Source organism: Scyliorhinus canicula, chromosome 7, assembly GCF_902713615.1.
Source record: "Scyliorhinus canicula chromosome 7, sScyCan1.1, whole genome shotgun sequence".
NCBI lineage: Eukaryota > Metazoa > Chordata > Chondrichthyes > Carcharhiniformes > Scyliorhinidae > Scyliorhinus > Scyliorhinus canicula.
This window is the reverse complement of record NC_052152.1, coordinates 78,873,632-78,945,720: the sequence shown is the minus strand read 5'-3', so window position 1 is coordinate 78,945,720 and position 72,089 is coordinate 78,873,632. Positions and strand designations below refer to the sequence as shown.

Sequence of the window (72,089 nt, the reverse complement as noted above, 5' to 3'; positions counted from 1 at the left end):
GCTGCACTGCTGGAGATGCTGTTTCAGTGATGTACTGACAGTGTGCTGCCCTGCTGGAGATGCTGTTACTGTGACGTACTGACAGAGTGCTGCACTGCTGGAGATGCTGTTACTGTGCCGTACTGACAGTGTGCTGCCCTGCTGGAGATGCTGTTCCTGTGCCGTACTGACAGTGTGCTGCCCTGCTGGAGATGCTGTTTCAGTGACGTACTGACCGTGTGCTGCACTGCTGGAGATGCTGTTTCTGTGCCGTACTGACTGTGTGCTGCACTGCTGGAGATGCTGTTCCTGTGCCGTACTGACAGTGTGCTGCCCTGCTGGAGATGCTGTTTCAGTGACGTACTGACCTTGTGCTGCACTGCTGGAGATGCTGTTCCTGTGCCATACTGACAGTGTGCTGCACTGCTGGAGATGCTGTTCCTGTGCAGTACTGACAGTGTGCTGCACTGCTGGAGATGCTGTTCCTGTGCAGTACTGACAGTGTGCTGCACTGCTGGAGATGCTGTTTCAGTGACGTACTGACAGTGTGCTGCACTGCTGGAGATGCTGTTTCAGTGACGTACTGACAGTGTGCTGCACTGCTGGAGATGCTGTTTCAGTGACGTACTGACAGTGTGCTGCACTGCTGGAGATGCTGTTCCTGTGCCGTACTGACAGTGTGCTGCACTGCTGGAGATGCTGTTTCAGTGACGTACTGACAGTGTGCTGCACTGCTGGAGATGCTGTTACTGTGACGTACTGACAGTGTGCTGCACTGCTGGAGATGCTGTTTCAGTGACGTACTGACAGTGTGCTGCACTGCTGGAGATGCTGTTCCTGTGCCGTACTGACAGTGTGCTGCACTGCTGGAGATGCTGTTTCAGTGACGTACTGACAGTGTGCTGCACTGCTGGAGATGCTGTTTCAGTGACGTACTGACAGTGTGCGGCACTGCTGGAGATGCTGTTCCTGTGCCATACTGACAGTGTGCTGCCCTGCTGGAGATGCTGTTTCAGTGACGTACTGACAGTGTGCTGCACTGCTGGAGATGCTGTTTCAGTGACGTACTGACAGTGTGCTGCACTGCTGGAGATGCTGTTCCTGTGCCATACTGACAGTGTGCTGCCCTGCTGGAGATGCTGTTTCAGTGACGTACTGACAGTGTGCTGCACTGCAGGAGATGCTTTTTCTGTGCAGTACTGACATTGTGCTGCACTGCTGGAGATGCTGTTTCAGTGACGTACTGACAGTGTGCTGCACTGCTGGAGATGCTGTTCCTGTGCCATACTGACAGTGTGCTGCCCTGCTGGAGATGCTGTTTCAGTGACGTACTGACAGTGTGCTGCACTGCAGGAGATGCTTTTTCTGTGCAGTACTGACATTGTGCTGCACTGCTGGAGATGCTGTTTCAGTGACGTACTGACAGTGTGCTGCACTGCTGGAGATGCTGTTACTGTGCCATACTGACAGTGTGCTGCACTGCTGGAGATGCTGTTTCAGTGACGTACTGACAGTGTGCTGCACTGCTGGAGATGCTGTTTCTGTGCAGTACTGACAGTGTGCTGCACTGCTGGAGATGCTGTTTCAGTGACGTACTGACAGTGTGCTGCACTGCTGGATATGCTGTTACTGTGAGAAACTGACAGTGTGCTGCACTGCTGGAGATGCTGTTTCAGTGACGTACTGACAGTGTGCTGCACTGCTGGAGATGCTGTTTCAGTGACGTACTGACAGTGTGCTGCACTGCTGGAGATGCTGTTTCAGTGATGTACTGACAGTGTGCTGCACTGCTGGAGATGCTGTTACTGTGAGGTACTGACAGTGTGCTGCACTGCTGGAGATGCTGTTTCAGTGACGTACTGACAGTGTGCTGCACTGCTGGAGATGCTGTTTCAGTGAGGTACTGACAGTGTGCTGCACTGCTGGAGATGCTGTTTCAGTGACGTACTGACAGTGTGCTGCACTGCTGGAGATGCTGTTTCAGTGACGTACTGACAGTGTGCTGCACTGCTGGAGATGCTGTTCCTGTGCCATACTGACAGTGTGCTGCACTGCTGGAGCTGCAGTTACTGTGCTGTACTGACAGTGTGCGGCACAGCTGGAGATGCTGTTTCAGTGACGTACTGACCGTGTGCTGCACTGCTGGAGATGCTGTTTCAGTTACGTACTGACAGTGTGCTGCACTGCTGGAGATGCTGTTTCAGTGAGGTACTGACAGTGTGCTGCACTGCTGGAGATGCTGTTTCAGTGACGTACTGACAGTGTGCTGCACTGCTGGAGATGCTGTTTCTGTGACGTACTGACAGTGTGCTGCACTGCTGGAGATGCTGTTTCTGTGACGTACTGACAGTGTGCTGCACAGCTGGAGATGCTGTTACTATGCAGTACTGACAGTGTGCTGCACTGCTGGAGATGCTGTTTCAGTGATGTACTGACAGTGTGATGCCCTGCTGGAGATGCTGTTTCAGTGACGTACTGACAGAGTGCTGCACTGCTGGAGATGCTGTTCCTGTGCCACACTGACAGTGTGCTGCACTGCTGGAGATGCTGTTCCTGTGCCATACTGACAGTGTGCTGCACTGCTGGAGATGCTGTTCCTGTGCCGTACTGACAGTGTGCTGCCCTGCTGGAGATGCTGTTTCAGTGACGTACTGACAGTGTGCTGCACTGCTGGAGATGCAGTTACTATGCAGTACTGACAGTGTGCTGCACTGCTGGAGATGCTGTTTCAGTGATGTACTGACAGTGTGCTGCCCTGCTGGAGATGCTGTTTCAGTGATGTACTGACAGTGTGCTGCCCTGCTGGAGATGCTGTTTCAGTGAGGTACTGACAGTGTGCTGCCCTGCTGGAGATGCTGTTTCAGTGACGTACTGACAGTGTGCTGCACTGCTGGATATGCTGTTTCAGTGACGTACTGACAGTGTGCTGCACTGCTGGATATGCTGTTTCTGTGCCGTACTGACAGTGTGCTGCACTGCTGGAGATGCTGTTTCAGTGATGTACTGACAGTGTGCTGCACTGCTGGAGATGCTGTTACTGTGAGGTACTGACAGTGTGCTGCACTGCTGGAGATGCTGTTTCAGTGACGTACTGACAGTGTGCTGCACTGCTGGAGATGCTGTTCCTGTGCCATACTGACAGTGTGCTGCACTGCTGGAGATGCAGTTACTGTGAGGTACTGACAGTGTGCTGCACTGCTGGATATGCTGTTTCAGTGATGTACTAACAGTGTGCTGCACTGCTGGAGATGCTGTTTCAGTGAGGTACTGACAGTGTGCTGCACTGCTGGAGATGCTGTAACTGTGACGTACTGACAGTGTGCTGCACTGCTGGAGATGCTGTTTCAGTGACGTACTGACAGTGTGCTGCACTGCTGGAGATGCTGTTTCAGTGACGTACTAACCGTGTGCTGCACTGCTGGAGATGCTGTTTCAGTGACGTACTGACAGTGTGCTGCACTGCTGGAGATGCTGTTCCTGTGCCATACTGACAGTGTGCTGCACTGCTGGAGATGCAGTTACTGTGCTGTACTGACAGTGTGCTGCACTGCTGGAGATGCTGTTTCAGTGACGTACTGACCGTGTGCTGCACTGCTGGAGATGCAGTTACTGTGAGGTACTGACAGTGTGCTGCACTGCTGGATATGCTGTTTCAGTGACGTACTGACAGTGTGCTGCACTGCTGGAGATGCTGTTTCAGTGACGTACTGACAGTGTGCTGCACTGCTGGAGATGCTGTTTCTGTGTCGCACTGACAGGGTGCTGCACTGCTGGAGATGCTGTTTCAGTGACGTACTGACAGTGTGCTGCACTACTGGAGATGCTGTTTCAGTGAGGTACTGACAGTATGCTGCACTGCTGGAGATGCTGTTTCTGTGACGTACTGACAGTGTGCTGCACAGCTGGAGATGCTGTTACTATGCAGTACTGACAGTGTGCTGCACTGCTGGAGATGCTGTTTCAGTGATGTACTGACAGTGTGCTGCCCTGCTGGAGATGCTGTTTCAGTGACGTACTGACAGAGTGCTGCACTGCTGGAGATGCTGTTTTAGTGACGTACTGACAGTGTGCTGCACTGCTGGAGATGCTGTTTCTGTGACGTACTGACAGTGTGCTGCACAGCTGGAGATGCTGTTACTATGCAGTACTGACAGTGTGCTGCACTGCTGGAGATGCTGTTTCAGTGATGTACTGACAGTGTGCTGCCCTGCTGGAGATGCTGTTTCAGTGACGTACTGACAGAGTGCTGCACTGCTGGAGATGCTGTTTTAGTGACGTACTGACAGTGTGCTGCACTGCTGGAGATGCTGTTCCTGTGCCATACTGACAGTGTGCTGCACTGCTGGAGATGCTGTTCCTGTGCCATACTGACAGTGTGCTGCACTGCTGGAGATGCTGTTCCTGTGCCATACTGACAGTGTGCTGCACTGCTGGAGATGCTGTTCCTATGCCGTACTGACAGTGTGCTGCCCTGCTGGAGATGCTGTTTCAGTGACGTACTGACAGTGTGCTGCACTGCTGGAGATGCTGTTTCAGTGACGTACTGACAGTGTGATGCCCTGCTGGAGATGCTGTTTCAGTGACGTACTGACATTGTGCTGCACTGCTGGAGATGCTGTTCCTGTGCCATACTGACAGTGTGCTGCACTGCTGGAGATGCTGTTACTATGCAGTACTGACAGTGTGCTGCACTGCTGGAGATGCTGTTTCAGTGATGTACTGACAGTGTGCTGCCCTGCTGGAGATGCTGTTACTGTGACGTACTGACAGAGTGCTGCACTGCTGGAGATGCTGTTACTGTGCCGTACTGACAGTGTGCTGCCCTGCAGGAGATGCTGTTCCTGTGCCGTACTGACAGTGTGCTGCACTGCTGGAGATGCTGTTTCTGTGCCGTACTGACTGTGTGCTGCACTGCTGGAGATGCTGTTCCTGTGCCGTACTGACAGTGTGCTGCCCTGCTGGAGATGCTGTTTCAGTGACGTACTGACATTGTGCTGCACTGCTGGAGATGCTGTTCCTGTGCCATACTGACAGTGTGCTGCACTGCTGGAGATGCTGTTCCTGTGCCATACTGACAGTGTGCGGCACTGCTGGAGATGCTGTTACCGTGCAGTACTGACAGTGTGCGGCACTGCTGGAGATGCTGTTTCAATGACGTACTGACCGTGTGCTGCACTGCTGGAGATGCTGTTACCGTGCAGTACTGACAGTGTGCTGCACTGCTGGAGATGCTGTTTCAGTGACGTACTAACAGTGTGCTGCACTGCTGGAGATACTGTTCCTGTGCCGTACTGACAGTGTGCTGCACTGCTGGAGATGCTGTTTCTGTGCCGTACTGACAGTGTGCTGCCCTGCTGGAGATGCTGTTACTGTGACGTACTGACAGTGTGCTGCACTGCTGGAGATGCTGTTTCAGTGACGTACTGACAGTGTGCTGCACTGCTGGAGATGCTGTTCCTGTGCCGTACTGACAGTGTGCTGCACTGCTGGAGATGCTGTTTCAGTGACGTACTGACAGTGTGCTGCCCTGCTGGAGATGCTGTTTCAGTGACGTACTGACAGTGTGCTGCACTGCTGGAGATGCTGTTTCCTGTGCCAGTACTGACAGTGTGCTGCCCTGCTGGAGATGCTGTTTCAGTGACGTACTGACAGTGTGCTGCACTGCTGGAGATGCTGTTTCAGTGACGTACTGACAGTGTGCTGCCCTGCTGGAGATGCTGTTTCAGTGACGTACTGACAGTGTGCTGCACTGCTGGAGATGCTGTTTCTGTGCAGTACTGACAGTGTGCTGCACTGCTGGAGATGCTGTTTCAGTGACGTACTGACAGTGTGCTGCACTGCTGGAGATGCTGTTACTGTGCCATACTGACAGTGTGCTGCACTGCTGGAGATGCTGTTTCAGTGACGTACTGACAGTGTGCTGCACTGCTGGAGATGCTTTTTCTGTGCAGTACTGACATTGTGCTGCACTGCTGGAGATGCTGTTTCAGTGACGTACTGACAGTGTGCTGCACTGCTGGATATGCTGTTACTGTGTCGTACTGACAGTGTGCTGCACTGCTGGAGGTGCTGTTACCGTGAGGTACTGACAGTGTACTGCACTGCTGGAGATGCTGTTTCAGTGACGTACTGACAGTGTGCTGCACTGCTGGAGATGCTGTTTCAGTGATGTACTGACAGTGTGCTGCACTGCTGGAGATGCTGTTACTGTGAGGTACTGACAGTGTGCTGCACTGCTGGAGATGCTGTTTCAGTGACGTACTGACAGTGTGCTGCACTGCTGGAGATGCTGTTACTATGAGGTACTAACAGTGTGCTGCACTGCTGGAGATGCTGTTTCAGTGACGTACTGACAGTGTGCTGCACTGCTGGAGATGCTGTTTCAGTGACGTACTGACAGTGTGCTGCACTGCTGGAGATGCTGTTCCTGTGCCATACTGACAGTGTGCTGCACTGCTGGAGCTGCAGTTACTGTGCTGTACTGACAGTGTGCTGCACTGCTGGAGATACTGTTTCAGTGACGTACTGACAGTGTGCGGCACAGCTGGAGATGCTGTTTCAGTGACGTACTGACCGTGTGCTGCACTGCTGGAGATGCTGTTTCAGTGACGTACTGACAGTGTGCTGCACTGCTGGAGATGCTGTTTCAGTGAGGTACTGACAGTGTGCTGCACTGCTGGAGATGCTGTTTCAGTGACGTACTGACAGTGTGCTGCACTGCTGGAGATGCTGTTTCTGTGACGTACTGACAGTGTGCTGCACTGCTGGAGATGCAGTTCTGTGACGTACTGACAGTGTGCTGCACAGCTGGAGATGCTGTTACTATGCAGTACTGACAGTGTGCTGCACTGCTGGAGATGCTGTTTCAGTGATGTACTGACAGTGTGATGCCCTGCTGGAGATGCTGTTTCAGTGACGTACTGACAGAGTGCTGCACTGCTGGAGATGCTGTTCCTGTGCCATACTGACAGTGTGCTGCACTGCTGGAGATGCTGTTTCAGTGACGTACTGACAGAGTGCTGCACTGCTGGAGATGCTGTTCCTGTGCCATACTGACAGTGTGCTGCACTGCTGGAGATGCTGTTCCTGTGCCATACTGACAGTGTGCTGCACTGCTGGAGATGCTGTTCCTGTGCCGTACTGACAGTGTGCTGCCCTGCTGGAGATGCTGTTTCAGTGACGTACTGACAGTGTGCTGCACTGCTGGAGATGCTGTTACTATGCAGTACTGACAGTGTGCTGCACTGCTGGAGATGCTGTTTCAGTGATGTACTGACAGTGTGCTGCCCTGCTGGAGATGCTGTTTCAGTGATGTACTGACAGTGTGCTGCACTGCTGGAGATGCTGTTCCTGTGCCATACCGACAGTGTGCTGCACTGCTGGAGATGCTGTTCCTGTGCCATACTGACAGTGTGCTGCACTGCTGGAGATGCTGTTCCTGTGCCATACTGACAGTGTGCGGCACTGCTGGAGATGCTGTTTCAGTGACGTACTAACCGTGTGCTGCACTGCTGGAGATACTGTTTCAGTGACGTACTGACAGTGTGCTGCACTGCTGGAGATGCTGTTTCTGTGCCGTACTGACAGTGTGCTGCCCTGCTGGAGATGCTGTTTCTGTGCCGTACTGACCGTGTGCTGCCCTGCTGGAGATGCTGTTTCAGTGACGTACTGACAGTGTGCTGCACTGCTGGAGATGCTGTTTCTGTGCCGTACTGACAGTGTGCTGCACTGCTGGAGATGCTGTTTCTGTGCCATACTGACAGTGTGCTGCCCTGCTGGAGATGCTGTTTCAGTGACGTACTGACAGTGTGCTGCACTGCTGGAGATGCTGTTCCTGTGCCATACTGACAGTGTGCTGCCCTGCTGGAGATGCTGTTTCAGTGACGTACTGACAGTGTGCTGCACTGCTGGAGATGCTGTTCCTGTGCCATACTGACAGTGTGCTGCCCTGCTGGAGATGCTGTTTCAGTGACGTACTGACAGTGTGCTGCACTGCTGGGGATGCTGTTTCAGTGACGTACTGACAGTGTGCGGCACTGCTGGAGATGCTGTTACTGTGAGGTACTGACAGTGTGCTGCCCTGCTGGAGATGCTGTTTCAGTGACGTACTGACAGAGTGCTGCACTGCTGGAGATGCTGTTACTGTGTGGTACTGACTGTGTGCTGCACTGCTGGATATGCTGTTACTGTGTGGTACTGACTGTGTGCTGCACTGCTGGATATGCTGTTACTGTGAGGTACTGACTGTGTGCTGCACTGCTGGATATGCTGTTACTGTGAGGTACTGACTGTGTGCTGCACTGCTGGATATGCTGTTACTGTGAGGTACTGACTGTGTGCTGCACTGCTGGATATGCTGTTACTGTGCAGTATGGACAGTGTGCTGCACTGCTCGAAATGTCTGTTGCCAGCTGAACTAAGGTCCTGGCACTCTCTCAGATGGACATAAACATTGCCCTGCACTATTTAATGGAGATCCGTGTTGTCCTTTAGCTAATCTGTTCATCATTATTAACCCCCCCCCCCCCCCCCCCCCCCTCCACCCCACCAATGCCTAAAGCCATCTATCATGTGGAGATGCCGGCTTTGGACTGGGGTGAGCACAGTAAGAAGTCTCACAACACCAGGTTAAAGTCCAACAGGTTTGTTTCAAATCACTAGCTTTCGGAGCACTGCTCCTTCCTCAGGTGAATTTGGAGCAGTGCTCCGAAAGCTAGTGATTTGAGACAAACCTGTTGGACTTTAACCTGGTGTTGTTAGGCTTCTTACTAAAGTGATCTAGTCACTCATTTAATTGCTGTTTGTGGGATCTTGCTGTGAACGAATGGGCTGCGATATTTTCATTTATTTCAACAATGATTTCACTTCAGATATATCTGTGTTGTTTTTTTTGGGATGTCTTGCCATCTGCAAGTTATTACATAAAGACAAACATTTTTGTAAAAGATGGTATATGATTCATACCTATGTTCAGTTAATCAAAGCCACTCATGTACAAGGCCACAAGGATACTGTCTGAACACCAGGAAGTGAAATAATCCATTCGCTAACAAACATTAAGGCGTAATGAAATTCAAATTGTATGAATTGATGGTATTCTAAGCAACATGAGCCTTCCAATTGATTCTTGAGTGCTAAAGCTTACACACAATAATACATTTTACACACTAATTTAGTAAGGTGACCAATGTTTGAATCAATCTCACATAAATGAAAACAGTCAAAACTGAATGGATCACAGTGGATAAAAGGCAAACATTTAATGTGGCCTAGAATGAAAATATTCTCTTTGGTACAGCTATTTTTAATTTCTACATTTTAAATGCCTTAACACTGCGAATGTGCAATATGTTTGCTGCAAGTGATGTCTTACGCAGGAGCCAACATTCCACCTTGGCAACAGTACATGGTGTTGAGCTGAATGCTTTGAAAACCCTGAAAAGATCATGGGAAGATGGTGACCTATTCTAAGTCAGCACTAATTCATCGAGAACACATGAAAGAGGAGTTTAAGAATCTATGAATAGAAAGGTGGAGTTAAACAAAATATCTTAAGTTTTGTGATTTTTTTCCCCTTGGGTTCAAGGGCTTTCTTCTTTGGGAAATAAAGTGAAAAGTGAACTGAAATAATTTTCTTCTCTGAAATATTTTCATTTAATTTGATCTTTTTCTGTTCCTGACAAACATTGTAGTCAGTTTCATTAATGAATTAGCTATGTGCAAATCTACACAGGACATACTAATAATTGTGAATTGCTAAACATCAGCAGGTCAAGAGGCGGACATGCCAGGGGGAATTTCTTGAACACATGAAAGGGCATCAATGAAAGGATGGGTGATAATTATGTCAAGTGTAATTACTCACATTTTCAATGCTTTTAAAAAATAAATTTAGAGCACAAAATTTTTTTTTACTCCAATTTACTGTGGCCAATCCACCTACCCTGCATATCTTTGGGTTGTGGGGCCAGACCCACGCAGACTCAAGGAGAATGTGCAAACTCCACACGGACAGTGACCCGGGGCCGGGATCGATCCCGGGTCCTCAGCGCTGTAGGCAGCAGTAGTAATCACTGCGCCACCATGCCGCCTTCAAAATGAGAGGATTGGATTGGATTGGATTTGTTTATTGTCACGTGTACCGAGGTACAGTGAAAAGTATTTTTCTGAGAGCAGCTCAACAGATCACTAAGTACATGGGAAGAAAAGGGAATAAAAGAAAATACATAATAGGGCAACACAAGGTATACAATGTAACTACATAAGCACCGGCATTGGATGAAGCATACATGGGTGTAGTGTTAATGAGGTCAGTCCATAAGAGGGTAATTTAGGAGTCTGGTAACAGCGGGGAAGAAGCTGTTTTTGAGTGCTCATGCGTGTTCTCAGACTTCTGTATCTCCTGCCCGATGGAAGAATTTGGAAGAGTAAGCCGGGTGGGAGCGGTCTTTGATTATGCTGCCTGCTTTCCCCAGGCAGCGGGAGGTGTAGATGGAGTAAATGGATGGGAGGCAGGTTCGTGTGATGGACTGGGCTGTGTTCACGACTCTCTGAAGTTTCTTGTGGTCCTGGGCCAAGCAGTTGCCATACCAGGCTGTGATGCAGCCAGATAGGATACTTTCTATGGTACATCTTAAAAGTTGGTAAGGGTTAATGTGGACATGCCGAATTTCCTTAGTTTCCTGAGGAAGTATAGGCGCTGTTGTGCTTTCTTGGTGGTAGCGTCGACGTGGGTGGACCAAGACAGATTTTTGGAGATGTGCACACCTACGAATTTGACTAAATGATTTTTGAAAAGCAGAATCGAACTCAATGAAAAAGGACAGAATTGAAGTGGACTTTAATGATGTGTCTGACGGGGGAAGATTGAGAGACAGGGACATATTGTGCGCTGATCAAAACTTCTATTATTATAACCAAATTATTTTTCAGACACAGGAACTGATAATTGGATGAATATGATGGAAATGTAATCAGTAGGGTGAAAAGCAATGAATAAATTTGGAAAAAATGTTGAAATGAGAAACACTAAATTGAATAGGTTTCAGGAGATAATGAAGTATGTGTAAAATAGCATCATACTAAAAGCTAAAATAAGTTGAAAAAACATAAGAGTGAAGCTAGAATCAGAAAATACAGGAAGTTCCTGTCCTGTCCTCTGCATGCCCTGCTAATTATTGCTGCATCCGTGATCAGCATCTTGAATTTGACATGTCCAACCCAAACCAATATTTTCAAGGATACTTTATCTCCTTTCCCTAATTCAGGGGACTCTGAAATATTCAGCCCAGCAGCTCTGACAATGTACCACCCTCTTTTTACTGCACATGATTGTCAGTTCTAAGACATCTGTTCAGGCTCTGAAGAAGGACTTGTACTCATGGGTGGAATCTTCTGCCATGGAGAGGCCTGGTGGTGGGAGCTGAAGTCAGAATAACTAGAGAGCGAGACAGCTCAACACGTGGGATCTCGTGTTGTTCAGCTTATTAGTTATACTTCTGTGAGGAGCACATCGAATCTCATGGGGGGGAGTTGGGTGGGCGGGCGTGGACATGAAGTGAGGCACCCCACCGTTATGTCACATGTCCCAATGTCCGTGAGACCATATTCAAAGGGCACCCTGACAGCCATTCACTCTTCCACTCTGCTCCTTGCCTTCCCCAGTTCTCCCTTGTTCTCACACCTTGCTGCAGCTTGTGCTGCAAGCAGCTGATATCTCTGTGTGACAGTGCGAAAGGAAGGCAAAAGCAGCATCTACTGATCACAAAGCCCAGAAAGAAGTATACTTTGCCAGTGGCATACCACTTATGGACTGAAGTGAAAGTGAAATTGCTGTTGGCGGGGCACTTAATTTGGAGTGTCGGGGTGGACGGACAGGGAACACCATTGCCGCAGCTGGCCAGGCAGCCATGCAGCCGCGCACACCGCTAACATCCCAAGGGTAATATAGTTGTCCCCCCTTGGTGCCCTCTGGCCTTAGCCATCCCACCAGCTGTAGGAGCGCGCTCCAGCACGAACGGTACCATCTTCTTGGCTAGGATGACTGTGTGTAGGGAGTGTAATGCGCATGTGCTGCTGCAGCTTGTCAGCCTCCCGAGTGTCAATCACGGACCCGGCGAAAACCGCACCGTTTGTCATTGGAATCGATTGTGCTCCATGGGACACCGGTGATAGCCCCTTAGTAGTAGCGGAATCGGCCCAGGTTTGGTGCCAGCTTTTCCTGTCATGAAAGTCCACGCATTCTGCATTGGTATCACCACAAAAGGCTGGATTCTCCGATTGCCGATGGCGAAATCGCGTTCAGTGATTGGCCGGGGAATCCGTTTCTACACCGAAATCGGAGGAGGTGCTGTTTTTTGGATGCTCCTCCCCCTCAAAAACGGCATCATCACTGAGTATGCCATACACCGTTGAGATGGCCCCAGGACGTCACCTGCGGCCCGTCCCCAATGGGCCAACTTCCCAACGTCGTGGGACACATGTGCTCACAGTTTTCGGGCACCTCACATGGCAGCTTCGGACTGTATCCAACGCCATCACAGTCCGTTCCGCTGGCTGGTGGGTCTTTGGCGAGGGTTGAGGGGACTTGTGGGGGATGGTCTGGGGGTGGCGAGGGGGGTTACGGGGGGTACTATCTAGCAGGCCGGGTCCATGCACAGCCGGTGCTATGTTGTATGGCGCGACCACTGCAGGTTGCCACCGTGCGCATGCGCGGCCACGGACCCAGCAATTCTCCGTCCGTATCTGCAGGTAAAGCTGGGTGCTTTACATGACGTGACTGCGAGCCCTCCACCAGGCGGAGCATCAGTGCGGGGGCAGCATCAATATTTTGGTCATAAGACAAGATGGATCCTGCGGACATAGTCCGAAAATCGGAGAATTCAGCCCTTAGTTTCAGAAATGGAGAATCCCGCTCCATAAATTCTTCAGAAAACAATTAGCTACTTGAACAGAGGGGGACAGCATAACAGTGGCATTAGATTAGACATGGAAAAAAAAACACACAAGCAGAAACTGATGAGTTAAATGGCCTGTGCTTATGATTAAAGTTTAGAGACTGGTAGAAACAGGAGCTCATTGATATTTATTTTCAGGTAGCGAACAGTGGTAACATGGACTTAAACGCCATGTGCCTATGTCCCCAGCCGCGCTGCAGCACCCTGGGCCTCTTGGCACGCTTCCCCACCGCCATCCGCTGCTCCTGACCCCACTCAGGCCTGCGCCGCGGGACGCCCCGACAAGTCCGCGGGGCCCCGCTGCTATTTCTGTGGGCTTGCCAAACACCCCCGCCCGCGCTGCCTGGCCCGTTCCACCCTTTGTAAGATCTGCGGGAAGAAGGGCCATTTTTCGTCGGTCTGTCAGGCCAAATCGGTCGCTGATGTGCCGCGCAGCGACCAGGGATCTCCTCCTTCTGGGCCGTTCCAGCGCACCGTGTAAATCTCCCCCCCCCCCACCCCCGGGCCCCTGCACCCAGCCTGCGCGCCTCTCTGCACCCGCTCTCAGCCGCTCCGATCGGCCCGCCGGCACCGCTAACCCCGCCCCAGCAACCACGAGGGTCCTGCGGGCACCGCCATCTTGGGCCCCGGACGCCACATGCGGGTCCTGGGCGCCGCCATCTTGGGGTCCCGACTCCACGTGCGGGTCCTGGGCACCGCCATCTTGGGGTCCCGACCCCACATGCGGGTCCTGGGCGCCGCCATCTTGGGGCCCCAACTCCACGTGCGGGTCCTGGGCGCCGCCATCCTGGACTGGCATACAGGGTCCTGCCAGCACCCACTCGGCCGACGACGACGATTATGGATCTTCTCTACGGCTCGCGGCCATTCACCTCGACCAGTCACTTCCACGCACGCTCGCCAAGACGACGACGCAAATCCACCTCAACGGGCACGAGATGGACTGCCTGCTGGACTCCGGGAGCACGGAAAGCTTCGTACACCCTGACACGGTAAGACGCTGCGCGCTCCCTGTCCACCCTGTAAAACACAAAATCGGGTTAGCCTCAGGTTCGCACTCCGTCCGCATCACCGGGTGCTGCATCGCGGACCTCACGGTCCAGGGGAAGGTTTTAAAAAATTATAAACTCCTTATCCTCCCCGATCTTTGCGTACCGGCACTCCTAGGACTGGACTTCCAGTGCAACCTGCAGAGCTTGACCTTCCCATTCGGCGGCCCTAAACCCCCTCTCACTGTCTGCAGCCTTGCATCCCTCAAAGTGGGCCCCCCCTCCTTGTTTGCTAATCTCACCCCCGATTGCAAACCCGTCGCGACCCGGAGCAGACGGTACAGCGCCCAGGACCGGACCTTCATCAGGTCCGAGGTCCATAGGTTGCTGAAGGAAGGGGCCATCGAGGCCAGCAACAGTCCCTGGCGAGCCCAAGTGCTGGTGGTCCGGACTGGGGAGAAAAACGACCAGACCATCAACCGGTTTACGCAACTGGACGCGTACCCTCTCCCCCGTATTTCCGCCATGGTAAACGAGATTGCGAAATACAAAGTCTTCTCCACGGTGGACCTCAAGTCCACTTATCACCAGCTCCCCGCGCGAGTGACCGCAAGTACACCGCGTTTGAGGCAGATGGGCGCCTCCACCATTTCCTCAGGATTCCATTCGGTGTCACAAATGGGGTCTCGGTCTTCCAACGGGAGATGGACCGAATGGTCGACAAATATGGATTACGGGCTACCTTCCCGTATCTCGATAATGTCACCATCTGTGGCCACGACCAGCAGGACCATGACACCAACCTCCGAAAATTCCTCCAAACCGCAAAACTCCTTAACCTAACTTACAATAAGGATAAGTGCGTGTTTAGCACCGACCGTCTAGCCATCCTCGACTATGTAGTGCGCAACGGAGTGATAGGCCCCGACCCCGAAAGCATGCACCCCCTGATGGAACTCCCTCTCCCCAATACCCTCAAATCCCTCAAACGCTGCCTGGGTTTCTTCGCTTACTACGCCCAATGGGTTCCCAATTACGCCGACAAGGACCGTCCCCTCATCAGTCCACGACCTTCCCGCCGTCGATAAAGGCCTGCCAGGCCTTTAGCCACATCAAAGCGGACATCGCAAAGGCCAGGATGCACGCCATTGATGCGTCCCTCCCCTTTCAGGTCGAGAGCGACGCATCAGAAGTAGCTCTGGCGGCCACCCTGAACCAAGCGGGCAGACCCGTGGCCTTCTTCTCCAGAACCCTCCAGGCTTCTGAACTCCGCCACGCCTCAGTGGAAAAGGAAGCCCAGGCCATAGTCAAAGCTGTGCGACATTGGAGGCACTATTTGGCCGGCAGGAAGTTTACCCTCCTCACAGACCAACGGTCAGTAGCCTTCACGTTCGATCATGCACAGAGGGGCAAGATTAAGAACGACAAGATCTTGCGGTGGCGGATTGAGTTGTCCACATACAACTACGATATCTTGTATCGTCCTGGGAAGCTCAATGAGCCTCCTGATGCCCTGTCCCGCGGTAACTGTGCCAGCGCGCAGATAGACCGCCTCCGCTTCCTCCACGCGGACCTCTGCCATCCAGGGGTGACCTGTTTCTATCATTTCATAAAGACCCGCAACCTGCCCTACTCCATCGAGGAAGTCGGGACAGTAACCCGTGACTGCCACATCTGCGCAGAGTGCAAACCGCACTTCTACCGCCCCGAGCGCGCGCATGTGATCAAAGCATCCCGCCCCTTCGAACGTCTCAGCATAGACTTCAAGGGGCCCCTTCCCTTTAGCAGCCGCAACATTTACTTCCTGACGATGATCGATGTATACTCCCGCTTCCCCTTCGCCATTCCCTGCACCGACATGACCACACCGACCGTCATTAAGGCCCTCCTCTCCATCTTCTCCCTGTTCGGCTACCCCACGTACATACATAGCGATCGGGGGTCCTCATTTATGAGCGACGAGCTGCGTCAATTCCTGCTCAGCAGGGGCATTGCCTCTAGCAGGACGACTAGCTATAACCCCCGGGGTAACGGACAGGTCGAGCGGGAGAATGGTACCATCTGGAAGACCATCCTACTGGCCCTCCGGTCCAGAGATCTCCCTATTTCCCGATGGCAAGAGGTGATCCCCGATGCCCTACATTCCATCCGCTCCCTCCTCTGTACCACAACTAATCAAACACCTCATGACCGTCTTCTTGTTTTCCCCAGGAAGTCATCCTCCGGATCCCCTCTCCCGACGTGGCTGGCCGCCCCGGACCTATCTTGCTCCGGAAGCATGTGCGGGTGCACAAGTCCGACCCGTTGGTGGAACAAGTCCAGTTAGTCCACGCTAACCCGCAGTATGCGTACGTGGAGTACCCCGACGGTCGGCAGGACACGGTCACCCTCCGGGACCTGGCACCCGCCGGCGTGCGGCCTTCCCCCCCTTCACCACAGACACCCCCAACCCCTTTTGTCCCAGCGCCCCACCCAGGCCACCCCTTCCTCATCCATGGCGTCTCCACCACCAGCCCGGGGTACGGAGACAGTTCAAGGACCATCGCTCCCGGAGTCCAGGACATCAGCTGAACCACCACCATCGGCTGAACCAACGTCACCAACTCCCCTGCGGCGGTCTGCCAGGACGTCACCGGCAACGAAAAGGCTGATCGAGTCCATTTAACTTCAACATCACCATGGACCTTATATGGACACTATGTACTGTTGCTAAATGTCTGGGCCAGTGGGAAGCCAAGGATACATTTTTACCCCCCTCTCCTTACTACTCATACCACCAGTTCTCCCCCCCCCCCGCCCCCCATCTCTCGTTGACACCCCCCCCACCCCCCGGCTTCTTTCTCCGCAAGGGGTGAATGTGGTGGTATGATTAGCATAGCTGCCTGCCATTGGTGCAGAACACCGGCTTACCATTGGCCCTGGTCGGTTATTTGCCTCTCGACCGGTTGGTTGAGACCAGTCATGTGACGGCTCCCCGATTGGTCGAGAGGCTGAGTTAACCACGCCTCCAGGGCGGGGTATAAATACCCAGTATTTATCCCGGCGGTCGTCCTTCTACTGTAATCGGCCGTAGGGCTAACATCTAGTAGATTAAAGCCATACTTTTGTTCAGCAACTTGTCTCGCGTTCAATTGATGGTACATCAGTGTAGTTAGTTTTACAGAGAACAGTCTGATAACAATAGGTGTAGTTAGGTGTACAGAGGACAATCTGATCCGAGTAGGTGTAGTTAGGTTTAAAAAGGCAGGCTGGTCACTGTAGGTGTAGTTAGGTGTACAGAGCACAGTCTGGTCCCAGTAGGTGTAGTTAGGTGTAGAGAGGACAGTCTGATCCCAGTAGGTGTACAGAGCACAGTCTGGTCCCAGTAGGTGTAGTTAGGTGTACAGAGCACAGTCTGATCCCAGTAGGTGTAGTTAGGTGTACAGAGGACAGTCTGATCCCAGTAGGTGTAGTTAGGTGTAGGGAGCACAGTCTGATCCCAGTAGGTGTAGTTAGGTGTAGGGAGCACAGTCTGATCCCAGTCGGTGTAGTTAGGTGTAGAGAGCACAGTCTGGTCCCAGTAGGTGTAGTTAGGTGTTGAGAGCACAGTCTGGTCCCAGTAGGTGTAGTTAGATATACAGAGGACAGTCTGATCCCAGTAGGTGTAGTTAGGTGTAGAGAGGACAGGCTGATCCCAGTAGGTGTAGTTAGGTGTAGGGGGGATAGTCTGATCCCAGTAGGTGTAGTTAGGTGTACAGAGGACAGGCTGATCCCAGTAGGTGTAGTTAGGTGTACAGAGCGCAGTCTGATCCCAGTAGGTGTAGTTAGGTGTAGAGAGGACAGTCTGATCCCAGTAGGTGTAGTTAGGTGTAGAGAGGACAGTCTGATCCCAGTAGGTGCAATTAGGTGCAGAGAGTACAGTCTGATCCCAGTAGGTGTAGTTAGGTGTACAGAGCACAGTCTGATCCCAGTAGGTGTAGTTAGGTGTAGAGAGGACAGTCTGTTCCAAGTAGGTGTAGTTAGGTGTACAGAGGACAGTCAGATCTCAGTAGGTGTAGTTAGGTGTACAGAGGACAGTCTGATCCCAGTAGGTGTAGTTAGGTGTACAGAGCACAGTCTGATCCCAGTAGGTGTAGTTAGGTGTAGAGAAGACAGTCTGATCCCAGTAGGTGTAGTTAGGTGTAGAGAGGACAGTCTGATCCCAGTAGGTGTAGTTAGGTGTACAGAGGACAGTCTGATCCCAGTAGGTGTACAGAGGACAGTCTGATCCCAGTAGGTGTAGTTAGGTGTACAGAGGACAGTCTGATCCCAGTAGGTGTACAGAGGACAGTCTGATCCCAGTAGGTGTAGTTAGGTGTAGAGAGGACAGTCTGATCCCAGTAGGTGTAGTTAGGTGTACAGAGGACAGGCTGATCCCAGTAGGTGTACAGAGGACAGTCTGATCCCAGTAGGTGTAGTTAGGTGTACAGAGGACAGTCTGATCCCAGTAGGTGTACAGAGGACAGTCTGATCCCAGTAGGTGTAGTTAGGTGTACAGAGGACAGTCTGATCCCAGTAGGTGTACAGAGGACAGTCTGATCCCAGTAGGTGTAGTTAGGTGTACAGAGGACAGTCTGATCCCAGTAGGTTTAGTTATGTGTACAGAGGACAGGCTGATCCCAGTAGGTGTACAGAAGACAGTCTGATCCCAGTAGGTGTAGTTAGGTGTACAGAGAACAGTCTGATCCCAGTAGGTGTAGTTAGGTGTAGAGAGGACAGTCTGATCCCAGTAGGTGTAGTTTGGTGTACAGAGGACAGGCTGATCCCAGTAGGTGTACAGAGGACAGTCTGATCCCAGTAGGTGTAGTTAGGTGTACAGAGGACAGGCTGATCCCAGTAGGTGTACAGAGCACAGTCTGATCCCAGTAGGTGTAGTTAGGTGTACAGAGGACAGTCTGATCCCAGTAGGTGTAGTTAGGTGTAGAGAGGACAGTCTGATCCCAGTAGGTGTAGTTAGGTGTAGAGAGGACAGTCTGATCCCAGTAGGTGTACAGAGCACAGTCTGGTCCCAGTAGGTGTAGTTAGGTGTACAGAGCACAGTCTGATCCCAGTAGGTGTAGTTAGGTGTAGGGAGCACAGTCTGATCCCAGTAGGTGTAGTTAGGTGTAGGGAGCACAGTCTGATCCCAGTCGGTGTAGTTAGGTGTAGAGAGCACAGTCTGGTCCCAGTAGGTGTAGTTAGGTGTTGAGAGCACAGTCTGGTCCCAGTAGGTGTAGTTAGATATACAGAGGACAGTCTGATCCCAGTAGGTGTAGTTAGGTGTAGAGAGGACAGGCTGATCCCAGTAGGTGTAGTTAGGTGTAGGGGGGATAGTCTGATCCCAGTAGGTGTAGTTAGGTGTACAGAGGACAGGCTGATCCCAGTAGGTGTAGTTAGGTGTACAGAGCGCAGTCTGATCCCAGTAGGTGTAGTTAGGTGTAGAGAGGACAGTCTGATCCCAGTAGGTGTAGTTAGGTGTAGGGGGGACAGTCTGATCCCAGTAGGTGTAGTTAGGTGTACAGAGGACAGGCTGATCCCAGTAGGTGTAGTTAGGTGTAGAGAGGACAGTCTGATCCCAGTAGGTGCAATTAGGTGCAGAGAGTACAGTCTGATCCCAGTAGGTGTAGTTAGGTGTACAGAGCACAGTCTGATCCCAGTAGGTGTAGTTAGGTGTAGAGAGGACAGTCTGTTCCAAGTAGGTGTAGTTAGGTGTACAGAGGACAGTCTGATCCCAGTAGGTGTAGTTAGGTGTAGAGAGGACAGTCTGATCCCAGTAGGTGTAGTTAGGTGTACAGAGGACAGTCAGATCTCAGTAGGTGTAGTTAGGTGTACAGAGGACAGTCTGATCCCAGTAGGTGTAGTTAGGTGTACAGAGCACAGTCTGATCCCAGTAGGTGTAGTTAGGTGTAGAGAAGACAGTCTGATCCCAGTAGGTGTAGTTAGGTGTAGAGAGGACAGTCTGATCCCAGTAGGTGTAGTTAGGTGTACAGAGGACAGTCTGATCCCAGTAGGTGTACAGAGGACAGTCTGATCCCAGTAGGTGTAGTTAGGTGTACAGAGGACAGTCTGATCCCAGTAGGTGTACAGAGGACAGTCTGATCCCAGTAGGTGTAGTTAGGTGTAGAGAGGACAGTCTGATCCCAGTAGGTGTAGTTAGGTGTACAGAGGACAGGCTGATCCCAGTAGGTGTACAGAGGACAGTCTGATCCCAGTAGGTGTAGTTAGGTGTACAGAGGACAGTCTGATCCCAGTAGGTGTACAGAGGACAGTCTGATCCCAGTAGGTGTAGTTAGGTGTACAGAGGACAGTCTGATCCCAGTAGGTGTACAGAGGACAGTCTGATCCCAGTAGGTGTAGTTAGGTGTACAGAGGACAGTCTGATCCCAGTAGGTTTAGTTATGTGTACAGAGGACAGGCTGATCCCAGTAGGTGTACAGAGGACAGTCTGATCCCAGTAGGTGTAGTTAGGTGTACAGAGGACAGTCTGATCCCAGTAGGTGTAGTTAGGTGTAGAGAGGACAGTCTGATCCCAGTAGGTGTAGTTTGGTGTACAGAGGACAGGCTGATCCCAGTAGGTGTACAGAGGACAGTCTGATCCCAGTAGGTGTAGTTAGGTGTACAGAGGACAGGCTGATCCCAGTAGGTGTACAGAGCACAGTCTGATCCCAGTAGGTGTAGTTAGGTGTACAGAGGACAGTCTGATCCCAGTAGGTGTAGTTAGGTGTAGAGAGGACAGTCTGATCCCAGTAGGTGTAGTTAGGTGTACAGAGGACAGGCTGATCCCAGTAGGTGTACAGAGGACAGTCTGATCCCAGTAGGTGTAGTTAGGTGTACAGAGGACAGTCTGATCCCAGTAGGTGTACAGAGGACAGTCTGATCCCAGTAGGTGTAGTTAGGTGTACAGAGGACAGTCTGATCCCAGTAGGTGTACAGAGGACAGTCTGATCCCAGTAGGTGTAGTTAGGTGTAGAGAGGACAGTCTGATCCCAGTAGGTTTAGTTATGTGTACAGAGGAAAGGCTGATCCCAGTAGGTGTACAGAGGACAGTCTGATCCCAGTAGGTGTAGTTAGGTGTACAGAGGACAGTCTGATCCCAGTAGGTGTAGTTAGGTGTAGAGAGGACAGTCTGATCCCAGTAGGTGTAGTTTGGTGTACAGAGGACAGGCTGATCCCAGTAGGTGTACAGAGGACAGTCTGATCCCAGTAGGTGTAGTTAGGTGTACAGAGGACAGGCTGATCCCAGTAGGTGTACAGAGCACAGTCTGATCCCAGTAGGTGTAGTTAGGTGTACAGAGGACAGTCTGATCCCAGTAGGTGTAGTTAGGTGTAGAGAGGACAGTCTGATCCCAGTAGGTGTAGTTAGGTGTACAGAGGACAGGCTGATCCCAGTAGGTGTACAGAGGACAGGCTGATCCCAGTAGGTGTAGTTAGGTGTACAGAGGACAGTTCAGTGTTCAAGCTGCATTGCTCTGTTAGCGGGCGCCCTCTGCTGCTGCCAGTGGCAGTGGGTGGGACCTGAGCTTGGAGTTGTATAAATGAGCAGACCGCGTCGGTCGCTTCTTGTTTGGAGTGAGTGTGGCCGCGGCTGCCAGAGATGTCTTCAGCCTGCGGGGACATGTGTCAATGCAAGAACGACAGGGGGCTGAGCAGCATCCTGTATAAACTGCTGAAAAACGAAGGGCAGGATCTGCCCCAGGAGCAGCAGATCCCCGCTTCAGCCTCCAGACCCTCGGGGCAGGACTGCCCCTGTAAATCCAGGCGGAAAATGGTGCTCAAGTGCCCTCACATCAGCTGTGCAGCAGCCTCCGCCGTCCTGGCCAAGACGCTGACATTTATAAAGAATGTGCCCTGTTTCCAGGCATTGCCCTGTTGTGACCAGCTGATCCTGTTGAGAAGGTGCTGGGCTCCCCTCCTGGTCCTGGGACTGGCACAGGACAAAGTCGACTTCGAAACGATGGAGACCTCCGAGCCCAGTATTTTACACACGATTTTAACCAATGGGCCACCGAACGTCCAGGAAGAGTCGGGGCATCAACATTCACCTTCGGCTGCAGAGATCCAGACCATTCAGAGGTTTCTGCTGAAGTGCTGGAGCCTGGACATTAGCCCCAAGGAGTATGCCTATCTGAAAGGGATTCTTCTGTTTAATCCAGGTTGGTATCATCACAGATACACTAAAGATTTTAGTCTCGGAAAAGCTTCACGATGGTAGCAGAAGTATAACTGAAATAACTTTCATTGCCAATTTATTTGTGATTTGTTTTTCCATCTTATCCAGATACACAGTTAGTGTAAATATTTTTTTCAGAAACTTGAAGGGTGTTTTTATCGTGTAACTTTCGTAGCATCGCAAAGAAGACTTGGTTTTATTTTTGGTAATTTACGGGATGTGGGCATGGCTGGTTAGGCCAGCATTTACTGCCCATCCCTAGTTATCCTTCAGAAGGTGGTGATGAGTTGCCTTCTTGAGCCACCACAGTGCTGTTAGGGAGGGAGTTCCAGGATTGTGACCCAGTGACAGTGAAGGAATCCCGAAATATTTCCTAGTCAGGATGGTGAGTGACCTGGAGGGGGACCTCCAGGTGGTGGTGGTGTTCCCATGTACCTGCTGCTCTTGTCCTTCCAGATGGTAGTGGCGGTGGGTTTGAAAGGTGCTGCTAAGGAATCTTGGGGAGTCCCTGCAGTGCACCTTGTAAATGGTACACACGGCTGCTCCTGCGCATTGGTGATGGGGAAGAGAATATTTGTGGAAGGGGTACCATCAAGCGGGCTGCTTTGACCTGTATGCTGTCGAGGTTTTTGAGTGTTGTTGGAGCTGCGCTGACCCGGGCAAATGGAGAGTTTCCATCACACTCCTGACTTGTGCCTTGTAGGGATGGTGGACAGGCTTTGAGGGGTCAGGAGGTGAGTTACTCGTCACAAGATTCTGAGTGTCTGACCTGCACTTGTAGGCACAGTATTTATATATGCGGCTCCATTTTATATACATAATAAATATATTATATATTCTTACTGAATCATGGCCAAACCCCATTCCAAAGAGAGTGGGGTTTAGAGTGGGAATACCCACTATAAGTAGGCAGTCTCACACCACTGAGGAATGGACTGTAACTCCAGTCCAACACAAATTCAATAAGAGGAACAACACACCTTTGCACTTCCCTTTTTCATCTTCAGGATGTCCCAATGCACTTTACAGTAGCCAATATAAACATTAAGATCCTACAAACATAAATTACCAGCTAATCTCTTTTTGTGGGATTAATACTGGGCTAAAGCAACTCTCCACTTCACCAAAGCAAGTTATGGTTTCCTTCAAATCCAGCGGAGAAAGCCGAGTTTGACATCATGTTTAGAAGAACAGCATCTCCAATCGGGCAGCACTCTTTCAGTCATTCACTCGTGTCAGATGAGATGCGCAGATGTCTGCAGTGGGGTTTGAATCCACAGTCTTCATATTGAAAGATGTGCATGCTACCATTGAAGGTAAAACTGGAATTTAAAGCTTGTTTAAAACATGCTCACACGTCCTTTAGCACTTATTACCCAGAATTCAATAAAGCGTTTCATTAGTGCAGCCACTCCTGCCCTCGGTTTTCAAATATTTAAATTCGAAATGCTGTGAGACTAATTCTGTATCTGTGGGGCTTCAGTGATGTGTCTGCAAATGCTGAGGACACCACTGGGAACCTATGGCACTTGCAACAGGAAAGCTCTCAGGCTGAATAATGGCTTTTAGAGTCCTTGAAGCTGCCAGGAACTGATAATGCAACTACTAATCTGAGAAGCCTGTACATCCAATGTGAATATAGCCTTAAATATCATGTACTTCCCAACTCAAGAATATCCAAAATTTAATGAGATATGGCTGCTTTACAATATCAGAAACGGCAGGGTACAAAGATATGAGTGACATTTACTGATTTTCAATGCAAAATAAAAAAACTGTCATCTTAACATGTTGTAAGTGTCTTAACATGGAGCGCCCTCACTGGCCAACACAGAAGAGCTGCACTGAGGACCCTTGGCAGGTAATGGAGAGGAAGCCTCGCTGCAGCAGGATCAAGCACAGCCATGATTGCAGCTTCTCAACCACCCAAACTGGCATTGGGCCTTGGAACATTCAGCTTAAATTGAGGCCTTCACATGCATTTGCTGGGTGGGGTGAGTGAGCATTTGAGTGATGGGAAAATTCTGGTGATAGGCAAAATCAGCCTGAATTGGGCATTTTCTATCCTAATTGGCTGCCTGCCTGACAAGGAATGCACAGCCAATCCTAATCTCGACAGTTGTTCTCTACATCATCACTGTACATTTGATTTTGATTTGGGTGGTTAGAAATAGCCATTGGGAGGTGACGAGTCACTCGTGCTTTCATGGGAGAATTTGTGCAATCACTGTTTCTAATCAAGCACCAGGTATGCACTGGTGTGATGAACGGCTCAACTATAGACTCCTCAAAGTACACACTTAGATATACTGGCTTAAATCAGCACTATGGTGCAATATTCCACTCTGTACTTGGATGGATGTAGCCCCAGCAGCAGTCCATCCATGTTAGGCCACGTTGCTTAATCGGTGGCCCAGTATCTACTCCCAACATCAATGACACACTGTGGCTGCCCATAGGATGCAATCCAACACCTCATCAGGATTTCATTCTCTTGTGACCTCTATCCCAGAGAATAAGAGGCAGCAATGTTATGGGAATGCTGTCTCTTCAAGTTCCCCTCCAAGTCACATATCATCTTGACTTGGACACAGCAGATTTTCCTTACCTTGTAGAAATGAGGTTTGAGGCAACTGGACTGGATAGATAGGAGAGTGCGACAGCTCCCTGACTCATTCCCGCCACAGGGAATTTTCCCAGGGTTGGGCTGCAAACAGGATCAGCTGCACGTTCTACAGGGAGGCACTCAATGAGGGTAGTTAACCTGTTCCCTTTGTCTCCCCATCCCCCCTCCCCCAGCCAGGGTCCAGGCCGGCAGCGTCACCAGAATTTTCCCATCATTGAAGTGCTCTCCCAACTGTGTGTGAAGGCCTCCATTATCTGCTTTGGGAGTTTTCAGTGTAGCCCTCCTGCATTGGTGAGTGACTGTGCCACCACCTTCTGGGTTTGTGTCACATGAGCCAGTGACTATGTCATCTCCCTCTGGGACTGGGTTACCTCCCTCTGTGTCTGTACCACGTCGGCCAGCATCTGGGCAATGCCACCAACATTCCCAACCATGGCCTGCTGTTATTGGGCCACGCTCAGGAGCGCTGCTGCAATTTCCAGGTGGCTCTGGGACATGCTCGCCTGTGAGGTGGCAACACTGTCCTGGGCCTCAGCCAGTGCCTGAACAGAATGGCCCAGGCCTTGGACATGTTGATCCATAGCCAAAACTGTCGCCCCCAAGGCCTCCACCGCGGACACCACCCGTGCAGTGTTGGCCTGCGTGGCACGCATGGTCGGCACCACCTCCTGCTGTTGCATGCGGTTGGACTCCTCCACCTGCGTCTGCAGGTGCTGGATGCTCGCCGACACCCTGGCTCTGCGATTGCATCTCCACAATCAATGGGACTGTGTGTTCCTGAAGCCCAAGACCTTTCTGGATGGCACTTAGTCCCTGGGGTCGGCCTGCCCTCCATCCATCCGCCCCCCTCGGGAGTTCCTACCTCCACCTGCTGTATCGGATCAGCTGTGTGGAGCACCCAGAGAATGTCCCAGGAGCCTCTTCACTAACATGGCCAACCGAGGTGTCTCTGGGATGTTGGAGACAGCTGTGACGGAAAGTCAGTGGCATCCTCCGACCCGAAGTCCGGGGTGTCCTGAATCTTGTGTGGAGGGCTGGTGTCCGAGCTGCTTTCATCACTGCTTGGCTCATGGGGGGAGGCTCCGGCTGTCACACCGGCTGGAGGCGGGGGGCGCCAGGTGGACCCATCCCTTCTCTAGCAAGACCTGCAAGACAAAAGACAGGCCATATGATTAGGGTGGGGGGGGGGGGGGGGGATGGGATGAGAGGGTGGTGTGGGGGCGGTGTTGGGGAGGGGTTGACCATGTGTCACAGGGAACTGCAACTAAGCAGGGTCTCACTTCTTCACCCGCGGCCGAGCTCCACCCCGGCAACCTCCCATTCCTCCGGTCCACCAACCACGTCCAGGGCCCTTTGCTCTGCCAGGGTGAGGTTCCGGAGATCCAGCAGTGCCCCTCCTGTCTTCTCCCACTGCATGGCCTTCTCCTGGGGGCGGGTGGGGGGCAGCACATAAACCAACAGTGTCAGACAATCCGCCGCATGCAGCCCGGTGAGGGGGGGGGGGGGGGTGAGGTAGGTTTACGGGTATGTGGGGCAGGGTTAGTGCCAAGGGCACACTTCTGCCTACTCACCCTGGCTCCGAGGAGGTTGTGCAGTTGTGCAGTGTTTTACAGCACTGCTGGCCTGCCCGGATAGTGTTGCCCACGGTGCTGACTGCCTCTGCCACCTGCGCCCAGGCGCAACAAAAGGCGACAGCTGGCAGCCTCCTTTCCGGGCCGGGGTACAGGATCATCTGCCGCTCCTCCACCGTGTCCAACAGGGTCTGCAGCTCGGTGTCTGTGAACCTCGGGGCTGTTCTCTTTGCTGCCATCTTGTTAGCTGGGATGGTGTGTGTGTGGGGGGAGAATTGTTTATCAGCAGCTTCAGCTTGTCAGCCTTTGGGTGTCAATCACAAAACCGGTGAATCCGGCACCGTTTCTCATTAGAATCGATTGTCTTCCTCGTGGCACCAGCACTTACCCCTTAATGCCAGCTGAATCGGTGCAGGTGCGCCGCCAGTTTTTCTGTCATAAAAGTCCATGGATTCTGCGTTGCCATCAAGTCTCAGAAATGGGGAATCCCACCCAGGGTCTCCATTTGGTCGCATCGTCAGAGTCCTGCAGCCTGTGAGCAAATACTGCCCAAGGTTCCCTTTAAGCTGCATATCCGTTAGGCCACACAGCAACCCTGCATTTACCATGCAGACTAAGGACAAGTCAGCCTCCGGAACGACACAGAAACTTTAAAGAAACAGCACACTAAAAATGAACAGGCTGCGCACCACAAAAAAATATGCTTGAACACATATTCTGAATGGGATTTGAGCAGGCGGCATTGATCGCATTGCACAGAATCAGAGAACGTATCGCACTCAAAGAAGCCATTATGTGAGCTCTTCAGCCAGAGCTGCTGCTCTAACTCCATTTCTCTGAGCACTTACCAGGTCCCGCAGTATTCAAATAAATATTCACATCCTTTTTAAATGATGTGGTAATAATGCCTGGTCAATAGACACTTGTGGTAAGCCCTGTGTGAAAAGTGTCTCTTTTAATTGCACCCCCCCCCCCCCCCATTCTTCCTCTGTTAAATCTTTAGAGTATGTCCTCCTTATTTCCAATATGTCAACCACAGTAATGAAAGGCAGAATGTTCTGAGAAAATGGCAAAATGTGAGGTTCTGATGAAAACTGGCATCTTTCTGGCAGGATTTCACTCCAGGTCTTCTGACACCTTGTTAAAAAAAGTAGGGGGCTTATTTTGTAATGTCAAAAGATGGGACCAAACGATGCCGGCAAGCTTGGCTCCACAGATGGAGTGTGGTGGTATGACTAGGAGATTTACGGTACCTATCTGCCATTGGTGCAGCGCACTCGCTGCCCATTGGCTCAGGTCGGTCATGTGCCTCTCTGCTGATTGGTTGAGGCTAGTCATGTGACTGCTCACCCATTGGCCGAGAGGCAAGTAGTCCCGTTGGACCCGGCAGTCGGCCTTTCTCTGTAAGTCGACTGCCGGGCATACAACTAGTTGATTAAAGCCTGATAGAACATAGAACAGTACAGCACAGAACAGGCCCTTTGGCCCTCAATGTTGTGCCGAGCCATGATCACCCTACTCAAACCCACGTATCCACCCTATACCCGTAACCTAACAACCCCCCCCTTAACCTTACTTTTTATTGGGACACTACGGGCAATTTAGCATGGCCAATCCACCTAACCCGCACATCTTTGGACTGTGGGAGGAAACCGGAGCACCCGGAGGAAACAGGAACTTCTTCACGACTCGAGTCCAATTGATGGTACATGAAATGAATGAATGAAATGAAAATCGCTTATTGTCACGAGTAGGCTTCAATGAAGTTACTGTGAAAAGCCCCTAGTCGCCACATTCCGGCGCCTGTCCGGGGAGGCTGGTACGGGAAGAGTGCCCCATCTCAAATTTAATAGACAGACCCACCTTCTCCAGCCCCCCGACACACATTGGGAACCCCCCCCCATTCTTTATCACCAGCAATTTCCCCTACTCGGCCCACTATCCATCATTAATCATTCAATCATCATCGGCAATCACTAGCCCCTCCCCTCCCACCCCACATCCATCATTGATCATCGCTGGCAATCCTCCGCCCCCCCCCCCATTCTTGGCCTGCCCCAACCCGGAACCTTGCCAGTGCCAACCTGGCAGGGTGCCAGGGGGCAGTGCCAGGGCAACACCCTGCCATGTCCCTGACTACCCGGGAGGGGGGCCTACACTGGCCTCCGTGCTCCTGGCGTGGTCATCGCCACTGATGAAGAGCAGTCGTGATTCACACCTGCGGGGTGGAGGGCTGAGGCAGGAACATCGGTTGTTCCTGGATGAAACGGCGATATGCCTTTTACATTCAACTTGAATGTGCTCGTGGGGCATGAACCTGGTTACATTGCCGGCCTGGGAGGGGGTGGGGGTGGGGGGGGGGGGGGGGGGGGGAAAGAGGGGTTGTGGTGGATTCTCATTTCGAGATCACCCCAGCGCAAATCCCGTTATGGCCCTCTCGTGAGAGTTAGTGGCCATAACGGAATTTGCACCCGTGGCCAATGTTCGCAGAACCCCCCCCCCCCCGCTGCAATGTTTCACTACTTATCCTTTCATCATTTCAAAACCTCAATTAAATTAAGGTTCTTTCATCCAGTAGAAAAGGGTACAATTTTTCAAGCCTTTCACGGCAGTAACAACTTCCCATTTTTGGTACCACACTGGCGATATATTTACTAAACTCTCTCTGTGCTTCTAATATCTTTTATAAATGGCATAAAATACTCTGACTCTATACTAACCAATGTCTTGTGTAAATTCATTGTCACTTCCTTGCCTTTGTATTCAATGTCCATGACTAAAATCCAGAATCATATTATGGGGCGCAATTCTCCCAACGGGAGACTGAAGACTCCGGAGTGTTTCACTCCGGCGTCGGAGGCCGCTCCTCGCCCCCTATTCTCCCACAACCAGGGGGCTAGGAGCGGCGCCACGTCAATTTCATGCGCCCGGCCTTGGCGCCGCGTCAAAGCGGCGTCGCATAAATGACGCGGCCGGCGGCACTTAAATTACGTCACCCGCACATGCGCAGGTTGGCCGGCGCCAACCCGCGCATGCGCGGTTGCCGTCCTCCCCGCGGGCTCTCCGCAAGACATGGAGGATTGATCTTGTGGGGCGGCAGAAGAAAAAGAGTGCGTCCTTTAGAGACTCCGGCCTGCCGATCGGTGGGCACCGATCGCGGGCCAGACCCCTACTGAGCACCCCCCCCTGGTGCTCGATCCTCCCTCCTCCCCCACAGGCTGCACACGCAGCTTTCGCGCACTGTTCACGCCGGCAGCGACCAGGTGTGATTGGCGCCGGCGTGAACCCGTCGGATTGGGCAGGCCGCTCGGCCCACCCGGGCCGGAGAATCACCGCTCGCCTGTTAGAAATGGTGAGCGGCGATTTTCCGAGCAGCCTGTCGTGAAACGCGGCACGCCGTTTTGGGCAGGGTGGGAGAATCGCGTGGCGGGAATCACTCGGCACTCCCACGATTCTCCCACCCGGCGTGGGGGTCGGAGAATCACGCGCATGGTATTTTCTACCTGAACTTCCAACATCTCTAATTGAATCTAATGTTACACTTAGTTTCCTTTTCCTTTTTCTTAAGTTTTACTATTTCACACTTTGCTGCTTGAATTACATTTGTCACCTAACTGCATACTCTCTCTTCTCCAGTAATCTTCTGCTTTCTTCCTCACAATTGACTGAGCCCTCTAATTTGGTATCATCTGCAAATTGTGATATTATTCCTCCACAGAAAATATAATTAGAAATACAATGAGAATGGAACCTACAAAATAAACATGCATCACCTCTGTCTTACGTTCAGAACAGAGCAGCAAAATAGCAACATAAATCATTTCCGATGTGCAATGCACAGGTACAGTAAATTCTACACAACATGAGGGGCCAATATGATTTGGTGCACAGTCCTTTGAAAACACCTTTGAAAACATAAGAACCGATGCATCAGCCTTTTGGTGGCCCTTTGCTGGTTTCTAAAACATTCCTAACCCTCAGACTTACCATTCTGTACAACATTATAAGCCCTTTTTGTTAATCTAATACTATCTTTAGCCTCTTTAGTAAGCCACAGACCTTTCCCACTGAGTTTCTGTTTTAATGTATTTTTGTTGAACATTTAAAAATGTTTCATAGAATTCACAGTGAAGAAGCAGGCCATTCGGCCCATCGGGTCTGCACTGGCCCTTGGAAAGAGCACCATACTCAAGCCTACACCTCCACCCTATAACCCAGTCTAACCTTTTTGGACACTAAGAGCAATTTATCATGGCCAATCCACCTAACCTGCACATCTTTAGACTGTGGGAGGAAACCGGAGCACCCAGAGGAAACCCACACAGACACGGGGAGAACGTGCAGACTCCGCACAGACATTGACCTAAGGCCGTAATTGAACCTGGGACCCTGGAGCTCTGAAGCAACAGTGCTAACCACTGTGCTACCGTGCAGCTTTAACTGTTTCTCATTGTTTAATAACCATCATTCTATTTAATTTATTTACCCAATCAAAAGATTAGCCCCATCTGCCCTCATACTTATGTAATTGGCGTAGGGATGGGATTTTCCATTGGCTGATGCTGAAATCGGGAAATGTGAGTGGGCGGAGAATCGGTTTTGATGCAGAAATCATGGCGGATGCCGATTTCACGCCAAATCGCAATTCCCCGATGCCTCAATAGCGGGCGTCAATGTGTTCCACTCCACACGTACAATAAACACCATTGGAATATCATTAGCAGGCCTGACCCGGTATTCTCCAGGTCCTCCGCAATTCTCCGCGTGATGGTGAGGTTCACTTGCGCTTTTAAAAATCAAGAAGCTGGCAGCGTGGCTGATGAGGAAAGAGGAGGTAGGAGATGCAGAGGAGCGACCGTGCTGCTGGTCCTGACACAGGCTGGGCTGGCTGGGAGGGGGTGGTCCCTGCTAAGGTGAGGGGGTGACAGGGGGCTGGGCATAGGGCCGGTGGGACCCCCCACGGGACTGGAGCGGTGTCCAGGTATGAACCGCCATTGCCTGGCCCCGAGACAGCCATCTTGCTGCGCACTCCATTAACCATCCACCTTGGCCCCTGGTTCTGCAGAGTGTCACCTGCCATATGGGTACCCCCAAGTCACCACCCCTGCACCCTACCCTCCGCCATATCATCCCTACTCCAACCAGTAACCATCCACAGGCGGGGCAACAGGCGGCCCGCCCACGGACAACACCCACAATAGCCCCTAAAGGGGGCACCGGAAGGGAGCTGCGGAGCGTACCGCTGGCAAGGGTAGTACCAACCAACGGTATCCCTGGCAGCAGGGTCGGGCGCCAGGGCCGGAGGGCCCCATCGTGCTGAGCACCGACAGGGACTGGGGGGGCAGAGATTGGGCGGGAAGAGGACATGGGGGGCAGTCTCCGCAGTGTCAATTGGGGCCACCATGTAGCCCGTTGCACCTGGTTGGGCATGGGGTTACACACCATTCTAGCCTGTCGGTTTTTCACCCCATGCAGACAATGGATATTGAAATTATTATTATTTTTTTAATTTGGTGTACCCAATTCATTTTTTCCAATTAAGGGGCAATTTAGTGTGGCCAATCCACCTAGCCTGCACATCGTTGGGTTGTGGGGGCGAAACCCATGCAAACATGGGGAGAATGTGCAAACTCTACACGGCCAGAGCCGGGATCAAACCTGAGACCTCTGCACCGCGTGGCAACGGTGCTAGACACTGCGCCGCCGTGATGCCCATGGATATTGAAATTAAACCAACAATGATGGCCTTCCTCCCAGTCGCCTCAGCCCTGGGAGATGCACTGTGGCTATACGAGCAGAAGCTGCTCGAGGAGGAGGAAGCTGCAGCAGCAGAGCCTGCCCCAGAGGAACAGGAGGCAGCCAGTGAGGATGGAGAGCTGGCTGCCCAACAGGCTGTGGAGGAGGAGGAGGTGCAAAGGAGGTGCCACATGAAGCCTCGCGTGTACCGGTAGCACCTGTAATTTGAGGTCCTATCAGACCAGGCATGCCGTCGAAGTCCCCGGCTGAACGGGGGACAATTCGAAATATCTGCCAGATCATGGTACACCTGGTGCCACGGGGGAAACGGGAGAGGACATCTGCTCCCAGTGGCCGTCAAGATGACAGTTGCCCTGAACTTTTACGCCACGCGCTTCTTCCAGGCGCCGAGTGGGGACCTGTGCGGGATCTCAGAGCTGGGTGCATCGGCAAAATATATCCATTTCTTTTTTTTAGAAAATATTTTATTGAGGCATTTATAATTTTAACATTTTAAGCAACAAAGAGATCCAACACACGCAAAAACCCCACATTAACATCCCCAACTCCCCCAGCCCAAAACACTAACAACCCATGCATTAGGTTCCCCGCCTCATTCGTCACCTCCATGCCTCCCCCCCCCTCCCCCCACTCCTGCTGATGGTCAATTCTTCTTGAAAAAGTCGATGAATGGCGGCCACCTCCAAGCGAGCCCCTGTTATGAACCCCTTAAGGTGAACTTAATTTTCTCTCACCTAAGAAACCCTGACATGTCACTTTCTCAAACACCCAACTTTGGAGGCTCCGAGTCCCTCCATCCCAGCAAAATCCGTCTCCGGGCCACCAGGGAGGCCAAGGCCAAAATGTCGGCCTCTCTCCCCCACTGGGCTCCCGGCACTTCCGACACTCCAAATATTGCCACCTCTGGACTTGGAGTCACCCTCCCTTCCAGGAGCTCTGACATGACATCCAAAAATCCCTGCCAAAATCCCCTCAGCCTCGGACATGCCCAGAACATATGGACATGGTTCGCAGGACCTCCCCCACAGCACTCACACCTGTCCTCCACCTACCCAAAATACCTGCTCATCCGGGCCACAGTCATATGAGCCTCGTGGACCACCTTGAATTGGATCAGGCTAAGCCTGGCACACGGCGAGGATGCATTGACTCTCCTCAGGGCCTTCTCCCATAACCCGACTTCCAACTCCCCTCCCAACTCTTCCTCCCACTTCCTGTTCACCTCCCCGATTGAGACCCCTTCCCACTCCATCAGTTCCTTATATATTTCTGAGACCCTCCCCTCCCCAACCCCTGTTCTTAACATCACCTTATCCTGTAACCCGCTTAGTGGGAGGCGAGGGAAGCCTGATTCTGCCTCCGGACAAAATCCTGCACTTGCAAGTACCTGAACCCATTCCCCCCTGGCAACTCAAGCTCCTCCAGGCTCGGGAAACCCTCCTCAATGAAGAGATCCCCAAATCTTTCAATCCCTGCCCACTGCCACCTTCTAAAGCCCCCGTCCAGTCCCCCCCCCCCCCCGGAGCAAACCGGTGATTGTCACTGATCGGTGCCGACACCGACGCCCCCTCCAGTCTCATGTGCTGCCTCCATTGCCCCCACACTGTCAGGGCTGCCACTACCACTGGGTTTGTGGAATACTGAGCCGGCGAGAATGGCAGAGGTGCCGTTAACAGAGCCTTCAGACTGTAAGATGCCGCCTTCACTCGCTCCCATACCAACCCCGCCCCCACTACCCATTTCTGAACCATTGATATATTAGCCACCCAGTAGTAATTAGTAAAGTTCGGAAGGGTCAAGAAGGACCTCCTTCACCCTCGGGACTTTCCTGGCCCATATAAAAACCGAGATCGCCACAATCATCTTTCTAAAAAATGTGTTAGAGATGAAAATTGGAAGACACTGAAGCATGAACAGCAATCTCGGGAGGACTGTCATTTTCACAGTCTGTACCCTCCCCGCCAATGACAGCGGGAGCCCGTCCCACCTACGGAAGTCCCCTTAATCAACCTGCCCAAATTTAATTTATTATGCTGACCCCAGTCCCTTGCCACTTGAATCCCCAGGTACCTAAAACACCTTCCCACCACTTTGAACGGCATCTCCCCCAGTCTCCTCTCCTGTGCCCTTGCCTGGATCGCAAAAACCTCACTCTTGCCCATTATCATTTTGTAACCTGAGAACCGGCCAAATTCTTCCAGTATTCCATAATTCCTGCAATTCTCTTCAATGGGTCTGTTATATAAGGGATCAAATCGTCCGCACAGGGCGAGACCCTATGTTCCAAACCACCCCAGCCAAAACCTCACCCATGTCATTGATCCTTATATATCTCCGATAGGCCTCCCTCACCCGCTCACACGCATCCTCCTCCGCTAACAGCCCACATCCAACCTCCATTGCGGGCGCTGAGCGTTTCCTTTGCTGACTTGCAAGTCCACCCAGAGCAGGGTGTGGTCTGACACCGCTATTGCTGAATATTCAGCATCTACCACCTTGGCCAGCAGCATCTTATCCATAACACAAAAGTCTATCCGGGAATGCACCTTATGCACAGAGGGATAGAATGAAAACTCCTTACTCTTTGGTCTCCCAAATCTCCATGGATCGACCCCCTCATGTGCTCCATGAACCCCGAGAGCTCCTTTGCCATAGCTAATACCTTCCCAGACCTAGAACTTGATCGATCCAACCTTGGATCTAGGACCGCATTGAAATTTCTCCCCATAATCAGTCAATGTGAAACTAGGTCGGAGATCTTTCCCAGTACCTGTCTGACAAACTCAACGTCATCCCAGTTCGGGGCATATATATTTATCAATATCATGGCCATTCCCTCCAATTTCCCACTAACCATAACATATCTACCTCCCTGGGTGTGCTTCTATAATCCCCACCTCGAATGCCACCCGCTTATTAACCAAGATTGCCACCCCCCTCGTTTTAAAGTCTAGCCTCGAATGGAACACCTGTCCAACCCATTCCTTCCTTAACCTAACCTGGTCCCCCATCTTCAAATGTGTCACCTGCAACATGGCCACGTCCGCCTTAAGTTGCCTCAATTGCGCAAACACACAGGCCCTTTTGACTGGCCCATTCAGTCCCTGAACGTTCCACGTGACCACCCTGGTCAAGGGGCACCCCGCCCCACTCCCCTGCTGATCAACCATAACCTCTCCTCGGCCAGTCCTTGGCCCATGCCCCGCACTTCCCCGGCCCGCCTTCGGGCAACTACCATCATCAACCCTCCTCTTTAAAAGTCCCCTCCCCGTCAGCAGTATAATCCCCTTCCCCACTAACATCGATCTTCAGCTCACACCCCCCACTTTACTTCTGTGAACTAGCCAGCCCAGCTAGCCTGGCAGCCACCACTCATGGCGCCTAGCATCCTACCCCAACTGATTCCCCTCTCCCCCCACTCTTAGTGCAAACAGTCAAACCACAGGCAAGTAATAAAAACAAACAAACAATCCTTCCCAAGGTCCGAACACAGAGGCCCACCCATCATCCCTTAACAAAGAACTGTAAACCAGCCTAACACCAAACAGAACAGAAAAACGGAAAAAACGAAAGAAACCCAAACAACAAAAACCCAACATTATTCACAGTACAATACATGCACTCCTCTTCTCCTCTATCAAAGTTCAAGGTCCTCCTACTCCTGCCAGTCCATTCTCCTTCATAAAGTTTGCTGCCTTCTCCGCCGAGCCAGAGTAAAGCTCCCGGCTCCCATAGATCATCCATAGGCGAGCTGGGTACAATAAACCAAACTTTAAAGCTCTTCTTGTACAGGGCCGACTTGACCTTATTAAAGCTCGCCCTCCTCTTCGCGAGCTCTGCCCCCTCTGGTACACCCGAATCTCGACGCAATCCCAGGTGCATCGCCTCGTCTGCCTGGCCCACCTCATGATACGTTCCTTATCCAGGAACTGATGCAATCGTACCACTGTAGCCATCTAAGATGGCCACCTATAAAGGACCATGGGGATTATGGCCAACCCAAGACTCAGACAGATACACAGCCTATGTGTATCTAAAACACAGGTAACTAGACCTGACCGAAACCCTTAGCTCTTTGCCATTTCAATGGCTCATTTTCCCAGGACAATAGGACTCCAATCAAGCAACCAGTACAGCCACAGACTGATCGGCGCCACTCCCTTACTCAGAAAGCACAACTGCCAAGGTCAATGGCCGCTAAGGACAATCCCTGCTACCAAGGCACCTGCCCCTTTATTGGCCGAAATCGAAGAAAGTGATCAGAGCCCGGTCGAACTATTGGGTCCAAAGTTAAGGACCGCCCCAAAGAGCGCAAAATCCCAGAGGGATAAAAGAGGACACAGCCATGTGTTCTGTGCCTACCCAATTGCAGCAGGAACAGCCAGCTAATTTCAAGACCAACGATCGCTACCTGACGGATGACAGAGACAGAGCCACTTTCTTCGAACCAACCAAGTCAAATCCAGATAAAGGCCTTTATCCATTTGCACACTGCCGGTCGACCTGAAGTTAAGTATAGGTTATTGTAGCGGATAGGTGTAGTTTAACTCGTAGCAGATATTGTGTTTGCATGTTGAGATAACTCTTGTGTATGTAAATAAACCATCTTTTGAACTAACTGGTTGTGTGGTCACTTGATCGATATAAGGGAAAGGCTTGTGGTTCACTGAGATAAATAAATAGAGAAACACCACCATCGCCCTCGGCAGCTCACTCCCCTGGGGCTTGTGCATCAGTGTCCTGTGGGCCTGATCCACTTCCAACGGCCGATTAAACACACCTTCCTCAAGCAGCTTCTCCAGCATCTTCCCAACATACGCACCTGCATCTGTTCCTTCAATTTCCTCCAGCAAGACCACAATCCGGATGTTCTGCCTCTGAGAACAGTTCTCCAAATCCTCCACTTTCTCCAGCAGTTGCTTCTGCTGGTCTCGGGTCAGCCCCATCTTTGCTGCCACTGAAGTGGACTGTTCCTCATGCTCCCCCGCCTGCTCCTCCAACCTCTGGTCAACCACCGCCTTGATCGAGTTCACTTCCCTGGCCAGGACCTCCAAACTTTCCTTCCGCTGTTAGGTGAACTTCTCATTCAGGAAGCTCACTAACTGGTCCATTGACCACTGAGCCGGCAGGGCCAGACCCTGCACGTCCTCCATCTCCACGTGCGTTGTCCGCTCCTCTCTTGCCTCAACCAACTGGTTCTCTTTTTTCTGGGCACTTCTGGACCGCAGCTCCATAAACTAGGGGTCACTCTCTTCTACTCTCACTCCTGCACCATTTTCTGACAAAATTCCTGCGACAAACCGCGTAAAGGCTACAAAAGACTGCCATGAGTGGGAGCTGCCAAATATGTAACCACTCACTCCATGGCCTCCACCGGAAGTCCAAAATATATCCATTTCAACGTGCACCGAGCCCACCAGAATGCCAGGGCATGCTGTCATCACTGAGATGTCCTTGGTCCAGGAGTTGATCAACGGGATCCATGTTGTCCTATAAGCATCTGCAGATCACAGGCCACTCTACACAAACCGCAAGGGATGTAGAGTGGCAACTGGTGTGTGAGCATCAGATGTACATCAAGCACGTCTGCACCTGATACCTGGGCAATGTGCATGATGCCTTCATCCTGGCACACTCGATGGTTCCTGATTCTTCAAGGCACACCCCTGGCCGATGGTTTGGCTCCTGGGTGACGGGGGTTATCTGCTGCGGTCGTGGATGATGACACCTATCCGGAGGCCACAGACCGACGTGGAGATGTACGACGACACCCATGCAACTACCAGGGGCATGATCAAACGGTGCTTCAGCATACTGAAGATGCAGTTCAGGTGCCTGGACCGCTCTGTAGGGGCCCTTTAGTATGATGCTGAGACAGTCGCCCGCATTTTGGCAGCCTGCTGTGCCCTCCACAATATCGTGCAGCAGAGGGGCGACGTGCTGGAGTGGGAGGGTGAAAGCCAGTCCTTGTCCGATGAGGAGGATGCGGGCGAAGGCGAGGATGGACAGGACATGGGGCCTGGGCAGGTATGGGATTCTGCACTCATGTGCGCCAGGGCCAACTTGCAGGGGACGCTCTGATCAACTCCAGGTTCAATGACTTGGGGGGGGGGGGGGCTGGAGACTGGCCAGGGACATGGACAGCGCACCCCAACTGCACACCCACCCCTACCCCCACCCCACACCCACTGCCACTCCCGTCCAACATCCGACCACCCCTCCCCCCACCCACCACTGCCCTGCAACTCCCTCTGTGATAGATAGCCGCTGCACCATGGGTTACAGGCCTGGGTTGCCAGTGACACTGGGTTTGGTCCATGGATGGAGGTTAATGACAACCCACGCTGCGATGAGCTCTGGTGTTCCGCATTGTTTGACAACGTTTGACCCCTGCCCACGGTAGCACTTTCCTTTGTCCACCTGGGTGATCCCTGTGTGCGAGCTGGCCATTCCATCACATGGGCCCATCTATTCTTGGGGTGGCGGAGGGGGTGGCGGTGGGGGGATGATGGAGGATGGGGGTGGGACACTAGAACAGTGAGCACTAGCTGAACCGCGGCTACCGAGCCAAGCCCACCCTCAAGGTCCACCCATTCTTTGGGATGGGGTTGGTACCAGGGGCACCATGCTGCCTACTCACCCTGGCCGCCCTGAGGAGGTCATGCAGTTTTTTCCTGCATTGCTGGCCAGTCTGGACTGTGTTGCTGATGGCGCGGACCACCTCTGCCATCTGCACCCAGGCATGGTGAGAGCTGGCGGCTGGCTACCTGCAGGGTAGCTTGCCTCCCCTGCACGGCGTCCAGCAGGGTCTCAAGCTCGGTGTCCGTAAAACAGGGTGCTGCTCTCTTCGCTGCCATCTTGTTGGCTGGGATGGTGTGTGTGGGGAGTAAAGTGTGTATATGCAGCTTGTCAGCCTCCTGAGTGTCAATCACAAATCTGGTGAATCCCGCACCGTTTCTCATTAGAATCGATTGTGCTCCACGTGGCACTGGTACTAACCTCTCAATGGTCGCTGAATCAGTCCAGGTGCGGAGCCAGTTTTGCTGTCGTAGAAATCCACGAATCCTGTCCTGGTGTCAACACTCAGTCTCAGGAATGGCGAATTCTGCTGCTTGTTTGTAATTGGAACATGTTGTTTCAAACTTAATACGGAATTTGACTGAATTACTGATCAATCTTTCCCAATGGATCTTATACTATTACACTACTAATTAACCCTGTCTTATTGCACAATACTAGATATGTAATAGTTGTATCCCTAGTTCTTTCCATATCAAACTGTCACAAAAGTATTCTACAAGCTCATCTGCCAGACCACCTTTTCCGATTTAATTGGCCCAATCTCCATGTAGACTCTGTAGAAAGTTTTAATAATATCTTATTTAACGGTATAACTACTGTTAGGGAGCATGTAAACTACTCCCACCATTATTCTCTGACAGTTGCTATTCCTTTATATCCTGATTTTCTCAGCCAAGGTCCTTTCTCACTAATATCCTAATATCATGTTTCATTATCAGGGTTACTCTTCTGCCTTCCCTATTTTGCCTGCGATTTCAACATGCTATTTACCTTGGAATATTTATTTCCCAACCTTGGTCACCATTTAACCATAGGCGCGATCTTCCCAAAAGGGTACAAAGTCGCCGAGCGAGTGCGTTTAGTGGCACTCGCAATGCTGAGGAACACATGGCTATTCAATGCGACTCATTTTGAATAAGAGGCCTGGATGGGAAACGCATGGCTGAAGCCTCACATAGCCCTATTTTTTACAATGGGTGTTCCGCTTACCGGAACTCCCCATTGTAGCGACAGATCGGGACGCCATTTTAAAATGGCATCCCTATCTCCGAGGCCCTGAAAAGAATCCCTAGCCTCACCCCAAAGGGCGTGCCCCTGACCCTGTCACACCCGCCCCTGCCCCGCGCACACTGGGCAACCCCGGCCCGACTGCGCGCACATAAATACCAGCTTGTGACAGTGGCAGTGCCAACTGGGCACATTGGAAGTACCCAACTGGGCACATTGGAAGCACCCATGCCAGCTGTCAGTGCCACCTAGGCATCTTGGCAGTGGCTGGGCATCTTGGAAGTGCCAGGGTATCCAGGTGGCACCAGCAGTGCCAGGGCACAACCCTATCCAAAGGGAATGCAGCTGGGGGCTTTCAATCCACTTTGAGACCCCCATGAGCGCTATTCCATCTGGTCCCCATTTGTGGGGAACAGTACCAAACGGCGCCCGACTGAGGTCCTCGAGGCAAAGGGATTGATTCCTAAAGCCTCAGGTTCCTCGGGAATCTGCACATTAGGGTAAGGCTTACTGCCTCACTCTAATATGCAGATTTGTTAAAACGCAATCCCGCCATTGTGGGCGGGATTACCCTTGCAAAGTCTCGCGAGATTGCGGGAAGAGTACGGTCCATGAAGAAAATAATAAAATATAATATTGAAGTCACTGATTTCCAAACGTACCCTTACATGAACCTTCCCGCACCCTATTATCTAGTTTAAAGCCCCTCATGAGGATATTGGTCTCAGCACAGTTCAGGTGAAAATTGTATTGGCGGTGCAACTCCCTCATTCCCCAGTGCTGGGATCAGTGCCCAATGGTTTGAAACTCATTTCTCTCACACTCTAATTTCTCTCATTTCTGAGCCATGCGCTCAACTTTTTGATCTTATTTACCCTCTGCCAATTTTCTTGTGGCTCCAGAGAACCTTATATGGTTCTGCAATTAAATTTAGCCCCTAGCTATTCATAATACCTTAGCAGAATGTATTTCTTAGTCCTATCTATACTGTTAGTACCAACATGGATAATGACAATTGGATCCTTCCTTTCCCACTCTAACTTTCAGCCCTTGGGTATCTTTAACCCTGGCACCATACAAGCAAAACAGCCTAGCGGACACATGCTCTCAGCTACAGAGAACAATATCCATTCCTTTAACTATACTATCTCCCACAACAAATGCATTCCTTTTTACTCCGCTGAATGGCTCCCTGCACCATGGTGCCATGGTCGGTTTGCTCATCCACCCTGCAGGCCTTGCTCCCAATTACACAAGCTACAAGAACCTCAAACCAGTTGAACAATGACAGGAACTGAGGCTCATCCGCTGCTATCTTCTAGATCCTCATACCTGCCTCACCCATAGTCACATCCCCCTGTCCCTCACCATGGATCAAATCAGAAGTACCCAGTCTACAGAGTGTGACTGCCTCCTGGAAGAAAGTGTCCAGGTAACTTTTCCCCTTCCGTTTTGCATATCAGTGTCCAAATCTTGAACTCGAGCTCATCAATCCTGAGTCTCAGTTTGTTGGGTTGCAGACACTAACGGCAGGTATGGTTTCCATGAATCAGACTAGTGTCCATATCCCACATACTACAGTTGCAACACATCACTTTGCCATGCCATCTTTATTTAATTTAATTTAACTTATTAAGTTTTAAGTTTAGAAATGCAAATCACTTGTCAACTATGGCTATATTAAGTAGCTTAACTAGTTACACAATAAATTTAGTGCAATACTTGCATATCTCCAGTATTGCCCTCATTTAGAGGGAGAAAACTCACCTAATTAATGCTTTTGAACCCTCACAAGCTACTGAAAACTGAAAGAAAGGTATTAAAAAATAGCAACTGCAAAGTCAACATCTGTAACAGTAATTAATACCTACTCTGGCAAACACTTTTAATTGATTGATAGATAACTGCCACTGCCAGACAGTTTCTATTAAACTAAGCTTTTTTTAAACTACCTTGCAGTTTTAAAGTTTCAATCCAGAGTCTGGATGTTAATTTAAATTATATCTTGAGAAAAATGCACGAGAAATTACCACCTGTACTAAATTCTAATTTAGCACTCGAGGTCATTGCACTCAAGCCTCATTGTCTCCATCCACCCTGTGCCCCACTCTCCACCATAGTGTATGAAACATAGAAAGAGGCCATTTAACGTGCCATTTCTCTGATGACTCCTTGCTACAGCTAGATCCTCTGTCCTGCCCGGTCCTATAACTATGTATTTTCCTCTAGTTCAAGAATGGATCCATTTTTCCCTTGAAAAGATGGAATACTCTCAGTCTCACAAGTTTCCTCTGGAAAAACAATTCAAACTGTCTATTTAAAGGAAATTCCTCCGAGCCTCACCTTTCGCGACTTCAGTGACAAGTCTAAATTCAATTCATGGTCTGTCACTGCTGATTCATCAACCAAAAGAAATAGTGGGGCAGCACGGTGGCGCAGTGGTTAGCACTGCTGGCTCACGGCGCCGAGGTCCCAGGTTCGAATCTGGCTCTCGGTCACTGTCCGTGTGGAGTTTGCACATTCTCTCCGTGTTTGCGTGGGTTTCATCCCCATTACCCAAAGATGTGCAGGCTAGGTGGATTGGCCACACTAAATTGCCCCTTACTTAATTGGGTACTCTAAATTTATTTTAAAAAACCCAAAAGATATAGTAATTCCCTATTCATTCTGCCGGAACCTATCGTATTAAAACTAAAACTCTATTAAATCCCCACTTAACGCTTCGCGATTCAATATCTTTACCTAACAGATATAACTTATTTTTAAAATTTAAATATGCAGATACTGTACAGCATAGTCAAATATAAACTGATCTTGACAAGCATACACACTATTTGTTTTTGCTTTAATTTGTGACCGCCCCATTGTAACAAGCTTTGCAATTGAAATGTTTTAATTCAAGTCGAGGTCTGTTCCAGGCGTCTTGTGATTTATTAATGGGGTTTGCACATTGCTCTGTGTGGTGTTGAAATATTGCATTTTCTTTTGCAGAGCTCCCAGGACTGCACTGTGTAGAGTACATTCAGAGTCTTCAGCAAGAGGCACGGCAAGCACTCAATGAATACGTGAAAACAATTTATATACAAGATCAGACTCGCTTTTTCAACCTGATCATTGCACTTTCCATGCTCCGATCCATTTGTGCGGGCGTCATTGTTGAACTTTTTTTCAGGCCCACTGGCAATATAAATATAGAGGACAAGTTGCTGGACATGCTGTGTGTCCATAGCAAGGCTCAAGCTACAGGGAAAACGAGTGCGTAGTAAATGCTGGTGTTACTCAATGCGGATATGCTGTACAATAGTCTATTTAAGTTATTTGTGTTTTTTGCAGACAGTATTTTTGTAAAACATATGGTATATTGCTAATCTTGAATTGAATGTGATTTGTCATGAATAAATGCAATATTATTGAGATTCACTGAACTCTCATAAACTTGCTTAATTTTCCAGTAAAGCATGTTGTTTTTCTTGTTTCGGTATGGAAATATTTAATGTTTTGTGACATTATTTACCAAACGCTTCTTCATCTCCTGCAACCATTATCTAGTCATTTTGATGACCTGCACATTGTATCTTGACCTAGATTCTTCACTTTTGTATCCTAATAATAAAATAAAGTGCTTTTGTGTTGAGGATAATATATAGCTGACAGTGGATAACAAAGTTTTGATCTGGCTGCTTGATAAATGTTTGCCATAAACCGAGAAAGAAAGAAAACTTGCATTTATCTAGTGTCCAAAATACTTCATAGATAGTAAATTACATCACATTTACAGAACAGGAATAAGTCATTCAACCCGACAGGTTGATGCTAGTATTCATGCTCCATGCAAGTCCCCACCAACCTTACGTCATCTGACCATACCAACATATCCTTCCATTCCTTTCTCTGTCATGATCTTATCAAGGGTTCCTTTGAGCTTTGAAGAATAGTCTTGTGCTCATCACAGAAATAGAACGTCAGTAAAACCACAGGTATTTTGCAAATGTGTTCATGAGATGTGGGTGTTGCTGGCTAATTGTCATTGAGAAGGTGGTAGTGAGCTGCCTTCTTGAACCGCTGAAATCCATGTGGTGTAGGAACACCCACAGAGTCGTTAGGGAGGGAGTTTCAGTGACAGTGAAGGAACGGTGATATATATCCAAGTCAGTACGGTGCGTGACTTGGAGGGGAATTTGTAGGTGGTGGTGTTCCCATGCGTATTCCGCCTTTGTCTTTCCAGGTTGCAGAGGTCACAGGTGCTATTAAAGGAGCCTTAACGAGTTGCTGTAGTGCATCTTGTAGATGGTACACACTGCTGTTACTGTGTGTTGGTGGTGGGGTGAGTGTCTGTTTATGGTGGTGGATGGGTTGCCAATCAAGTGGGCTTCTTTGTCCTGTCTAGTGTTGAGCTTCTCGAGTGTTGTTTGAGCAGAACTCATCCAGGGAATTAGAGTGTTCCATCACACTCCTGACTTTCACCTTGTAGATGGTGGACAGGCTTTGGGAAGTGAGTTATTCTCTGGAAAATTCCCAGTCTCTGACCAGCTCTTGTAGCTACAGTATTTATATGGCTGGTCCAGTCAATAGTAATCCTCATTATGTTCATAGTGACGGATTTAGTAATGGTAATGCCAATGAATGTCATGCAGAGATGGTTAGATTCTCTCTTGTTGGAGATGGTCATTGCCTGACACTTGTGTGGCGCAAATGTTATTTGCTACTTATCAGTTCAAGCCTAAATATTGTTCAGACCTTGCTGTATATTCACACAGACTGCTTCAGTATCTGAGGAGTTGTAAATGGTGCTGGTTTAACTGGTTTAGCTCACTGGGCTAAATCGCTGGCTTTTAAAGCAGACCAAGCAGGCCAGCAGCACGGTTCGATTCCCGTACCAGCCTCCCCGGACAGGCGCCGGAATGTGGCGACTAGGGGCTTTTCACAGTAACTTCATTGAAGCCTACTCATGAAAATAAGCGATTTTCATTTTCATTTCACACGATTGAGTCATCTCTGAACATCCCCACTTTTGACCTGATGTTGGAAGGAAGATTATTGATGAAACAGTTAAAGAGAGAGGGGCCTAGGACATGCTTTTGAGGATCTCCTGCAGCGATGTTCCAGTTTGAGATGATTGACCTCCAACAACCACCACCATCTTACTTTGTACTACAAACAGCAAGTGAGATAAGTGATCAATTAACGCTTGCTGGCTTGTATTTTACATCTCTGCCGAAAATGTCATTGTCACTGGTTTCAAGTACTGCCAATTGAGTGAAACTAAGACCTGAGAAAGTGAAATGCATGCAGTTAATGAACATCAACTTCATACTTAACTTCGCACTTTTAGACATATGGAAGCCTACAGCAGAAAAAGGAGGCTGTTTGGCCCATTATTGCTTGTGGGAGCTCTTTGCTAGAACAATCCAAAATCAATCCCACTTCCCTGTTCTCTTTCCAGAGCTCCTTATCTTTATCTCAAATACTTTTCCAATTTTCCATTAATTTATGCAATGATCGCTCCCTCAATCACTCCCTCTGACAAAGCATTCCATACTCCAAACACCCTCTGTGCAAACACATTTTCCTTCTGCCATCTTCATTATGTGTGGTTGCACTAACTCCCCACAAAATTAATGTTAATAATACTCTTAAGTCCAATACTTACTGTTTCTCATTACTGTCATAGGTTGATCCATGCTTTATGTTTTCAATAGCTATTTACAATGAGTGTTCAAAACTATACAAAGTATTCTTAACTGTAACCTGACCAATGTTTAGTGTTCAAATATACTATTACATCTTCTGCCTTCTTTTTTTTAATAAAAGCACCCAATTATTGTTTGCAAAATATGGGGCAATTTGGCATGGCCAATCCACCTACCCGGCACATCTTTTAGGGTTGTGGGGGTGAGACCCACACAGACGTAGGGACAATGTGCAAACTCCACACGACAGTGACCCGGGGCCAGGATCGAACCCAGGTACTCGGCACCGTGAGGCCACTGCGCCACCGTGCTACCCTGTTTACTTCTGTATCCTATCCCCTTATTTATAAAACCCAAAATGCTGTTGGCTTTTTTTAATGGATTGATTTTGCACTGACACAGGGGGCTGGATTGTCCGAGATATCGCGCTGAAATCGTGAAATGCAATCAGCCGGAGAATCGGCTCCGACGTCGAAATCGGGCTTGACGCCGGATTTCGGATTCTATGGACCCCCCCAACCCGACGGAATCTTGGCGTCTCTTGCGCGGCCCGGAGAATCGCATTATCCGCCCTGACGGCCGATTCTCTGGGGCCTCAGCGATCCTTCGGGCCGGATGGCCCAATTTCCTGACAGCGTGGTTCTAACTACCTGTACAAAATCGTGAAGCTGGTGTGTTGGCTGAGGTGAGAGGAGGTAGGAGTTGGCGTGGGGCGACGTGGGCTCCCATAATGGACACTGGCCGTGCTTTCTGCAGAGAGGGGGCGACGCTGCCAGGGTCGGGGCAAGGGGAGGGAAGGGGGGGGGAATGGGCCGAACAGTCAGGGAGCCCCCGACATGACAGGGCGGTGCCCATGCAATGAGTGCCATTATTGCGACCATCTTGTTGGCCACCCACCCCAGTCCCTGGATGGACGCCGAGGAAACAGTCATATGGGTGGGTGCCGCCCCCCTCCCTGGCCACCCCACTCAACTGGCGACACCCACCGGGGGGAGCATCCAGGGCCACACCGACGGCAGACCCCAGTGAGGGCAATGTCATCAAACAGTAGCCCTGGCAGCAGGGACGGGCGCCAGGTGCAGGGGCACCAACAGAGCAGGGTGGAGGGCATGCATGGCTTGGGCACGTGATGCCAACCAGGGCGACCATATAGCCCCTGGTACCTGGTTGTGCACGGGTGTATGCGTCATGATGACATGTTCACCCCTCACCCCCTGCAGAGTATCATGTTTGGTAACTACCCAGCGATGTTGGCCGCTGTGGAGGGGACTGCTGCCCTGCATGCAGCCCTGTGGCAGCATCAGCAGAGGTGGCGCAAAGAGGTGGAGGCTGCAGCAGAGGAGCGGGCTGCAAAGGGGCAGCTGGCAGCTGCTCAGGCTGGAGGGCTGCTGCCCGACAGGCCGAGGAAGAGGTGGAAGAACGGGATGAGAAGCAGGAGGAGGAGGAACAAGACGAGGAGGAGATGGTGGTGGTGTCAAGGAGGCACCGGATGAGGCCCCGTGTGTACCGGTGCCATATGTCCTTTGAGGACCGGGCATGAACGGGGACACTGTCGGACACATCTGCCACATGGACACAGCTGGTACCCCGTGGGAGTGGAGGGGGACACACGCTCCAGGGGCCGTCTAGGTGACGGTCGCCCTGAACATTTATGCCACTGGGTCGTTCCAGTCGGCGAGTGGGGACCTGTCCAGCATCTCCAAGGCATCAGCGCACAGCTGCATCTATGCCATCACCGACGCCTTGTATACCCTTGCGGACCGGTTCAAACAGGGCGGAATTCTCCGCAACGGCAAACGCCGACGTGAAACCCGGAGTGTTTCACGACGGCGTCGGAGGCCACTCCTCGCCCCCTATTCTCCCCCACCGGGGGGCTAGGAGCGGTGTTTCGTGAAACTCGGCTGCTGGGGGCGCGCCGAGAATAACGCAGCCAGTGGCGCCTAATGACGTCAGCTGCACATGCGCAGGTTGGCCGGCTCCAACCCGCGCATGCGCAGTTGCTGTCTTCCCCTCCACTGCCCCGCAAAACGTGATGGCTTGATCTTGCGGGGTGGCGGAGGGGAAAGAGTGCGTCTCTTGGAGGCGCCGGCCTGACGATCGGTGGGCACCGATCGCCAGTCCCCTCCCGAGCACGGCCTTGGTGCTCAATCCCCTCTCCGCCCCCCACAGGCCCCAAACTCACCTTTCGCACGCTGTTCACGCCGGCAGCGACCAGGTGTGGTTGCCGCTGGCGTGAACAGGTTGGGAACGACAGGCCTCCGGGCCGGATTTTGCACGGCGACCCGCGATTCTCCGAGTGGCATGTCGCAAAACGCGACACGCCATTTTGGAGGAGGTGGGAGAATCGCGGGAAGTGCAAGAGCGGCCCTCCCGCGATTCTCCCACCCGGCCTGGGGAGCTGAGAATCGCACCCACAGTACCCTGTGGACTGTGCCCACCAGGATGTCCGGGCAGCGGGCTTCACTGCCGTCGCCAGGATGCCCCGGGTCCAGTGGGTAGTCGATGGGGTGCACATTGTCCTACGGCCACTGGCGGATAACAGGCGGTTCACCAACCGAAAGGGGTACCATTTGATGAACATTCAAGTGATCTGGGACCATCAGATGTAGATCCTGCACATCTGCGCCCAATAATGCGGACAGTGTGAATTACTACTTTATTCTGGCCCAATTTGTGATCACCGGTACGTTCAAGGGATGCCCCCCGCCCGGCTGCGGGGCTGGTTGCTGGGCAACAGTGGTTACCCATTGCAGTCATGGCTGATGGCACCTGTACGGAGGCCACAGAGCAACGTGGAGATCCGTTACAATGATGCCGACCAGGGGTGTGGTCGAGAGGTGCTTCGGGGTCCTTATGATGTGCTTCAGGTGCCTGGACTACTCTGGGGGGGCTCTCCAGTACGAGACCAGGAGGGTCGGTCGAATCATGATGGTCTGTTGCGTCTTCCACAATATAGCCCTGCAGTGGGGCTATGTGCTGGAGGAGGATGAGAAGGAAGTGCAGACCTCGTCAGACGAGGTGGATGACGGGGAGGGGGGTCAATGAGCAGGATATTCGGCTGGCCATGCACGGGAGACTGCAATACGCTATCGGCAGTGCCAGTGAGCACGGGGCACTTTAGCTGACCCACGTTTCACCAACTAGCGTGGAGGGGGGTTGCTGGGCAGGGGCACGGACACCACAATCCCACATCCCTTCACCACAGAATACCCTCACCTCCCACACCAGCGACTGCCCTCACCTCCCACCCCACTGAACCACCCACATGCACCCCCCCCCCCCCCCCCCTAATTATATGTACCTGCGGCATAATGAGCCGGGGCACTGGGTTGGTGTTGACAGCGGTTCTGGTCCAAGGGATGGAGGATGATGACAATCCGCTCTGCGATGAGCTCTGAGCTCCACATCATTAGACAATGTCTGACGAATGTCCACAGTAGCACCTCCCACCTGGGTGATCCCTGCATGCGAGCTGGCCAGTCCATCATACGGTCCTGCCGAAAAGCTGGGAGGTGGGGGGGCACTGCACGGCCCTCCGACTTGGCCTCACACGTCCATCACCCCACAACCCAGTGGCCCAGTGGTCGTCACTGACTACCCCACTGCCACACCCATCAGACAGAGCACAGAACAGGGGCGAAATTCTCCAACCCCACGCAGGGTCGGAGAATCGCCCGGCGGCGCCGGTAATCCCGCTCCCGCCATGTTCACAATTCTCCCACCCGCCATAAAACGGCGTTCTTCAAATCCCGCCGCTCACCTCGGAGAACGGCTGGCGCCGGCGGGATGCCATTGTTTATTGAGGCCTAATTATTCCCCGGCCCAGATGGGCCGAAGTCAAAAAAAGTTTAAATCAAAGTTGGTTTATAACAGCGTCAACCATTGATGATGGTTGACACCGTTCAGCTTGGAGGTGGGTAACAGGCCGGGGAGAAAGATAAATTACCTACTTCGAGTGGGGGGGGTTGTGAAGAGAGAGAGAGAAAGTATTTACTTCGAGTGCCGGTGGGTTGGGGGGAGGGTTTGTGAAGAGAGAGAGTGAAATCACTTACTTCAAGTGCCGGGGGGTAGGGGGGAGGGTTTGTGAAGAGAGAGAGTGAAATCACTTACTTCGAGTGCCGGGGGGTTGGGGGGGGGGGGTGGGGGTGGGGGGTGGTGGGGGTTGGGGGGGGTGGTGGGGGTTGGGGGGGGGGTGGTGATGGGGGTTGGGGGGGGTGGTGGTGGGGGTTGGGGGGGTGGTGGTGTGGGTTGGGGGGTGGTGGGGGTTGGGGGGGTGGTGGGGGTTGGGGGGGGTGGTGGGGGTTGGGGGGGTGGTGGGTGTTGGGGGCTGTTGGGGGTTGGGGGGGTGGGTGGTGGGGGTTGGGTGGGGTGTGGTGGGGGGTGGGTGGGGGTGGGGGGGTGGGGTGTAGTTCGGGGTGGGGGGGTGTTGGGAAGAGAGAGAGAGGGGTGGGGGGGTGGGGGGTGGTGGGGGTGGGTGGGGGGTGGTGGGGGTGGGGGTGGGGGGGGGGTGGTGGGGGTGGGGGTGGTGGGGGTGGGGGTGGGTGGGGGGTGGGGTGGGGGGGGTGGGGTGGGGTGGGGGGGTGGGGTGGGGGGGTGGGTGGGGTGGGTGGGGTGGGGTGGGGGGTGGTGGGGGTGGGTGGGGGGTGGGGTGGGTGGGGTGGGGGGTGGGGTGGGGGGTGGGTGGGGGGGTGGGGGGGTGGGGGTGGGTGGGGGGTGGGGTGGGAGGGGTGGGGGGGTGTTGGGAAGAGAGAGAGATAAATCACTTACTTTGAGTGCCGGTGGGTTGGGGGGAGGGTTTGTGAAGAGGGAGAGTGAAATCACTTACTTCGAGTGCCGGGGGTTGGGGGGGTGGTGTGGGGTGGGGGGGTGGTGGGGGTGGGAGTTGGGGGGGTGGTGGGGGTTGGGGCGGTGGGTGGTGGGGGTTGGGTGGTGTGGGGGGTGGGTGGGGTGGGTGGGGTGGGGGTGGGAGGTGGTGGGGGTGGGTGGGGTGTGGGGTGGGAGGGGGGGGGGGTGGGGTGGGGGGGTGGGTGGGGTGGGTGGGGTGGGGGTGGGGTGTGGTGGGGGTGGGTGGGGGGTGGGGTGGGGGGGGTGGGGGTGGGGTGGGGGGTGGGGTGGGGGGGTGGGTGGGTGGGTGGGGGGGTGGGGGTGGGTGGGGGGTGGGGTGGGAGGGTGGGGGAGTGGGGTGGGGGGATGGGGTGGGGGGGGTTGTTGGGGGTGAGGGGGTGTTGGGAAGAGAGAGAGATAAATCACTTACTTCGAGTGCCGGGGGGTTGGGGGGGTGGTGTGGGGTGGGGGGGTGGTGGGGGTTGTTGGGGGTGAGGGGGTGTTGGGAAGAGAGAGAGATAAATCACTTACTTCGAGTGCCGGGGGGTTGGGGGGGTGGTGTTGGGTGGGGGGGGTGGTGGGGGTTGGTTGGGGTGGGTGGGTGGGGGTGGGGGGGTTGTTGGGGGTCGGGGGTTGTTGGGGGTGGGGGGGTTGTTGGGGGTGGGGGGGTGTTGGGAAGAAAGAGCGATAAATCACTTACTTCGAGTGCCGGGGGGTTGGGGGGGTGGTGTGGTTGGGGTGGGGGGGTGGTGGGGGTTGGTGGGGGTGGGTGGGTGGGGGGGGGGGGTGGGGGGGTGGTGGGGGGTGGGGGTGGGGGGTGGGGGTTGGGGTGGGGAGGTTGTTGGGGGTGGGGGGGTTGTTGGGGGTGGGGGGGGGTGTTGGGAAGAGAGAGATAAATCACTTCCTTCGAGTGCCAGGGGGTTGGGGGGAGGGTTTGTGAAGAGGGAGAGTGAAATCACTTACTTTGAGTGCTGGGGGGTTGGGGGTTGGTTGGGGTGGGTGGGTGGGGGTGGGGGGGTTGTTGGGGGTCGGGGGGTTGTTGGGGGTGGGGGGGTTGTTGGGGGTGGGGGGGTGTTGGGAAGAAAGAGCGATAAATCACTTACTTCGAGTGCCGGGGGGTTGGGGGGGTGGTGTGGTTGGGGTGGGGGGGTGGTGGGGGTTGGTGGGGGTGGGTGGGTGGGGGGGGGGGTGGGGGGGTGGTGGGGGGGTGGGGGTGGGGGGTGGGGGTTGGGGTGGGGAGGTTGTTGGGGGTGGGGGGGTTGTTGGGGGTGGGGGGGGTGTTGGGAAGAGAGAGATAAATCACTTCCTTCGAGTGCCAGTGGGTTGGGGGGAGGGTTTGTGAAGAGGGAGAGTGAAATCACTTACTTTGAGTGCTGGGGGGTTGGGGGGGGGGTGGTGTGGGTGGGGTGAGTGGGGAGGGGGGGGTGGGTGGGGGTGAGGGTCGGTGTGGGTGGGTGGGGGGGCGGGGGTGGGGGTGGGGGTTGGGGGTTGGGATGGGGGGTTGTTGGGGGTGTGGGGGTGTTGGGAAGAGAGAGAGATAAATCACTTACTTCGAGTGCCGGGGGGTAGGGGTGGGGGGGGGGGGGGGGGGGGGTTGGGTTGGGGGGGGGGGTGGGGCGCTATTTATATCATGTTTCGCCGGGCGGCGTTGATGATGTCGCCCGACGTCAACCGACGCGCCACTTCCGCAGCGGGTGAAACTGACGCGTACAGCGTCACTCCGCTGCTGGCCCTTTCGGGACGGGAGATTTCGGGCTGATAAGCGGGCCCCGACGCCTGAGTCACCAGCGCTGTTTTTGCCCGCCGGTCAAGGGCGTCACGATGGACTTTGGTGAATTTCGCCCCTGGTTTGAACAGTGATAACAGGTGTTAAATGTGAAGAGGTATGTACCCTAGCCCCTATAACTAAACTGTGCCCTGCATGCCAACTTAACTAGTGTCTAGCTTTCTGGCATTACGGGCCCTAACACTATGCTTAGGTGGTTCCCCAGACGGTACAACAGGAGTGGAGGTGGACTGCTGTGTCTCATGCCCTGCGACTAGGATCCCCGTTGGCACTTGCGTCTTGGGGTGGCCAGGCCTGCGTGGATCCAGCTGTTCCTCGGATGGCGTGGTGCCACCCTGTTCTGCCCGCTGCCCACACGATGCACCAGGGACAGGAGGGGGGCGGGGTGAGTCCAAGGTGCTGCGGTGTTCCGGGACATCCACTACAGAAGTCACCAGCACGTGCCCCAGCACCTCCTCCTCCCTCGGGGTGCCCGGTGGCCCCTGGGTTTCTCCATGGGACGGGGGTGGGAGCAGAGCCAACCCCTAAGGCCCCTCTGACACCTGCCACTGCCTGGTCCTGGGTGCCCGCTCTGGTATCGACCAGGGTCTGTATGTTAGCGGCCATGGAGCACAGGGAGTGGGCCATCTCCGTCTGAGACTGCACCATCTCCCTCTGGGTCTGTGCGACGCCGGCCAGCACCTGTGCAATGGCGCCGACGCTCTCAGCCATGGACTGCTGTGACTGGGCCATGCTGAGAAGCGCCGCTGCAACCTGCAGCTGGCTCTGGCACATGGTTGTCTGTGAGTGGGCAGCCTTGTCCTGGGCCACAGCCCCGCCTGCACATATTGCCCCAGGACTTGCACACTCTGATCCATGGCCGACATCGTCGCCCCGATTGCCTCCACCGCAGACGCCACCCGTGCGATGTCGGCCTGGGTGGCACAAATGACTGGCACCACTTCCTGCTCCTGCAGCCCGTTGGACCCCTTCACCTGTGCCTACAGGTGCTGGAAGCTGGCCGTCATCCCCTCCTCCATTCCCTGAGTCTCTGACTGCACCTGTACTATGGGTGAGACTGGATGTTCCAGGAGCCGGGACCCGTTTGGGTGGCTGGTGGTGGCTGGGGCTGGGCTGCCCTCCGATCTTCCGTCCCCTCGGCTGCTCCTACCTCCAACTGCTGTACCGGAATGGCTGTGTGGTGCGCACCAGTGAGTGTCCCAGAAGTCTCCTCACTAATTTGCCCAACTGAGGTGGTAGTCTCTGAGATGGTGGAGGATGTAGGAGATAGCAATGCTGCAAAGTCAATGTCCTCTGACCCGAAGTCCGGAGCCTCCTGGGTCTTGGTCCCCTGTGTGTCTGTTCCCTGTGTGTTCGTCCCGTGTGTGTTCGTCACCTGTCCTCTCTGCTAACCAGTTTTCTAACCACCTCAATACATTTCCCCCAATCTCATGCGCTTTAATTTTGCACAATAATCTCTTTTGCGGGACTTGGTCAAGTGCTCTCTGAAAGTTCAAATATATCACATCGATTGGCTCCCCCTTGTCAACTGTGCTGGTTACATCTTCAAGGAATTCCAACAGATTTGTCAAGCAAATAATATTTTTATTGTCACAAGTAGGCTTACATTAACACTGCAATGAAGTTACTGTGAAAATCCCATAATCGCCACATTCCGGCGCCTGTTCGGGTACATAGAGGGAGAATTCAGAATTCTCAGCTGGTACGGGAATTGAACCCACGCTGCTGGTCTTGTGCTGCATCACAAACCATCTGTCTAGCCCACTGAGCTAAACCAGCGGTTATGAGCGGTCTTTTCCTGGGGTGGGGCGGCAAACACAAACAGCAACAGTGTTCGAAGGCCTGGCGCATGCAGCCCAGGACTTGGGTCTCTGATGGCACTCGTGCACAGGGTACCCAACCATTGTGGCAGGACCTTCCCCCTGGGAGGGGGGTCACATGTGTGAAACTCCACGGTTTGCACTACGGCATCAACACTTAGCCTCATTTTGGGAGAATCCTGCCCAGGATCTCTGTATTTTAACTTTTAGTTGTACTGTTCATGTTATTCCATTGAGTGCATACATAATCCCTTTTTGTTTGTCTTCCTCAAATCTCCCCCATTTTGCCACATTATAATGCACCCACCAGCTGTCTCCCCATTCCATTAACCTGTCTGTATTCCTGAAGTGTTTTAAAGTTGTTCTCACTGTTGGCCAATTAAATCCTCTATTTTTGTGTCATCAGTAAACTTTGAGATTAAGTTGCATATGCCCAAACCCAAGTGATCAATAAGAGACCTGGGTCAAGATATATTAGCACACAGCAATCAATCGCTGACCTAAGTAGAGAGGCCCACGCAGTGCTCATATTGAGTCTCAGGCCTTAACATGCTGGAGTTGGCTCAACATGGGTAAGTGCTAGCAAGGGACCAGGCAGTCGAAGGTGGAGACATCCCTGAAGAGGATGTATTCTGGTTCGAAAACAGGGTGGTGTAGTGATTTCTGGAAGTCATGTGGTAGAGAACAGGGTGGATAGTGGCATCAAGGGGCAGGGATGTAGTAGCTCCACATTTAGTTAAAATGGCCTTTTTGGTAGCTGACTGTACGTTAGGTCACATGTGGTCTCAGTTTTAATGGAGTGTAGCTGACTGCCTCAGCAAACCAATATTGAGCCTTGAACAGGTATTAGGCATTAGGTATTTGCATTTGCAAACGGTTTAATATCTGAGTCAGCTTCATTGAGTGTGAATTTCCTGCTCACTATATTAGAGGCTTATGAATCCATTAAAATCTGGAAAATGCCACTGTGAAGCTGAATTATTAAATTTAGTTCTGATTATTATTATTATATATCCGCAGATGCCTTTTGACCATTTTTAGCTTCCCAGATTTCCCAGATCTGAAGTAGTTTGCGTTTCAATATTCTTGGGGATAAATTTGGTGTTAAAACATGAAAGTACATGCAGTTTAAAATATTCAAAATGAGTTTACAACATACTACCTTAGTGAGCTCTGAATAATGATCAGTTTGTTACTGAACACATATAGCTTACATATTTTTTAATAAATTTAGAGTACCCAATTCTTTTTCCAGTTAAGGGGCAACCCTGGCGCATCTTTTAGGTTGTGGGAGTGAAACCCACACAGACACGGGGAGAATGTGAAAACTCCACATGGATAGTGACCCAGGGCAGGGATCGAACCCGGGTCTTCAGCGCCGTGAGGCAGTAGTGCTAACCAGTGCGCCATTGTGCCGCCCCACATAAAGCTTATTTTAGTAGGCAGATGATGCATTACTGTGTAGCTTACTTCTCTCTGTCTGTGCCCACATATTCCCTAAATGTTTCAGCAAAAATATGCATCTGTCTTGGTTCTCCATATAAAATTATCACAGTTGACTCACAAGAGCTACAGCCAAGGATTAGCTATCCATGCCACTCCATAATTAATTAGCAGGAAATCCATTTGTGAAGTCAATAGACTGTACATATTTTCCCCTCCCTTCAATACAAAATACTTACAGAAAACTCTAAAGTGGTTAATTCTTTCCAGAATGCCCTTTTGATCTGTTACTTCATATAGTTAGAATAAAATACTATGGATTAAATACTTTGTTCAAAATATTATTTTCTTGTGCTAAGTATGAGCCTATTGAACAATGATATTCAGATGTCTTGGACTATTTAGCAGCACTGTGTGTCCAGGTTTGTGTTTTAAGCCAGGTTTGTGGGGATTGTGTTCCAAACTGATAAAGATCATAAAGAGTTTTCTTGTTTTGAATGCTTAATATCCACCTCACTCTGTACACCTTCGGAAAGAAGTGATCTGTTTGTATTTGGAGGAAAAAGTACTTGTGTTCCTTGAACAAAAAAGCATTTTATTTTTAGTGATGTCAGCAGCTCACTGCAGTAACGATCTAATTTCCCTTAGGGTCTGGTTAGTAAAGCTTGCTTTATCTCACAGCTCACAGAAGAATAGGGTTGCTCAGCAGAGAAAATATAAATGTCTCACCAGAAAGAAATTCAGTGAACGATTACTATGTGAATATGTATATCTTATTCAGTTTTATGCACTTTGGATCATCATTTTTTAAAATAAATTTAGAGGATCCAATTATTTTTTTTCCAATTAAGGGGCAATTTAGCATGGCCAATCCACTTACTCTGCACATCTTTGGGTTGTTGGGATGAAACCCACGCAGACACAGGGAGAATGTGCAAACTCCGCACGGACAGTGACCCAGAGCCGGGATTTGAACCCGGGTCCTCAGTGCCGTAGGCAGCAATGCTAACCACTGTGCCACGTGCTGCCCCGATCATAATTTTACAGAATAATTTCTACAAAAACTTTGCTCAATAAATCTAACTGTTGGAATGTCATCAGTAAATAGTGTTATGGGCCAGGGCTCAGAGAACCCCAAAGTGTATCGTGGAATTCACCTGACCCACAACTTTTAGTAGATTGTGGTTATGGGGAGCACACGGGCCTACTTTACAGTTGTGGTGCAACAGAGAGTTAAAGTACTTTTTAATTAAAACAATGTTTATTTATGAAACCAGTTAACACTTTATAAACCCACAGTAAACATCTTAACAACTATCAACACCAATCATCCCCACAGATACAATATTCTATAAGTAACCTTTAATCTTTCCTTGTAACATCCAGAAGACAAAATGCCCTTTTTAAACACAGAGATCAGGTTTACATTCTCTACTGAGAGCAGTTATCACTTTGAAATCATCCAAATGATCTGGAGACAGTCTTTAGATTGCAGAGAGATCCTTATACAGCTGCTTGCTTTACGTGCAGCTATCCGGCTCTCAAAATAAAACTAAAAACCCACAGACACACACCAGCTTTTGTTCAAAGCGAAAGTGAAAGACAGCCAGCCCAGCTTCACCCTCACTCTGACATCACTGCAGCTATTCGATAAATAGCAATTTCTTAAAGGTACATCCACTACAGCTATTTAATAAACACCCATTTCTTAAAGGTACTCTCACATGAAAATAGATAGCAATTCAATCAATGGTATGGCAGAGAGAAGAATGCAAAAGCACTTTCTGTTACAAACCTTGTCAGTGCCATTGTATGCAGTTATCTGCTGTCCAAATTCAGTGAGCTATATTTAAGTGTTTTTCTATTTTGCAGCAATCAGCAATTCTGGCCAACCTCACAAAATATTGCAAGGTGACTTGGTAAAGATAGTCACTCCTCCCTTGGAACCACTCTATTAGGACAAAAGGTTTTGTGCATTTAAGAAGGCCCGCTGCCATCCGTTTTAGGAAAAGTAGGGATGGGCAATAAATGCCAGAAATGTTCACGCCCCCAGTATATATTTGTTTTCAAAGTGTGGGGAGAATGCTCATTTCGAGATTCAACAAAAGGTATCAGGTACAACAGCTGTCAGACTAAGAGAAAGTAAATAGTCCATTATCTTTCCAACTCCAGAGAGTGTTGCCAAGTCAGCAAGAATTTCAGTTACTTACAGGATTATACCTTTGGGTATAATGAATTCCAATTCAAATTTCAGATGCATTACTGTGATTACTGTACTAGAGATCTCTTTACAAAACATAGTTTGAAAAGCTAAGGACATAAGCACAATAAGACAATCAGAGAAGAGAGAGGCAGCTTCAAAACCTTTCAATTGTTGTGATTTTAAAGAATCTTTATGAGTACCTTTCAACTATTTCCGGGTGTTAATCCATCATTTACTAAAATTTAGCTTTGAAAGTTTAGGTAGGTTGATGCTGCAGTTTCCAACAGTGATTCAATAGTGTTTCATGTTATATGTTGTATTGTTCATTTATAGTTCTCGACGATACTCTTAACTGCATTTTTGGGGAATGCATAGAGATGGATCAGAGAATACTTAATATAGGCCCTTGGTTTCAGTTATATATTGTTCGGCTGTAGTCCTTAACTTAATATTTTTTTTTGCTATGTATTGCGGAAGGAGTCAAAGTAATAATAAAATGTATAAACTTCCCTGAGAAAACTGTTGCTCAAAGAAATTCTGTTAATTTGGCTAAGAGCACGCCATTTTATTTCTTGCTCATAGGTATACTAAGAGATGGGGTGAGTGGCTGCAGTATGCACCACTTGTAGGATGTATTCCAGAAACTTACCAAGGTCTCATGACCTCCACTAGCAAGAAGAACAAAAGCACAAATGTCATGGGATCACCATCACCTCCAAATTCACCTATTAGTGAAGTTTCAACCATGGTTCAGTTGGTAGCACTCTCATCACTGCATGATCTGATTGCAATTTCAGTTTCCACTCCAGGACTGGAGCACAAAAATCAAGGCTGACACTCCAGTACAGCACTGTGTTGGACTGTCGGAGGTGCTACCTTTTGCAGTGCAGTGTTAAACCAGGGCCACATCCGCACTCAGGTGAATGTAAAAGCTCTCATGGCATTATTTTGAAGACAAATAATCTCTGGTTTCCTGACCATTATTAATTCCTCAGCCAACATCACATTACTGTTTGTGGGAATTTGCTACATTCAAATTAGCTGCTAGTTTTCCCATATCAGAACAGTTTCTGCATTTCAAAAGTATTTCATTGGGTGTAAGCACTTTGGGCTATCTGGTGGTCAGTACAGGAGCTATAGAAATGCAAGTGTTTCTTTTTAAGTACATATCATCTTTACTTGAACATACATCACTGTTCCTTCACTGCTATTCAGCCATAAGCTGCCATACGCTGCCTAATATTACACAGAGAACATCATAAGGATGGCAGTGGTTCAGAGAGAAGTCTCATTATTAGTATTCAAGGCAATTAGGGATAAGGAATAAATGTTGCCCGACCAACAATACTCATACCACAAGTGCAAATGTAAAGAAAATGTTTTGGGACTTTCAAATTTTAATACATTTGGATAGGGTGATGATAAAATATGGTCTTATCTACATTTTTGTCACAATAAATATGCAAACACTGGGAATAAACAAACATTTAAATATGGAAAATGCAATGTTTGCAGTTAATTTTATGTCCACCAAACAATAGCAATGTTGTTATACGTACAATTTTATTTTTAATAAAGATAGATTTGAGGTTTCAACATGACTACGCACACATATTATTGTGAATATTAGAAAGGAAAATGGAATTACTTCCCTCCAGCATATGTCCCCATGGAATCTCAAATTGAAGTCAATGAATATAAATCTGTTCTCCTGTTTAACCAGCCTGATCACACAGGTTCACAAGGTTTAACTCTAAGGCGCAAAGTGCCATTCTGCAGCTGAAATTCATATTGTTCTGGAGAAAGAATTAAGAAAAGGGTTTTGTTCACTGTCTCTTAGCAATGCAAGATGGCTGCCAATAGTATTCTGCACACCCTGGGCCATGCATTGGTAACAAACACAATGTTTACTCAAATTGTATTCTAATAATGGCGATTGTGTAGTTTCTTCATAGAAGTAGGCCATAATCAGTTGAAAATTCACTCAAATAGCAGCTTGAACTGCAAGTGAAAATGTTCTTTTTTCTTAATAAATTTAGATTACGCAATTCATTTTTTCCAATTAAGGGGCAATTTAGCGTGGCCAATCCAGCTTTGGGTAGTGGGAACCCAAAGAGCCAGGGTCGAACTTGGGACCTCAGCGCCGTGAGGCCACAATGCTAGCCCACTGCGCCACCGTGCTGCCAAGTGAAAATGTTCTGACCATTTCAAAGCTCGCTGTCCTTCAAAGTTATTGAGGAAGCAAAATATTTAAGGAAAATAGCTGTCTAGGTTCCACTTTTGAAGTAATTTTTAAAAAAGCACAATATTGCAGAAATATAAACAGAAAATTCTGTAAATGTTCAGCAAGTCTAACAACATTTGCAAAGCGAGAACAGAGTTAATGGCCAGAAAGTTTTGCAGAGGTAGTGGCTCTGCGCATACCCAACCAGCTGAAATATTAGGGGTTCCTGCCTCTGCAGGACTGGGAAACCGTGACTTGAATTGATGGCAGTCAGTTTGTTAAGTGGTTGAGATTATGGTTTCCTCTTGATTTAAGACGGAGACCAGCCTCTGAGAGCTATTTGTCAATCAGGTGACTTGCAGCTCCCCAGTCCAAGCAGACAGTGCGACACAGGTGCCACGTCCGCGAGGACGTGGCAACACATGGAGGAGGACGGCCACTCCCGATGGCCGTCAAGGTCATCACAGCACTGAAACCTTACGTCTCAGGATCCTTCCAGGGCTCGAGCGACCTGTGTGACATCACCCAGGCCACAGCCCATAGGTGCATCCGACAGGTTTCAGATGATCTGTTTGCCCCGGTGGAAAACTACATAAACTTGACATGGACCTAACCCAACAGGGTGCCCAGACAGCAGGTTTATCCACCATTGCCGGGATGCCACAGGTCCAGGGGTTAGTGGATGGCACACATGTTGCCCTGTGCTCACAGGGCCATCTGGGAGTGCCCTAGTTAACAGAAAGGGGTTCCACTCCCTGAACATGCAGTTCGTGTGAAACCACCACATGACAATCATGCACATGTGTGCATGCTTCCTGGGGAGTGTCCACGACAACTACATCCTGGGGTAGTCGGTCATCTTGCGGGATAAGTGGTACCCACTGAGGACACGGTTAATGACGCCAGTACGGCAGCCGGAGACCGAGGCGGAGACCCGGTACAACAAGGCCTATGCGGCCATCTGGTTTGTGATTGAGCAGTGCATTTGACTCCTCAAGATGCGGTTCCAATACCTTGGTAGTGCATTGCAGTACACCCCCCCGGAGGGTACCCTGCTTTGTGGTGGTCTGCTATGTTGTCCGCAACCTCGCACAGCAGTGGGGCGACAAAATGGAGGTTGGCGATGAAGAACATGTGGCCACTTCCGAGGAGGAGGAAAAGGATGAAGAGGCAGCGCTGGACCAGCAGGGGCTGAAGGATAAGCCCAGGGAGGAACCTGAGGCTCAGCCGGAAGCTGCAGGACAGATGACAGCGGCAAGAGTCTAGCAGGCCTGGAGGGCCAGGAAGGCCCTCATACCCGCCTGCTTTACATAGGACGTGGCCTTGTCCATCATCGCAACCTTACTCACCCCAGTTCCCACCCTCCCAGAGTGTGTGTCACATCACTCCAGGGTTCTGGGACTGTGTCAGCACTGTGGTGGGCAAGGGGGGGGGGGGGGGGGGGGGGGGGTGATGACAACCCACTGAGAACAGGGCGCCGGTGCTCATTAATCTATGCCATAGTCTGACCCCTGCCTGTCTGCTGAGTGCTCACTCACACCCATCACCTGCACGCCTTGTGCCCCGGAGGGGGAGAGACCTTGGCGAGATGGGCAAAGTGTTCGCAGGTTGACCTGCATTGCAGATAAAGGTGACAGAGGCGCATACTGGTTGTGTTCAAGGGTTTTTTAATGTGTTATACAATTCCCTGGTTGTGTTCAAGGGTGTTTAATGTGTTATACAATTCCCCACTCTCTCAACGGTGCCGCCCCTCCCCCCTCAATCACCTCCCTCACCTTCTTCTTACCCGCTCCCCTGGTGCCCTCAGTGATCCTCGATGTGCTTGGCCCTCCCAGCTCTATCCTAGCAATGTGAAGCAACAGCGTTAACCACTGTACTACCGTGCAGGCTATTACTTGGTTGTGCCAGATCTAGAGCTGCCTGATGCCTGCACCATCGTGTTGACGCCCTCGGCAATGCTCCTCACAACTGGGACATGCTCTGCAGCACCTCAGCAATGCCCACCTGCGACTGGGACAAGCTACGGAGAGCCTCGGCCATTCCCATCTGAGAGCAGGACATGTCCCGCAGAACCCCATCAAGGCCAGCCAGGTACTGGGTAACATCCCCCAGAGAAGCAGACATCTGTCAAGACCCTCAGCCATGACCGTCACCGACTGCACAACGCCTTGGATACCGTCACTGATGGTGCCGGCCTCGTACACCATGCTCTCCTCTGCGGTTGTCACCCTAGTAGTGTTGGTCTTGGTGCCATGCTTTCCCGGCGACATCTCCTGCACCAGCAGCCTCTGGGACTCCTCCAAGCGGCTATGGACCTACTGAATTGTTGCTGACATCTCCCTCTGAATGTCCCGGCTGCTCCCTGATGTCTCCATCAGCTCCAGGATGATCTCTTCCACAGGCTCAGCATTGGGCTGGGACCCAGCTGGGTCCTGGGATCTGTAACAATATGGATATTATATGGGAGATAAGGAGTTAACAATTTAATGTAAATACTTCTTGCTACTCGAGGGTGATCAAGAACAGTCACATAAATATCACGCATCGACCCTTGATTCTAGGAGAAGGTGTTAAGGTGTGAGTGAGAGTATTTGCGTGTTGTGAGAGCTCTGTAGTTAGAGTTTAGCATAGATTATTTTAGCAACCTTGGGCTGGATTCTCCACACCCTGACGGCCAGCACCGGGGCGGAGAATCCATTTCGGCACTCAAAATCGGGACTGGCGCCGGTTCCCCGATTCTTCGGGCCCTGGGTACGCCACATTGCAAAGCACTTGCCTGCGGCCATTGCTGGAGGCCCGCTCCGCCATTCTCTGCCCCCAACTGGCCGAAGTCCCGACAGCGTGGATCTAATATGGTCCTGCCAGTCGGGATACTAGTGTGGCGGCTGTGGACTCAGTCCGTGGCTGCCCTGGTCGGGGGCGGGTTGATTGGAGGGCAGGGGGGACCTTATACCCAGCCGGGCAATGTTCGGGCAGGCGATCAGGGTTGGGCGCGCGGCTAACCAGGGGGTTTATTTTTAATGTCCAGCTCCACGGTCTGAGTCTACCATGGAGCACGGCGCAGCCGTTGGGAGGCCGCCGCCGCGTGCATGCGGGACCTCCGACCCGGAAGTGCAGAGGCCCATTTTTGTAGCACAAGTTGCTAAATTTACGCCGGATCCCTGCTAGTCCCCTGCAGGGCAAGGAATAAAGTGGCCCTTTCACGCCAGTTTTCTGGTGTGAAAGTCCAGTTTTGACGACGACGTGGGCACATAGTCCCAAAAAGAGAATCCAGCCCCTTATACTTTAGGAATACATTCAACTCTTATTCAAGTAATGTTAATAAATCAGCTTTGTTAATTTACTTAACGTGATGTTCTTTGTTCAACACTACTCATTCAAGACATCCAGACAAATATAATAGAGAACATCACATGGTACCAGGTTTGGTTCCCAAAGTAGAATAGTAAGGTTTAGAGGGAAACAAAAAAAATCTCCTTTCAAAAAAGACTTGAAAAGATCAAAAAAAATGTCAACCAGACCCAGACCACAACAACCTCGTGGAAGCCAGTAGTGCTGAAAAAAACGGCCCAGTGAAAGCTTCATGGAGGATCTGCTGACTCCAAAGCAATTCCAGACATTGAGCAAAGTAGATATAAATTGGAAAGATTTAAATCAACAGTTTGTACTGTATATCTCAGCCTTAGACCTCGAAGCGGCCAGTGATCAGTGAAAGATAGTGCTTTTCCTAACAATGACTGGGCCGCAGGCTTTAGAAATTTTCAACACACTCCATTTTGAGAATGAGGTTGACAAGAAAATATATAACAAAGTTATAGAAATGTTCAACAGACACCGTGAGCTTCAAATTAAAGAAACTTTGAACGATATATATTTCGGAAAAGAGTCCAGAAAGAAAGAAAACACTTGATTGTTTCATTACAGATCACAGGCTCAAAGGGTAGACCTGTAATTTTTCAATATTAATAGGCCCTTCTGCATGATCAGATTGCATTTGGTGTAAAAAATGAAAAGCTTCATGAAAGATTGCTCAGACAACAAAAGTTAACATTAGAAGATGTTATTAATATGTGCCATGCAAGCGAATGTGCCAAAAATCAATACTCCGAAATGTTGGTCCGTGGAAGTGGCGCAAAAATGAACAGCGTGACTCACGTCATTGATGTCGTGGCAAACTTGAAAAAACGGCGTGCTCCAGACGGCGGCCATGTTGCGCATGACACAATGAGTATCATGACGTGCAAACTTTGTGGTCATGCTCACCCAGTAAAAAAATGCCCAGCCTTCAGTAAAGCCTGTGTGAAGTGGCACTGAAATGTAGAATGGGTACGACTTCGCATCAATATAAAAGAAGAATATAATTACTAAAGACAGAGCTGTGCAACAAGTAAATTCAAACAAATGTGAATTAAAGTGAATAAGCCCGACACTGTCCACGATAATTACGACTTGGAAGACACAGGCCGGGATTCTCTGAAATCCCGGCCAAGTGTTAATGGCGGTGTCAAAACCGATGGGAGCAATGCCGGCATCAATGGGCCTCCAGGCTCAGTCATTCTCCCCTTCCTCAGGGACTAGCATGCTGCCGGAGTGCTGTGCACTGCTCCAGTGGCGAGAGCCGCCCTACACAGCCGGCGTGGGTCCTCTCATGCGCCCCATGGCCAGCACTGGTCCGCGCATGCACGTCATGGCCGTCTCCGCGCCTGCTTTTGGGCAACATGGCGGAGCCCTACAGGGGCCCGGCAACCGGAGAATCGGCGGCCCAGCGTCGGAACTTAACCACATGCAGCAGCTGGGGAGCATCACAAAAGTGATAGGACCCACTGGGTTAGTTCAATGGTATGCATCAAAAAAAACAAATAGAGATCTCAGAATCTGTATTGATCCGAAAGATCTCAATTAGAATATAAAAGGCAACATTACTCTATTCCCAAATGTGAAGAGATCACAAGTGAAATGGCACACGCCAGATTATTTACGAGGGTTTTGGCAACTGAAATTGGATGAAACCAGCAGAAAGTTATGCACTTTCAACACTCCAAATGGAAGGTACTGTATAATTATTTGGTCAACAACTCAAGAAGAACACAACGCAAGACTTCTTCAAGTAATGCAATGGATAGACAAATATGGTTTAAAACTTAATCGAACCAAATGTCAATTTGGTATTGTGGTAGTATGGCTAGAGAGATCATATTACCTTAGAACCAAGCTGCCATTGGTACAGCAGCCTCGCTGCCCATTGGCCCAGACAAGTCATGTGCCTCTCTGCCAATTGGTTGTGGCTGGTCATGTGACTCCCCACCGATTGGCTGAGAGGTTGGTAGCTCCGCCTACAAGGCAGGGTATAAGAGCTCGTACCGGCTGGCAGTCGGCCTTTCTCTGTACGACCACTGCCAGGCTCACCTCTAGGGTATTAAAGCCTGTTGTTTGGAACTTCACTACGACTCGAGTCCAATTGATGGTGCATCAATTTAATACGCTAGACTTTGAAAATGGAACTACGGATCAAGCCAGAATGCCTCCGAATCAGCCCGCATGCTGCAAACACGTCAGCAACTTTTAAACATTGGCAGGCGTGCTTTAACAGTTATCTCACTACTGCAGAAAATCGCCCAACGAAGGAGCAGAAACTCCACATCCTCCACTCGTGCGTGGGCACCGCCGTTTACTCTATGATAGAGGACGAACTGGACTATGATGTCGATTTGGATCTACTAAAAGGACACTTCACCAGGCCAGTAAACCAGGTCTACGCACGGCACCTCCTGGCAACAAGGCAACAATTCCCCGGTGAGTCTCTCGACAAATTCTATCGGGCCCCCATTGTCCTAGGGAGAAATTGCGCCTGCCCGCAGGTCACTGCTGCGGAGCACACCGCACTCTTGATCAGAGAGATCATATTACCTTAGAACCAAGCTGCCATTGGTACAGCAGCCTCGCTGCCCATTGGCCCAGGCAAGTCATGTGCCTCTCTGCCAATTGGTTGTGGCTGGTCATGTGACTCCCCATCGATTGGCTGAGAGGTTGGTAGCTCCGCCTACAAGGCAGGGTATAAGAGCTCGTACCGGCTGGCAGTCGGCCTTTCTCTGTACGACCACTGCTGGATTCACATCTAGCGTATTAAAGCCTGTTGTTTGGAACTTCACTACGGCTCGAGTCCAATTGATGGTGCATCAGGTAAATCCAAATTTACGGTCTTGGGTGACCAGATTTCAGCTCAAGGTGTGCAGCCAGACATCGAGAAGGTTGCAGCAATCAACAAAATGTCTTCACCCAAAGACAAGAAAGCAGTTCTCAGACTGCTAGGAGTCGTGAACTTTCTTGGAAAGTTCATTCCGAACTTATCATCAAGAACAACAACTCTCAGGCAGATGATGCGGAAACATATTCTATTCACATGGGCAGAAGAACATGAAAAGGAGTGGTCTGACTTAAAGACAGCACACACAACACTGGTTCTGTCATTCTTCAACCCAATGAGTGAAACTAAGATTTAGGCAGATGCAAGCAAGGATGGCATAGGTGCTGTGCTACTTCAGAAAACATCTGATAGGCAATGGCAACCCATAGCCTATGCGTCAAGAGCGATGACTCCGACTGAACAGCGCTATGTGCAAATAGAAAAAGAACGTCTAGGTCTTCTCACAGGAATGGAGAAGTTCCACAACTACGTATACGGGTTACCTACCTTTACTGTAGAAATAGATCATCGTCTTCTTGTCTCAATGATCAAGAAAAATTTTAATGATATGTCACTGAGATTACAACGTAGCATAATGAAACTTCAGTGTCATGACTTTGAGCTTGTTTCCACACCCGGTAAAGACCTTGTGGTAGCTGATGCAATGTCTCGTGCAACTGAAGATGATACTAGGATGAACGACATAATCCTAGCAATCGAAGCTCAAGCTAACTTAATAGAAGAAAATCTAGCTGTGTTGGATGAAAAAATGAAATTGATAAAAGAAGAAACAACCAAGGATGACACACTACAGCGTGTGATGCGTTAGATGAGAGATGGTTGTCCGAAAGGTAGTTGCTCGAGTTATAGGAAGACTCTAGCCAATCTGAGCAGCATCTACAGATTTCTGCTTAGGCAAGACTGGATAGTCATTCTGACTTCGTTATGGTATATGACCCTTATAAAATTCTAACAAGACTAGACAGGGTAGATGCAGGGAAGATGTTACCAATGGTGGATGTGTCCAGAACCAGAGGTCACAGTCTGAGGATTCAGGGTAAATCATTTCGGACAGAGATGAGGAGACATTTCTTCACCCAAAGAGTGGTGAGCCTGTGGAATTCATTACCACAGGAAGTAGTTGATGCTAAAACATTGAATATATTCAAGAGGCGGCTAGATATAGCACTTGGGGAGAATGGGATCAAAGGCGATGGGGAGAAAGTAGGCTATTGAGTTGGATGATCAGCCATGATCGTTATGAATGGCGGAGCAGGCTCGAAGGGCCAAAAGCCTCCTCCTGCTCCTAACTTCTATGTATCTATGTATCTATCACAGTAAGGTGCATGAAGGCCATCTGTTGATGGAAAAGTGCAAACAAAGAGCTCGACAATCTATTGGCCAGGCATAAATGAAGACATCACTAATCTAGTAGCAGAATGTGAAATATGTCAACAAAGACAGTCACAGCAACAAAAAGAAACATTGACGATGCATCAACCAGTCAAGACTCAATGGTCAAAGTTTGGCATTGATCAATTTTACTTCCATGGTAAAGATTATTTACTAATCATAGTAAATAATTCTCGAACTATCCTGAGGTGATCAAATTGTCCAATTCTAGTTCGAAAGTGGTAATTAAAGCAACCAAAGAAGTATTTACCAGACATGGGATTCTAATTACTGTCATGATAGATAATGGTTCATGTTTTGACAGTTGCGATTGGACAGAATTTTCAGAAAAGTATGGTTTTCAACATATTACTTCAAGCCCATACATCCACAGTCGACTGGGAAAGCAACTGTTAAAGAAATCATTGGGTTCAGGAAGTGATCCATTTTTAGCTCTATTCAGCTACAAAGCTACACCATTAGCTCCAGGTTTGTCACCAGCTCGATGCTGATGAATCAACAGCTATGTACAACATTGCCATATGTACCAATAGCAGATCCTGATCATGATGATGCTGTAAAGAAAATGAAGCAGAACAAACACACTCAACATCATTACTAAAACAGGACAGCTAAGGATCTAGCAACGCTAGAACCAGGTGATACCGTGCGGGTACAGATTTGAACTGGAAGATGGTTCTGCATGGCACGTGTGTTTAGCCAAGCAGCTCCACACTCATACGTTGTTATGACAAGTGAAACTTCTATCCTATGTAGGATCTCAAAGTGAAGACAGCAGAACCTGCATTTCCATACATAAAGTTTGACACAGAGCTATTCAAGTCAACTACTACAACTTTGACAAAACGAGATGTTGTCACACCAGAAAAGATACAGACATCTGCTGAAAGACCACAATTGGGAAGGTCCACTTGTATCAAAAAGAAGCCAGACAGACTCAATTTGTGAACTGTAAAAGAAATAAATAGAAAATTGTGAAAATTAACAATAATTATTTACATGTACAGAAAATACATTGTTTACCATGTATATATGTTTGTACAGTCTCCAAACATCTTTAAAGGAAGAGGGATGTAACAATATGTATATTGTATGGGAGATAAAGATTTAACCAAAGGGTGATCAAGAGCAGTCACATTATATCATGTGACGACCCTTGATTCTAGGAAAAAGTATTCAGGTGTAAGGTAGAGTAGTTGTATATTGAGAGTTCTGTAGTTAGAGTTTAGCAGAGTTTATTTTAGCAACCTTATACTTTAGGAATACGTTCAAATCTTATTTATGTAGTGTTAATAAATCAGCTTTGTTAATTTACTTAGCTTGATGTTCTTTGTTCAACACTACGCATTCAAGACATGCAGACATACAAAACAGAGACCATTACAGGATCCAGCAGACCTCCGACTGCTGTCTCGCCTGCGAGTTCCTGCCTCCACCTGATGTGCATTATCAGCTGTGCAGTGCTTATCAGATTGTGCCCCAGAAGCCTGACCACAAATGGTTTCACACAGAGTTGCATGTGCTGGTGGAACTCTCCTTCGAAATGTTCTCCTGGGAGACTTGAGGGGGATCACCCTGGTTGGGCAGGCGCTGTCGACTGGAGGGCCTGTTGGATAATGGACATGTGGTCAGTGGGAGGGATCGGTCAGTCAGTAATAATAACTCATGTTTGACAGGTCCTCCGGGTGGAGCCTGTGGTGATATGCATCACTGTAAATACACAAGGGGTTAATGTAAATACACTTGGACTAGATAGACACTAGGGGGAGCACCAGAGACATCATGACACAAAGACAGTCAACCAATAGGTCAGTAAAATAGGACACGGCCAATGGGCATTCACGACACACACAGAGGTGACACTATCACAGGGGGGCATTACACCAACCCATATAAAAGGACACAGCACACATGATCTTCCTCTTTCCAGTGGAAACACTTAGTGAGTACAGACAGGGTTGATTTGAAACACATCACACCCACCACCTGGATTGTAGCAGACTAGTTCGTCAGTCTGAGTAGCTATAGCAGGATTAACAGGAGAGTCGAATCCAAGTAGGAGAATTGTTAACAGTTTAATAAATGTGTTAAAGCTATCTCCAAGTCTGAACCTTCCTTCGTCAGAGTGCACATCAAGGAAGTAGCTTATGCTACGTCAAGAGCATAACAAAACAGAGCCCAGTGGTTTGTCACCTCTGCGGCACCTACCACCTCCTCATTGGTGACCACTCTTTCCTCGGCCACCCCAGTCACCTCCAGTGCACGCTTCTTGAAGGTGGTGAGGATTCTTAAGTCCGGCTGTCTTCGACAGTTGTGCGAAAGCTTATCCTGAGGAGACACAAAGAGGGCATCATTAGCCGCACGCATGGTTCACAGTGGTATGTGTGCAGGAAGTGTTGAGTGTTGAAGTGAGGCGGGGGGGGGGGGGGGTGAAGGGTGGATTGGGGGCTGCATCAAGAGTTGTGGGGTGGATGCTCATCTGGAGACGTAAAGGTCTGAGAGGGTGGGGGGGGGAGGGGGGGGGGTGTAGGTGTCTACTCACCCATGCTGCCATGTGTTGTTGACCTTTATTGGCACTGGAGGCTAATCCTCCAGATCACACTGCCAGAGTATACAGTCACTTCTTATTGTGTCATTGTTGGAACCAGGGCAACAAAACTTATACTACACTGATGGCAATTCTACACTTCAACCGTCACATCAGGACTGGGACAAGCATGGATCAAGCATCATTCAGTAGCGGAGATAATTGGTCATCCTGTTTCAGAATTGTAACCTACTTTGACACATCTCTCTTAAGTATAAGCACAGCCTTAAAGGGGCTTGCAGCTGTTAATCTGTAACATGCATACTGATCATGATTGTCACTCCTAACATTTGACTGGTGTTGAAGATTTGCGAGAGAAGCATGGAAAGAACAATTGGAATTCAAAATAACGCACTGAATGGGGTTTAAAACTCAGCTGCATAAAATTACAGCTGTTGTTCCTTCAATGCTCCGACTAATTAACCAGTCATCTAGTTAGATGATCAGTGCCACTAGGACAACAAATTGTGCAAAATAACTATAATGCTACCATTTAGGATCTGGAACCACTGAAATTAATACAATCTCAAGAGATTGTGTACAAAAGAAACATTTGCACTACATTTAGAGGAATAACCACGGACATTAATCCCACGAGGTCCTGTATAAAAGATCTGTCAATTTCTCATTTAGGAGCAGGAGCCCACAGCATATTTACAATGGAAACAGATATCAAGATTATTCATCAGAATTTAACACATCATTACACAGGAATGCATAAGCAATGTGGGAGACGATTAGAGCAGATAACTGAATCTGACAGACTAATGGGAATGCAATGCAAAACTAAGGAAGACCCCAGTTGTAACATCCTAAACGATTTGCCACACAGTACTCAGGGCAGGGACATGCATAAATAAAGAGTCCGGAGATGATTATTGGGTAACATTTAAAAACTAGGATTAAATATTTAAGAAGGAGACAAACGTGCCTTCATACAATGTCTTTCATGTCTTTGGGATGTCCCTACACACATCATAGTCAATAAAGATCTATTGAAATGCAATCACTATTGGGAAATATGGCAGTAAAATTGTTTAGAGCAAGGTTCCAAACGCAGCAATCGGATAACTGACCAGATAATCTGTTTTGGTGGAGTTATTTGAGTGATAAAAGGTGGCCAGAAGGCCAGTACCTACTCACGACTACTCTAAGGTGTCAACCTATGTTAAGGCCTAGATTTTCACCATGAGAGAGATGCTCTCCATCATGGCAAAAATAGTGGAAATGGCTGAAAATTCTAAATTCTGCCACAAAATGCGGCAATTCCCAATCTGAAGGGGGGGTGGGATGGTATTTGTGCAAGTGCAATTTAAGGAGGCAGCTTGCAATTTAAATCATCAGCTAGTTCCACTGAAGTAGAATTTTGGCAGGCCCGGAGCACAAAACCCAAGTATGAAGATTAGAGCAAGTGGGAGCAAGTCTGAACTCAGTGGATTTGACAGCCAGGGTAGCCCTTTGGAGAGGTAAGATGCCCTTTTGGATCTGGTCCTGGGACACCTTTGAGTGAGGTCAGGTGCCCTTTGGCAATTTTTAAAGCAGGCATAGGTCTGCATAAAACATTCATGGGCGCGATTCTACGTCTGCCAACGCCAAAATCGTGAAACGTGATTGGGCGAATAGCTTCCGACGCCAAAATCACTGTAGGCGGCGGTTTGACGCCGAATTGGGATGCTCCAAAAATGGCAAAAATGTGTTGCTTGCTGCATGGGGTAAAAGTACAGTAGGCATATCATTAGTGGGCCTGACACCCTATTCTCCGGGGCCCCCGTGATTCACTGCCTTTGATGGGCCGAGTTCCTGACGGTGTGCACCGACCGCCATCACGGCGGTCATCTTGCTGTGCACCCACTAACCATCCACCTCGGCCCCTGGTTCCACACAGTGACACCGACTGTTTGGGTGCACCCACCCACGCACCCCACTCCCTGCCACAGCACCACCCCCGGTCCCCAAACACCCTGCCCAACTGGCCGCCACCCACCGGCGGACCACCCAGGGCAACATCCACGGCAGACACCAGTGATGGTAGAGACAGCCAGTGGTACCCCTGGCAGTAGG

General features: G+C 50.4%; 1 protein-coding gene across 1 annotated transcript; it reads left to right on the top strand.

The window, feature by feature from the left end:
• The first annotated feature begins 21,470 nt into the window (after positions 1–21,470).
• On the top strand, positions 21,471–43,310 carry nr0b1 (nuclear receptor subfamily 0, group B, member 1). The gene is made up of 2 exons (XM_038802249.1): positions 21,471–22,074; positions 42,846–43,310. The coding sequence occupies exons 1-2, from the start codon at positions 21,516–21,518 to the stop codon at positions 43,115–43,117; spliced, it is 831 nt and encodes a 276-aa protein (XP_038658177.1). The 5' UTR covers positions 21,471–21,515; the 3' UTR covers positions 43,118–43,310.
• The last annotated feature ends 28,779 nt before the right edge of the window (positions 43,311–72,089 follow it).

Bases quoted from the DNA above. Each gene is read 5' to 3' on its own strand.
- nr0b1 (XM_038802249.1), top strand. From the start codon at position 21,516: ATGTCTTCAGCCTGCGGGGACATGTGTCAATGCAAGAACGACAGGGGG. The intron at 22,075-42,845 runs GTTGGTATCATC...TTTCTTTTGCAG, and splicing joins GATTCTTCTGTTTAATCCAG to AGCTCCCAGGACTGCACTGT.